At 40.1% G+C, this 72,089-nt stretch overlaps 1 long non-coding RNA gene across 1 annotated transcript; it reads left to right on the forward strand.

Moving 5' to 3' along the window:
• Positions 1–3,684: 3,684 nt before the first annotated feature.
• LOC142846980 (uncharacterized) lies at positions 3,685–53,921 on the forward strand. The gene is made up of 3 exons (XR_012910106.1): positions 3,685–3,974; positions 4,807–5,030; positions 53,856–53,921. It is a non-coding gene; the product is annotated as an uncharacterized LOC142846980 (long non-coding RNA).
• Positions 53,922–72,089: the final 18,168 nt, after the last annotated feature.

The raw sequence follows: 72,089 nt of genomic DNA on the forward strand, positions 1-72,089 counted from the left end.
GTGTGGTAGGCTTGTCTACACTAGCATCATAAGGATGCATGGGAAGCATCACAGTAAGACAGTAAGATGGCTATGATGTCACTGGGCAATAGGAGTTTTTAACCACCACTATGAGCTTCAGGGACAACTAACTTCAATGTGGTCTACCATTGACTGAACTGCTTTGTGGAACATGTTAGCACTACAAAACAGTGATAAAAAGCTTTTAGTTGCTGGTACGCACCTAGATATTCTTGCTCTTTACATTTAATTTCAAAACATTTTAGCTTGAAAATTTTATGGAAATATTCTATAACAAGAAGTCTCAAGCTGTTCTTGGACTGCTGCTGTTCCCTGACACATTTCCTTGGTAATTTCAAGCTCTAACTCTCTGCATAACCTAAATTCCACATTGCTTCACTTTCTCCCGGGAAAGCAAAAGCTGCATACATGGTTGGAAACTACCAGCACCTTGGCCACAGCTCAGGCAGTATTTCCAGATTGTAGTTTACTACTCAGTATAATAAAATACACAACAGAAACATAAACAAAAATAAAATGGCTAAATCTCCTCGTAACTTTGGTTAAGTGACAAAATAGTTACTACATTTATTTCCTTCATCCACGAGTGTTCATCACTTTAATCCTCCCTTCGTTGGACATATACACCTCTCTTGTGCTCTACCACGGTATGATAGTTATTTCCCGTGGGAAGTTCTAGATTGTCATCTTACTAGCGCCTTTTTTTCACAGAATTTCATTTTTATCTGAAAAACTACCTGATTAACAAATCATGAACATTAATAGTTCACTCATTTTCTCAAAAAAATGAAAAGTGAACCAGTCTCCACAATGAAAATAACCCACCATATCAATTATTAGTGTCAAAATGCATGCTTAAAGAGAAGGCCATAAGTTTTGAAAATTTGCATCCATCACCAGTAGCTCAAAAGCTCCCTATATCTTGAGACCTTACAGTGATGCTGTAGCCTCAGATCTGTATGAACTTTTTGGATATTATAGGACTAAGTACAAATTCCACATGTATAGTCTTATTAAAATCATGAACAAAAGATTCACATAAAATACACGACAGACCAATGAATTTTAGGATAAGAAAGAGTCTAAAACCTTCATTAAAGGTAGTTCAGATTCCTTATTGTAACTAATCTTACAGAGGCAACCACTTCCTGGGCTCTGGTAGAATGGCAGAACATCACCCATAAGTTCCTGAGAAAAGCATTGAAAACTTTCCCCTTTGATCCTTCCCTATCTGTGTGAGGTTGCATGTGCTCCATATACATCAAGTAGAAAATACAACACATTACAGTAGGGTGGACAGAATGTGGATCAGAGAATCCAATCCCTCTTAGTAATCCAGACACTCCAGAGATCAGTAAATATGTAAAATAACGCTTGCTTCCTAAATTTTATTTTTGCTTTATCTTTTAAAGCAGCTCTTATACAGATATGCTTAAGTGCTGGTACAGTAAGCTTCAATAGTGCAAAAGGGCCTTTGGCCTTTAGCGTTTGGATAATTTGAAAGAGTATAAAAGGTTCCAGGCTTCAAATGTCTGCATACTTCTGTTGTCAGAGAGACAAGCAGTTTATCTGTTCCCAGAGTCAGTTGAGTAGAAGCTGCAAGTTCCTGTAAGAGGACAATGGAATGATGATCATAACATACATCATGGGGCAAATCAGGGCTAGCCAGCAGAACACATTAGATGCCCCCCATGTCTTAATTACGCTTCAGAGTAAGGCAGCTTTCTTTAAAGAGACTTTTAAAGCAACAGCACTAGCTTGTCCTCTCTCTAAAGACATTTCGTTTTTATAAAATTACAGCCTGGAAAACACACTATGTGTTTAGTCTGAGAAGGCAGCCTGAGCTGTTTGTTAAATACTACATCTCAGATTTGTGGCTGTTCCTCAAAAATAACTACATGACACCGGCAATTAAATTTATGTATCATTTTGATTATTTATACTTTAGCGAATGAAAGGCGGTAAGTAACGATCTGTAGCAGGGCACCTCATCGGCACTTCATCACCAAGCTCTTTAGATTTCCTGTCTCATTAAGAGAGACACAAGGCATAATCTTCCCATTAGCTAGTCTAGAGGCACTATCATCTAGGCCTGCTCCCATCCCCCATCCGGTTGTCTTCCTGTTTCTGGGATCTGGGATTTCTGCATTGCAAACATTACTTTGGAAACATAGACTGTGGGCACATTCAGCTTCAACTCTTTGTACCCCTCCCCCCTTTTTACACCATATTGTTATTCATGCCAAATTAGAGACATTTTATTCCTGCCTCCTGAAGTATGGCAATACTACTTCACTGAGCCAAGACTCTAGAGTGGTGGCCTCTTTGTAGAAGTGGCTGTGTAGGTAGATCTCTTCCTTCGTAGGTCATACTCTTCCAGGCGTATCTAGTTTGGTTCATGGGATGGACATACCTTGCCCTGAACAAAAGTGCTAGGTAAATTCCGATTTGTCTTAGTGCTACGGTGGTAGAGACCTGTACGTTAGAGGGGACAGTGAACTAAATCCCCAAGTTCTCTTCACAGTTAACATTAAGAACTCCTAGATTTTCTTGGTTCAGTAAGTAAAAAGCAGCTAAAAGGCTGGGAAGAAGTAATGAACGCAACTGGGGGTAATTTTAATAGTTCTTCATGTTCAAAAGGAAAACCCAGGAGGGAAGGTGGTCTCGCAGTCAATCTTTGCAAGACAATCTTTCTACCTCAGACTTTGCTGCACTGCATCCTTAAAACACATTGTGGATCAGGCAAAATGAGAACCAAGTGTCAGTTTGAAGCCTCCTCCAAGAGACCAGTCAGCTGTTTAAGAAACCCTCTGTGGAATTGGTATGAACTAATGGCAATGATCTAGTAAAACTTCACAATAAAGCAAAACCAAACAAAAGTTAAATATAACCTTGGGACTAAGAGATGGCTCAATAGTTAAGAGTGGATGCTGCTCTTGCAGAAGACCCGAGTTTGGTCCCCAGTATTTAGATTAGGTACCTTACAACCTCCTATAACTCCAGCTCTATAGAGATCCAATGCCTCTCATATCCACAGGAGCCTGTGCTTCTGTGCACCCACCCACCCACAGATAGACACACACAAATAGATGAACACACATGGACACACATGGACACATACCACACACACAAACACACACCCCTAAAAAGAATACAAATAAATCTTTAGAAAACAGAAGAAAGATTTATAAAAGGAATAATAAAGTTAAAAAAATCTATCTATAAATTGGATGGGAGAGAAGAGAGGTCAGTCAGCATGCATTATAAGCATGTTTGAAATTTTTACTTAAAGAAAGAAAGGAAAAAATTATGATAGAGTTGAAGCTAGGAAATATATTTGTCTGTAGATCTTTGCTATCAAAACATAAAACTACCTTAATTATGCATGCATGGATAATTATATATGAATAATTATATATAGTGCCTACACATGAATGGTTGCCCTCTGAGCTTGTGTAATGAGAAGCTTACTGGCAGGTCCGAGGGAAAGAAAGAAGAGTGTGGCTGGATTCTCCCCAGAGTCTATGCTGGGTATCACCATCCCTATTCTATTCTTGGTCTAACTGGCTGCAGAGAGACTAAATAACTTGCCAGTCACATGGAGGAGGCAGAGTCCAAGTCCTGAGTCCCTCTGAGGGACCATTAGTCACTGTGCTATCACAGACAGGTCACTGCCTCCCAAGTTCTTCCCTTTTTTTTTTCTCTTTTCAGAATCTTGACTTCTGAACTCTGTTCGGCTCTAGTGTAAGTTCATGTCTGAGTAGTCTAATTAACCGGCCTACATCCTGGCAGCCTGCCTTGCCTTGAAGCCTGCGCATTCACCACCATTTGGACCTGCAGCCTTGCTGCGATGTTGGGAACTACAGCGTTCATCTTTTGACATGATTGGACCCTGTTCTTCAAATGCATGGGAAGTCCTCTGAAAGGTGGAGTGCTTTTGTGTGCTCCCACAGGTGAGCACAGCCCCTTGAACATGCTTGATACAGTTAACTTCTGAAATGGAGTCCCCTGTAGCCCACACAGACCTTCAAATACAGCTGAAGATGGCCTTGAACTTCTTATCCCTCTGCCTGTACCTCTCCTATACCGACCTTACAGTATTGTACAGCCATGTCCACTTTATCTGATGCGAGAGATTGTGTATATAAGGCAGAACTTTTTAAACTGAATTATATCCTCAGCCCCAAGTGTTGATATGCTAAGTACTGTTGTAGCAGGTTGGGCCTGGTATTTGCCACATACCAAAGGCCATGGGTCGATTTTTTTTTTTACTAAGTTGACTCTACCTGGGTGTATTTGACTAGGTGACCTAGAATTCCAAATGCCCTCTACCCCACTACCCACGCTCCCTGCCCTTGTGACCACGATGAAGGCCTGTTTATCTTTCTTGCTGCATCAATAGCAGCTGCTTGTTTAGCAGCCTGACTTAAGAAATTCCACATATATACTCAATAACGGCTTTCTTTCACTGTTATTTTTCTGCAGAGGGTAACACTCTGTCTTGTTTTTCCAGGCCTCCTAAGTGTGATGATTTAGATGACCCCACTGTTAACTGGCAGCTTTTCCATTTCCTTCTCCTGTCCAGAACCCCAGACTTCTCCACAGAAGCCACTAATGAGCTTCGTGCCTTTCAGGCCCTTGTTCATTAATAACAGAATTTCGGCAATGCTGAAGGATGAGGATTTCATTTTCTCTCTTTCCATCCATTAGAAAGCAAACAAATAATCAAAGAAAGCATGTTCTTTGCGGCAGCCTGATCCACTCTTGCCTCTTTTGGATTACCAGACAGAGTTGATGCCAAAGTCAGATCCAGTCGTCCAAATGAACCGAAGGCTTGGAAGCCGAATGAAGTGTCATGTCTCAAGAGTTTTCTGTCTCACTCCAGCCACATGCCGTCTTTCCCAATGACACCGATGCCTCCAAGTGTGTGTCTTCCTTCTTCCTAGTATTGACCAGGTTCCCAAGACTATGAGGAAGAACTCCGGGGGCCGTGTGCATGCAACTCAGAGGTAAAATCATTGCCCCATCACTTCGGCTTGACTTTGAGCTCTAAAGGATGCCATCCCCTCTCCCTGCCTGCTGGCCTTGGGTGCATTTTCCTCATTCAGACAGTAAAGGAGTGCTTCAATGCCCTTTTGTGCTGCTAACCCTGGAGGCTTGCAGTTTTACAGTGCACATCAGGTCTACCAGAGTCACAGTGCTCATCCGGTCAAACCTGCTTTCCCCCTGTCCTCCCATGACCCAGCAGTCTTTGCGGCTGTGTCTTCCGGAGAAAGGTTCTGAATAGAAAGCTTCTGCTTTGGATTTCTGCCTTGGTGCTTGTAAGAAGGGCTAGGCTGGGCAACCAGAAGAGATGGGGCTGCTCAGTGAATGGTGGATCTCTTGATGCCTTCATCTGAAGGGCCTCATGATCTCACACCTCAGGGGCTGTGACAGGTTTGTCCTGTCCTCTTTATCTTCTGTGTCCTTGAGGTTGTTTTAGACCTAGACAACTGGAGAAAGTTCTTTCCTTATGCTAAATGCAGTAGTCTTCAAAATATGGCACTGTAAACAGCTTCCCCCTTCTTTTCTCCTCCCCCTTTTCCTTTCTGTCCTCCTCCTCTTCTTTCTTCTCCTTCTCCTCTGCTAGGATTCATAAATTCCCACACCTCAAAAATACATAGAGATGATTGCAAAGAAAAATAAACACACTTCTGCCTTCTGCAGACATACGTAAGTCATCATTCCCTGTGCTCGTAAACACATGTTGAGCCGGCCTCAGCGTTCCTGCCCAGGCATGGCTGGTCTATATTTTTTTTTCCTTCTGTGTCAAATTTTACCTTTCATCTCTTGTGAAATTGTGCCTTCAGACTCAGCTTAATATGTGGTCATGTAAACAAGAATTCTAAAAGGAACTCTGTGCCCAGGACCTGTGATGGACCAAGCAAGCTTTTCCCAGCCCTCCAGATCTGCTCCCTACCTTAACTCCTGGAAGTCAGTGGCGGCTCCTCATATCATTACATTAATTAGGCAGGGCGGAAGCACACTCAAGCCTTCTTTAAAGGCAGAAAACTAGAGATTACCATTCTTTTTATGTGTGTGAGGTACTTATCATTGCCTCACGTACGGGGCTGCTTGTCTGCCTTTTAAATGTTCCATGCCTGAAAGTGCATTATTCCAGAAGTCACTAAGTGAATTGGTGCTTGTCCGATTTCAGATGCACACTTTCTTTGCTTCACACAGAAGCATCTTTAGGAATGATTGGAGTTCCTAGACCTAGAAAATGTTAGAAAGTTCTTTCTATCATGTTTAATACAACAATCTTCAAAATTTAGCACCACAAGCGTCCAGCTTACTCATCTCTTAGTTATTGATTTGTAACTCATAACTGGGTTGGGGCTGTCCCTTTTCTGAGATACATTGTAAATGTGTTACATCATCCCTGCTATCTCTAAGTTCATCTCTAACTTCACTCAGCTGCTTTCTCAGCTCCATCCTTCATTGCCTCCTGGAGGGATTGACCATGTGCTGGATACACACAGTGAACACAAAAATGAGACCAGTTAAGCTCTGCGTTGATGTAGAAAGAGGGAGAAACAGTCATCACATGTATCCTGTGATACAGTATAATAAGATTTATCATCTAATAGAAAAGCAATCACTTTTATGGAATTTCACATCCTCATAAAGAGCTGGTAACTGTTTTGGAGTATCATTTGAAAGCAGCCTTCATAAATGACAAGACTTGAATTGGGTTCAAAAACTGGAGAGGAGTACCTAGCACATTAGAGAAGAGAAGGCATCCCAGAAAGAGGAAGTGTCAGTGTTTGCAGATACCTAGTGGCCTAGCGTTGTAAGCAGGCCAGGATGGAAGAAGTGAACATGGCTAGACTGGATCATATGTGATGTGGGTCTTGAATATTCAGCTGTCTTCCTATTGCCATGTCAACCACTACCTGTTTGCTGAATGTGTCGGCGCAGCTTGAAGATTGGGAGGTTCTCCTTGTTACTCTGTTCTTTCATTGAAGAATGTCAGTTAACTGATATTAACAAATGGTTCCCTCCCAACCACTAAGTCTGGTTAATATCCTCCTCTGCCCTTTATCGTGATGTAGATAACTCAGGCCTTCCTCTTCCTTGACAAATAAGAGGCGAAGGACTCTGTCAGTGTCTCTCATGTTTATGCCAGCCCTTTGCCTTATTGTCAGAAGTCACTGCTTGCCCCAAATCTCTCTCTCTCTCTGTGTGTGTGTGTGTATCAAATAAAGAGAGATATTAAAAACTGACTATTGTTCTGACATATAGTGTATAACTTGTCACTTTTGGTTTGAAGATTATACTTTTAAATAATTCAACCAGTCACTGACTGAATGCCCATAAGATGTTAACACATGTAGAAATGTCTTATTGAGATTTTTAAGGGGCTTTAAGAAGCCAGCTGGGTGGTAGTGGTGTACACCTTTAATCCCAGCACTCAGGAGGCAGAGGTAGGCACATCTCTGAGTCCAAAATCAGCCTGGGCTACAGAGTAAGTTCCAGAACAGCCAGGACAACATAGAGAAACCATGTCTGGGAAAAGACAAAACAAAAAGTAGGCCATTGCAGCTACCTGGTTGTTCTGCTGTACAAAATCATAGGCCCTCCTTTTCTGGCAGTATGAAAACTAAGTATTTCATTTATATACTTTGTTTTTGGTTTACTCCCTGTCTGTCAAGTGGCCCCATTAGAATTTCTGAAGTGTGTACTGAGGTAGAAGAATAATATTCAGAAAGAGCACAGGAACAGGAAGAAAGCGAGGGAGAGGAAATTGAAGTGTTCAGGAGACTGGCTGAGGTGGGGCAGGGATGCCGCTGTGGTCCTACAGTCTAGACACAGGTGCTATGTGATTTTTCAGTTAGCAGCAAGAGAAGCCAGATCTGGAGGCAGAGAACTGAGAGGAACCACTCTCTTCAGCACCCGTGCACAGTGGTGGGCTCCTGTGCAAATTCCCCCTGGGATTGCAGCCTTCTCTTTCATGAACTTCTCACTCCTGTTATTTCCAGTTCCGGACCATCTGATCAGAGACTACTGGAATTTCCACCTCTCTAGGCACTAATTTCAGGAGCTGAAACAGCACCCCCTCGGCAGCTCCTCCCGTAACCACCGTTGCCCTGCTGGGCTGTGGGATTCTGCCAGCCCAGGCACTCTTGCCCAGGAAATAGAAGGTGGCATTTAAGAGGCACTGAGGGCTCTCTTAACCAATCCTGAAGTCTCTGAATCAAACCAAAGCTAAATTAAGCTTCCTCGAGTAAATGAATAAGGACTCAAGAAACCTCAGAGTGGAAGAGAGGCAGGGCAAAAGATATGGAAACTTGAACTTTAAATGTATTTCAACTATCTCCCAGCTTTGTCATGTCTGATATCTGATGTTATTATTTGCCTTTGTCTTTTATGCTTCCAGTATTCACATTTTAAGATACATGTCAATAACATCTCAATATTTAAAATGCCAAATTAATAATTTAGCAGGTGGTCTTAATTTTCTTTCGATTTATAAGGAAACTGAGGTCCAGGCTGGACAGGTAGTCTCATAGCTAGCAAATTCAAATAAACAGGACAGAACTGTGTTTTCATCAGAAAGTCATATCAAGTTGTATTTGTGGGATTTGTGGCTGAATGAGAGAGAGGTCAGCTTATTTCTATTGTATAAGATTTCTGGAAGTCCATCATGTTCTTCAAAGAAGTGGTGAATTGTATATCCCATGAGCTCATCCAGGGCTGGGGCCACAAAGCAAGTGAGTAGAAGTCTAGGGCTACGATGCTCCAATGCGGCCTCGGTGCAATTACTTTCCTTGAACGAAGTGCAGACTCAGGGCTGTTGGTGCCTACTGTTCTGGAAAAGTACAGCATTGGTCTGAGAATCAGACCCAGCATTCCACAATCCTCTGAAACTCAGCACTGGGTCACTGGGCTGAAGATCTGTGCTACTTAAACCACCAGACTGAAAGCTTGTACTCCATGGGCCGTAGCTATGCTCTCAAATGTGACTCAACTGTGGTTTAGGCTTGCTGTGTGGGGAACTGTAAAGAATGCCAGTTTGGGATGGATACATACCATTCTGTTTCCAGCTTTGCTTTTAATGAAGTGATCAGGAGTAAATCCTCCAAGCTCTATGAGCTTAAGTTACCCATCCATAGAATACTTTTGCCTCCTTATAGAGAGATATCTCCTAATGATCAAATAAGCCTGCAGAGAGGAAGTCTATTGTTACATGCATCATGTGAAAGAAATGTAGATTTCTATTAGTTCATAAATCTTAACATTTAGGTATGATTGGTATAGTTGCCCTTTTGCTTGACTGTGTGTGGGCAAGTGTCTTATATCAGCCCCTGTGTGCTAAAATAATACTAAGCTGAGACCCAAAGCCAAAGTCTTTTCTGGTACACATCAAATAGCAAAGCATGATGTTCTAGTTTCTCTGTGCCTATCAGATATATGCACTAAATACCATACACTGATGTAGAATAGCCAGGGAGCTGTGCCATGAAGCTGTGAGCTTTGGTGTATGTTACCGATAGTCTGTGCATCACTGCCTCAATAAAACCATTTTGGAGGTCTACGAGCTACTCATATCCTCCTGGCTATGGGAAGTAGACAAAATTGCCGGGGAAAAAAATTGGGATCTTGGGGGTGGGGTGGGATGGGGGTAAGGGGAGATGCGGAGAGAAAAGTGAGAAAGGGAGGATGGGGGGAACTTGGGGAAACAGGATGATTGTGTTAAAGGAAGGTTGGATAGGGGAGCAGGGAAGCACAAATCTTAGTTAAGGGAGCCACCTTAGGGTTGGCAAGAGATTTGAACCTAGAGTGGCTCCCAGGAGCCCAAGGGGATGTCCCCAGTTAGTTCCTTGGGCAGCTAAGGATAAGGAACCTAAAATGACCCTATCCTATAGCAATACTGACGAATATCTTGCATATCACCATAGAACCTTCATCTGGTGATGGGTGGAGATAGAGACACAGACCCACACTGGAGCACTGGACTGAGCTCCCAAGGTCCCAATGAGGAGCAGAAGGAGGGAGAAGATGAGCAAGGAAGTCAGGACCACGAGGGGTGCACCCACCCACTGAGACAGTGGGACTGATCTATTGGGAGCTCACCAAGGTCAGCTGGACTGTGACTGAAAAAGCATGGGATAAAACCAGACTCTCTGAACATGGTGAACAATGAGGGCTGATGAGAAGCCAAGGACAATGGCACTGAGTTTTGATCCTACTTCATGTTCCGGCTTTGTGGGAGCCTAGCCAGTTTGGATGTTCACCTTCCTAGACATGGACAAAGGGGGGAGGGCCTTGGACTTTCCACGGGGCAGGGAACCCTGACTGCTCTTTGGACTGGAGAGGGAGGGGGAGAGAAGTGGGGAGAGGGGGAGAAGGGTGGGAAGAGGGGGAGGGAAATGGGAGGCTGGGAGGAGGCGGAAACTTTTTTTTTCTTTTTCAAAATAAAAAATTAAAAAAAAACATTTTGGATCCATTATTTCTATTACACCTTTACTTCTCATCAAGGTCATCAGTAATATCTTCCAAATTAAAGCTAAAACATTTTCTTCTATGATCATAGGTAATTCTCCCCTCTTGCCAGACTATGTCTGTTAAGTTTTATCAATAAATTCAACCATTTGATCAATACATTTGCTAAAATCTGCTGTATATCATTACCACCACCTTGTGTAAAAATCAGTGAACAAAACAGGCCAAATGACCAGCCAGATTCATGATAATTTGTACTTATATAATATGTATAGGGATGTCAATCTCTATGTGAGATTGTCTGTGCATTGGAGGTTAAAATCACCCACTTATGATGGTTAATTTTTTTTCTAGTTGTTAATCTCTATTTCCTTCTGGAATTTCTGATATTTTTGGTCTTTCTAGGACAATTCAACCATTCTTTTAAAAATATTTAAATGATTTCTATGCATGTGTGTTTGTGGGGGGGATATGCATGTGCATCCAGGTACCCACAGATGGCAGAAGAGGGTACCTGATCCCTTGGGCTGGAAGCTGAACTGCAAGACCTGTATGTATTCTTGCCCACTGAGCCACTTCTCCAGTCTCTCAGCTTCTCTACTTTTTCTCCTTAAGTTGATTTCGACCTTTGCTCGAGGTAAAGGGTGTAGGTTAATCCATTTTTGGATATAGGAAACCAAACATGGGGAGTTCCAGTGTAATTATTTATCTATAAAACTTTATAGCCTCCACTCTAAATGTCACACTAATCCTCAGACCCAGGGTAAGCTCAAGTTCTTAATTATCCCGGAGCATGGATAAAACTGTGTAGCTCTTGCTGACTCTGTGCGTACAGCTTCCCTAACATGGTTGGAGCCTCGTGCATCACACCAAACTCCAAACTCGCCTTTGTTAGTGACAAGACTGCCTCTTCACTAACACTATTTTAAATCCTTTGTCTTTAGGTTGCACACTTCTTTCTGGACTCCAAACCTTGTCTTTACCTTCACCGAGTTGCCTCTCCTAACCATTTTTCGTCCTCTCTCTCCCAGCTTACCTCTCTACAAGTCTTTTGCCCTACCAAATCCAGAGGAATATTCCTGGACCCGGAGTCCAACTCTGGCAATCTTCTCTCTCGGTAGCTCCTACTGGGGCTTCTGATAGCACAGCTGACAATCATCTTTCAGTTTGGCTGGCTCCTTACAGTGTGACCTTTACTCATGTCCTTGCTCCCTTCATCTGCCCTGAGCTTTGAACACACGTCCCTCTTCTTGGATTACCCTTTTCCCTTCTGTTCTTTCTCAAATAACTCCAATGTAACTTACAAATAGAAAACAAGACGAAACAAAACAAAGCCCCACCACCACCAACACCACACACACACACACACACACACACACACACACCCCAGTAGCTTTTTGTGAGATCTCATGGATAGATTTCATGTCCTCCAAGCTTAGCCATCACTTATCACACTGTTGTGATATCCCATCTGTTTCACCGTCTGAGGATATCTGAAAGTTCATGTTCATATCCATTTTGTTCCCTGTCTAGTTCTAGTATGCAGTTCAGGGTCTGGCCCGTACTAGATACTAACCACTTATTTTTGGAGGGACTGAACACAGATTGCTGACAGACTTTCCATCAATGACTCTCTGTTTCTCTTCTGCTACTGTTGATTATTCTTTTAAGTTCTTTGTTCATTGAAATAGTTGAGACTTCCTTCTGTTTTTTTTGTTTGTTTTCTACAGCGAATTCTTTTGTCTTTTTTAAAACCTCAATATGAAAAGACTCTTATTTAAATTCTTTTTTGCAGTTTTCTATCAAAAGTTTTCTCTGAAGAATTTTATATATTATTTTCACACCAAAAGAATGCTCTGCACTAGCCCCGGCAGTGGTGGTACACCCCTTTAATCCCAGCACTCGGGAGGCAGAGGCACATGGATCTCTTTGAGTTTGAAGCCAGTCTGGTCTACAAGCTACAGAGAAGCCCTGTCTCAAAAAACCATGAGAGAGAGAGAGAGAGAGAGAGAGAGAGAGAGAGAGAGAGAGAGAGAGAGAGAGAGAGAGAGAATGCTCCACCCTTAGATGTTGCCAGAATTTCCTTTCCATTCTAATATTTTCTGAGTCTTAAGCCCTTCCATTTTGGTATCTATGTGGAATACATTTCTTTAGAATGTAACTATTCTGAATCTCTTTATCTTCTTTTGCTTCCCCAACAGTTCACTCAACCACCGTGCCATGTAGAACCACCTTTACTTTCTCATTATCCTTTATATTGATACTAAATGAACTTTGATATGTTGTTTGGAATCATCAGTTATCCCTGCGAATGGGTTCTAGGTCACAGCTCCTGCTTCTTGCTTATTTCCCAGACACCATGGATCTGCCCTCTCCCTGTGCACACACATGTGTTCATCCTCCCTCTGAACCTCCCAGAATGCCTTTCTCTTGCTTCTGTGCTTCTCTGAATTGTAGCCATATCTCAAGTCCTATCCAGAATGACTTTTTAGTGTAAGCATCACAAAGTCACTCTGCTTCACATGAATCTCCTCAAGGAGATACAATAGTTTTCATATCTAAAATAAAGATTTTGTTTGGTTTATTATATCAAATATAATGAATTTTTGTTAGTCTCTTATTTCTCTTTTAGTTCAAGTTAATGGCTAAGAATGGGAAAGTAGCTTAGTGCTTAAAAATAAGAATTCTAGAATAGTGAGATTGTACTTGAATTAGGACTAATTTAAAGAAGTTGTTCTAGTAGCCGTGTGTCCACGCTTGGAGTGTGTTGGAGGCTTATAGTAAACTGGGTAGTGTGGTCATAGGGTGTGTGTATGTGTGTGTGTGTGTGTGTGTTATACAAACAAACTAGCATTAGAGAATGGATTGGCAATGCTTTTCGTTCCCCTAAGTCAGATTTTCTTAACTGAATACATTTGATCTTTCATGATAGATGCAGCTACTCACTGAACTTGTACTTTTTCTAAGCACAGTGTATGTTTTTGGTCAGAGTCTCTAAGGTTTTTATTTATGGATAATTCGTCACTCAAAACCAATAGTGAAAACTAGTGATCTTTCAAACTTGGAAACACCCTATAATTTTCTTCTGGCATTGCAACAACTTTGATGTTCATCTTTGTCTTTTCTGGCTGAACCTATACACATTTAAATACAGGATAACATAAAAAAAAAAGCTCAGACCACATGTAAACAGCCAGTGGTCACACAATTCTCAAGCTCTATGCCATGTCCATTTTGCAAAGGATGTAAGTTTCTGTGTTGTTTTCTCTACCATATATTTTTCCTCCAAATCCCATTCATTACTTTTATCATTAGCCAGTGCACTGGGACATCAGTCTAGACAGGCTGGGACTTGCAAGTGAATATTTCTTTTTGGTTCTGGAGCGGGTATTTGTGTATCTCTTGACACCCTGGGATATCTCTCTGGCTATATTTACATATCATAACCCTGTGAAAAATTACTCAGGAAGGATTTGGAAGGATAGGTTAAACATGGATCATCTGCTGGTGAAATTCAGATGATCATAGTGAGGACATAAGAGAATGAAAAAAAGGATTGAGTTAGGCTCAGTTAGTCGATCGCCAATTTTATTAATAAGTAAACATCACTTTAAAGGAAATTTAAAATTCTACACATGTATTTGATAAGCGTCATGACTCCATATCATATAGCTGCCAATTGGTGGAAAAAACAAACTCAGAACTTTTGCTCATTTAGTCAGTGGACTTCATGAACTAAAAAAGAACGTTTCCCCCAGGTTTTCTTTTCTCTTCATTCTCTCAATAGTTAAAATACAACACATCAGGGACTGAATATAGGCAAGATGAGTGAGGAGGGGTAGAGTGGGTAGCAATCATTTAAACACTACAGAAGCACCACCATCCTATAGCTCAGCTAGATGACATTTCCTACATTTCGGAGTGTAACCGTTGGCAGTGCAGCCTCTCCAGCAAGCCTAGGACTGAGAGGTGATGTGGGACACTCGGTCAGAACAGGCAGGTTTCAGCTAAAGGCCATAGAATCTGAAGGAGACGGGTAATGAGCACTGTCCCCATGCCTAGACCAAAAACTTGAAAAAGAGGCCGGCAGCTGTTCTTGCAGCAGGATGCAAGCACAAGCTTGGGATGCCTGGTCCAGAGAATAAGGGGCTTAGAGAGAGAAAGTCTAACAAGAAAAGTGTAAAAGATTCGATGACAGATGTAATGAGGGAGGGAAGGAAGGAGAAAGAGACAGACAGAGAATAAAGTACATTGGGATTGAATTAAATTGTTGTTAAAAATGCCCTTTGTCTCCTGCTTTACATGAAATGAAAAAAAGGTTTAAAGAAGTTCAAAATAAAAGACAGGCCATAGGAAATAGAGCTAATTCTGCATATACCTAAAGAAATATAATCTAAAATGAAAACAAGGTACTATACTCACTAGTGTGGAGAGAAAAAATAAAGTTTGATAGTAGGGTGTTGCTTCTGGGGTGCACAAGCAAATGGGATCCCATCCTGCTTCTATTACTCCAAGCACCCGATAGAGCAGCTTGGAAATTATTGTATGTTGCAGACTAGTGATGTGGGATTTCCCTCTAGATGCTGTGAATATATTTTATTACCATTGCTTAATAAAGAAGCTTCTTTGGCCTATGGAAGAATATAGAAAGAAGGGAAATCCAAGCAGAGGTAGAGGAGGAAAGAAGGTAGAGTTAGGCAGAAGCCATGTAGCCACCCAAGAAGCAAGAGGTAGCAAACCACAAACCTTGTGGTAAAATATAAAATAATAGAAATTGGTTAATTTAAGATATAAGAGCTATCTAGAAATATCCTTTAGTCATTGGCCAAACAGTGTTGTAATTAATATAATTTCTGTGTGAATGTTAGGGTCTGGACAGCTAGGAAGGAAAGTCCAGTTTCCATTTACAGACTAGCAATTGTACAGTGAACAATGAATGATCTTTCTTCACTGGGGGACTGGGTTAGTGATACAGCAGAGAATTATTTGAAGTACATTAAAGAAACATTGCAACAAAGTGGTGGCAGGATGCGATAACCTCAGAAATGCAAGCTAATATTTTCTAAGCTCTATGTAGTTTTATGTAATATTAACAAAATCTGAATCTTTAGGGAGTAAGCATGGATGTCCAGGAAATAATGACAAGCACATAGAGAGTACAAGGCAAAAAGGAAAAAACCCCACCCACTGCTTTCTAATTTTATTATAATTTTCTCCTTTGAATTCTGATGTGTGTGCCATTGTAAATGTGTCAGGTATCCCCAAGGAAAACAATAGCTGCCTACTTACAGTAAATACTAACATTGTTAAACCTTCCCTGAACAAACACATTGACAGGGCCTGATGACACAGAGAACACTATGTCTCTCGGTAATGGAACCATCTACTCCTCCCAGAGCAGAGATACACAGGCTTTCTATTAGTATCCAAAGTCAACTTTGATCATCTCCCGTGGTTACAGGAAAATCATTGCTAGCCTTATAAGCAAACAAGGACCTATATGTTCAAGTTCCTGCATCAACTGGCAAGAAAAGCAAATGTTTACCCACTGTGTCAATAAATATGGGAGTATAAGTTCCTTGTGTGGATGTCCCAGTTAATTATAGGGGCATTTTCTCTCTGTCTCTGCTTTAACTCTTAGCTTTTTCTCTATTATTGCATTTGTTCTACTTGTAGTCCTAGGCTGCATTTGCTTAGATAATACCTGTTTTCTATTCATTTCAACTTCATAAGTCAGTGCTAAAGCTCTGAATGGTTCCGAGTCCTGCTGGATCTCACTCATTTCATGGGCCAAAGTGTGGACTCAACAATTTTCTCTTTTGTAGCCCCCCCCCCCATGGCTCCTGCTAATTTTTCAGGAAAGATCCCATTTTGCTGCCCTCCTTGCCCCTGCCGCCTGCAAGTTGTCATTTCTGTAGGCCATTGGCTGAATTTGACTGGGAAGTTTCCAATAGAATGGTTTTCATGTATTTTCAGTGGCTTTTCCTCTAGTCTGTTATTTTATATGCAAGGAAAACAAAACAAAAACAAAAAACAAATGTATTCGTAAATCTCATTTGCTGCTTTGCAGTTAAAAGTTGACCTGACTTCTGACTTCTAGAATTCTGAAACTTTCTTCTACCGTTGTTGTCCTCTTCCTGGTTACTCTGTCGTTTGAGTTTATGTTTTGAAAAGATCAGCACTAAAAGCGTTTGGTATAATGCTATTTAGTTATTTGTGACAATATTAATGAACGGGTATTTATTTATTTGTTTGCAGCCGAGTTTACAATCCCATGTACTCTTTCTCTTTCAGTTCAATAAAGTTGTGAGGGTGGGATTTCTCTAATGTCCCACTGGTCTTTGGAGTCCTGTAGTCCTGCAATTCCTGTTCCTGTCAGTTAGACAATGATATTTTGGTGACTGGGAAGTTGCTCGCTAGTCAGCCTCCCGGGCTTGGCTGGCATCAGCTGTGCCACCCCGCTGTCCACATACCTCTTTCCCAGGCGGAAATCTCTTTGATCTCAATGTCAGCTCTGTAAGGTGCATAGCAGGGCAAATTCCAGGCCGTTCCTCTCTACAGTGCCCAGGACAGAGTGCGCTTTCCCAAAGAGTGAGGAATCTGAGAAACAACTCACAACACAATCCACAGAGCACCACCACAGCACCAGATTAGTTTCTATCAGCACACATTTGAATATGATTTTCAAAGAAATTTCACAGATATAGAAGGTGGAGGGAATGGAAGGAGTGGGAACTGGAATTGATATGTAAAATGCAAAAAGATAGTTTGTTTTCTTTTTAATTTTTTTTAATTTATTTTTTCTTGGAAAAAAAATTCCGCCTCCTCCCATCCTCCCATTTCCCTCCACTTCCTCCCACTCTACTCCCCCTCCCCCCACTCCTTTCCCCCTCCCTTTCCAGACCAAAGAGCAGTCAGGTGGAAAGTCCAAGGTCCTCCCCTCTCCATCTAGGTCTAGGAAGGTGAGCATCCAAACTGGCTAGGCTCCCACAAAGCCAGAACATGAAGTAGGATCAAACCCCAGTCCCATTGTCTTTGGCTTCTCATCAGTCCTCATTGTTCAGGGAGTCCGGTTTTATCCCATGCTTTTTCAGTTCCAGTCCAGCTGGCCTTGGAGCTCCCAATAGATCAGTCCCTCTGTCTCAGTGGGTGGGTGCACCCCTCGTGGTCCTGACTTCCTTGCTCATCTTCTCCCTCCGTCTGCTCCTCATTGGGACCTTGGGAGCTTATTCCGGTGCTCCAATATGGTTTCTAGCCATAAATAAACGACATTGAGTCTATAATTTGTGATCCTAAAGAAGCTAAATAAGAAGGTGAACCCAAAGAAAAACATATAGTTATCCTCCTGGATATGGGAAGTAGACAAGATTGCAGAACAAAAATTGGGATCTTGGGGGTGGGGTGGGATAGGGGTAAGGGGAGATGGGGAGAGAAATGTGAGAAGGGGAGGATGGGGGGGAACTTGGGGAATTGGGATGGTTGGGATAAAGGAAGGATGGATATGGGAGCAGGGAAGCATATATCTTAATTAAGGGATCCGGCTTAGGGTGGGCAAGAGACCTGAACCTAGAGGGGCTCCCAGGTGCCCAGGGGGATGTCCCCAGTTAGGGCCTTGGGCAGCTGAGGATAAGGAACCTGAAATGGCCCTATCCTATAACCACACTGATATATATCTTGCATATCACCATAGAACCTTCATCGAGAGATGGATGAAGATAGAGACAGAGACCCATAATTTTTTTTTTTACAAAAAGGGAAAAATTTCTTTTAAAGGAATAGAATTAAGCACATTTTAGATGACTTTGATTATTCATCTTCATAAACATAAAAGCAGGCAGTCCTGCCTTTACCAGTACTATTGTCCAGGACTTAGAAAGAAGGATTTTTACAATAGTCCTTTATTATTAAATTACATTGCAGCATACTTGCAAATTTACCAGTGAATTGGCTTGCTTTGGAATACACTTTCTTCAAAGTGTCAAATATATAAATATCAACCATCAATATGCCCAAATTCAATTAATTTTATTGTGAATTTGGAGAAGCAAGGAATATTTGCTAAAATAGAAACAAACAAAAGCCCTCTAATATTAAAAATCAGCAAAGCACTGAAATATATATTTTTTATTCTTATTGTACATATTGGGTTTCATGGTCTAAGTTGATGAGGATGACTGACCAAGTCTCTTCCTCATTGAATTAAATTTAAATGAGTTAAGTTGAAAATCTGGGGTCATCAGATGGGGAATGTAACTTAGAAAGTGGCATGCTTACCTAGCATGGACAAAACCCTGGATTCAATCCCTGGTACTACATGAACTTGTAATAGTGAGTGGCACAATACCCGCTTCAATCCTAGCACACTAAAGGAAGAGGGAAGATCAGAATCAATAAGCCATCATCCTTGACTACATAGCCATTTTGAGGTTAGCCTTAGCTACCTGAGTGTAGTGGTCTGAATAAAAATGACCCTCATAGACCCATAGGGAGTGGTGTTATAAGGAGGTGTGCCTTTGTTGGAGGAAGTACTGTCACTGTTGGAGTGACCTTTGAAGTCTCAAAAGCTCATCAGTTTTCTCCCAGCTGCCTGTAAATCAAGATGAAGAACTCTTAGTTTCTTCTCCGATCCATGTCTTCCTGCATACCGTCATGTTTCCCATAATGAAAATAATGGTCTAAACCACTGAACTATAAACTAGCCCCAATGAAATATTTTCCTTTATAAAAGTTGCTCTGGTGGTGGTGTCTTTTCACAGCCATAGAAACCCTAAGACAGAAGTTGGTCCCAGGGTCTGCGGTAGTGCTGTGATAGACCCTACCTTGCTGTTGTTTGGAGGAATGTGGACTTTGGGATTTTGGATTAGAAAAACAGTTGAACATTTTAAGTGCTGCTCAATTGGCCATCCTAGTAAGAACATGGACAGACAGCGGTGCTGAAGGTGATTTGAACTACGGGGTTCTGACTCAAGAGGTTTCAAAGAAGAAGATTATTTGTATGTAGCCTGAAACTGTTCTTGGGATATTTTTGATAAGAACATGGCTGCTTTCTGCCTTTGTCCAAAAAGTCTCCCTGAAGCTAAACTGGAGAGTTTTGGATTAGTTGCATTGGTAAAGGAAATATGAAAACAGCCTGGAATTAACTCTTCCCTGTGGTTACTAGTGTTCACTTCTATGAAGATCTACAATGAAAATGAGAGAGTTAAGCAAGGAAAATTACAAAACGTCCAGTTCAAGGAGAAAAGGGACACCAGAAAGTGGAAGCAGAATTCTGTGTTCAAGAATATTAAAAAATTAAACAAAAGCCTGATGTTAAACGGAATAAAAGAAGTGGTGACCTCAGGCCAAGACCCCACCAAGTTAAGCCTCCATCTTGTAAAAAGGAACTAAGAACAGTTTGGGCTCAGGGTTGTGGTACATGCCATTAATTCTAGCACTCAGGAGACAGAGGAGAGCTAATCTCTGAGTAAAAAGCCAGTCCAATCTACAGAGTGAGTTCTAGGACAGCCAAACTTGGGCAGTAAAGAAAACCACCAAGACCAGAAAGCTGGTAAAAAAGTGATTTAATAAGAAGGCTATGTTTCAACCCCAGCAAGCAGCAGAACTTGGCAACTTTGGCTACACGGTTCTGGCTTTAGAGTTAAGAATAGGAGAAAGGGGTGACGGAATCTTACTTCTTGACTGAGGAACGCCACTGAGGCCATTCATGTGTCAGGGATATCCCTGAGTGGAGTTTAGAGAAGCCATTGTTAAGGTGAAGCCTGGATTGTCTTAGAGACCCCAAGATGTTGGAGATGCCAGGTGTGGGATACCTGCTGAAGAAAGATGCTAACAGGTGTTGGAACCAGCCCAAGAGAAGGAAGTGTGTTACAGTCAACAAAGCTGAAAGGAGTTGGAGATCTGAAGAGCGTTTTGACATCAATCATGAAAACCTAGAGTTTAGACTTTGCCAGCTAGTTTTTGGTTTCTCTTTGGTCCAGTATTTCTTCTTTATGCCCCCTTTCCTCCTATTTGGAATGATAATGTATATCCTGTGCCATTATATATTGGAAGTATGTAATCTGCATTTTGATTTTACAGGGGAGTACAGTGTAAGAGATTGCATGAGTCTCAGAAGACACTTTGAACTTTGGACTTTTAAACAATATTGGGACAATTATAGACTATGGGGACTTTTAAAGTTGGATTAAACGCATTATGAGTTACGATATAGCTATAAGCCTATGAGGGCCAGGGAGTAGGATGTGGAGGTTTGAATAAAAATAGCCCCCTTATGACTGTAGGGCATGGCGTTATTAGAAGGTGTGGCCTTGTTGGAGGAAGCATTTCACTGTGGGGCAGGTTCTGAGGTCTCAGAAGCTAAAGTCAGTTTTCTCCCTGCTACCTATGGGTCAAGATATAGAACTCTCAGCTCATTCTCCAGCACTGTCTCTGCCTGAATATTGCCTTGTTTCTTGTCATGACAATAATGGACAAACCTCTGAACTATAAGCCTTATATGTCATAATATATATGTATATATATATATATATATATATATATATATATATTAGGTCATTATCTATATATGTATATATCCTCAGATATATGTGTGTGTGTATCCATATATGTTATTTGGGGTTTTGTTGTTCTTATTTTATGCTGTATGTATACCAGTGTACATGCCTGGTGCCCTTGGAAGTCAGAGGAAGGCATCTAATCCACCAGCATTAGAGTGACAGACAGTTATATGCCACCACCAAGTTCAGCTGTAAATCAAACCTAGGTCCTCTATAAAAGCAGCCAGTATTCTTAACATCCGAGCCATCTCAAAACACCAAGATACATTCTTTTTAGCTTGAAGCTACTAAAGCTATTGAATAACTTTACTAGGGCATTCTTTTTATGAATCACATTTAGGAGAGGTTACTCCACAGTGGCACAGGACTCCATTCACACATACTGGAATTTAACATAGGAAAATAACATTTCTGTGTATTTCATGAGCTGAAATGTCCATATCCCTAAAATGCAGCATGGCTTTTGATTAGATTTTTTCAAAGCAGAGAAAATGTTTGCTTCTCTCACTTGCTTCTACAACAGTGAAGAGCATAGCTTTTGTGATTATAGACGGTTTACACTCTTTCTGTGTTACCTTGGGAAAACGACTGAAGAAAACTCTCTAAACACCATGTCTTCATTTCAATTCTGCTGATAACCTACTTGTTCCACAGACTTTTGGGGCAGTGAAAAGCACATACAGTAAGGGGTAGGACATGGTCAGATAAGTTGTTATGACTTGTTTTCTGTGTTTCAGAGGCTTCTGGAGCTGATAAACAAGCATGGGACTCTGGGTTTTTTCTGTTGTGTAGGTGTTATGGAACTGCTCAGAGGACATACATAGAGATGTTCTGCTCACCCTGTCTAAGGATAGGCTACACGTTGTGAGGTTGTTAGGATGTGAAGTTGATTTAAGACTTTGAATGTGATATGCACAAACACAAAGAAGGAGGGGGAAACCTGTTATAGGAAGGTCAGAAATGTTAAATATTCCTCACTCCAAATGTGGCTCTCTCTCTCTTAGAATATTCTCAAAAGAGCCTACCAACAAGTTGCAATGGGAGCTAGAGATGAAATTTATATACATTGGCTAGAATGAGGAAGTGCACACCAATATTTTCACCATCACTACATTGGCTAGAAGTACAAAAAGTCTGAGAGCTGGTTTCGGATGTATTGAGTCAGAATTCCTGGGGACAAGGCCTAGCGATCTGTGTTTAATAGGCCTTTGAAATGATCGTGGTATGTGCTGAACTGTGGGAAACCTACTAATTCAAATAGTTACTGAATAGAAACTAATGACTGTGGATGATTTGCGGGGTGTCACCCACTGCCACCACTGCCAGTCAGAAGGATTAGCAAATGCTTTAAAAAATAGTGGGGGAACTCTAAAGCTAGCTTAGCCTTTAACAGCATTTGCTGTTCTTGCAAAGGACCCAGATTTGGTCTCCAGCAGCCTCATGGCAGCTTAAAACCATCAATAATTCCAGTTCCAACAGTGCCAGCACCCTTTTCCAGTCTTGACCGCACTAGACCTGCATCCAATACACATACATACGTGCAAACTAAGTACACACTCTCACACACATATTAATATGCATTATAAACATATTAACCAACATCAAATAGATAAGTACATGAGAAGTGAACAGGGATTTTAGAGTTGTCATATAGTCTTCAGGTAGCAAGTAAGACATACAGATAAAATCCAATCCACAGTATCAATTTAGTGACATATTTCAAGGATTAACTCTCTCCCTTCCCTTCTTCTTTCATTCTGTCTCATTAAGAGACATAGGTAAGACATAAATATTTCTAAAGTACCATTAAAATTTAGTTGATTATTTGTATCATAGAAAAATTTACAGGAAGAATTAGATCTTAATTTTCTGTTCCTTTCATAGAATAATGGTGTTTCTCACAAAGTACATGATGGACCCAGGAGTCGTCCAACTTCTAAAATCTTGGAATAACTCCATGGATCATGAAAGATTTTTGGGAGAAAGAATATATATCAGTGTATAATTTGGCCTCACAAATGAGAGGAGAAAGTGCTGGTCAGGACATAGAGGCTGATAATAAAAATTCCTACTTTTAATTTTTTTTTTAGCAGATTATGCATTATGTTTTCTGACATGACTTGCCCGATAAAGTTTCAGGAGGAAGTTTGAATAAAATGTTCCAACAATTCTTTCTTTTTCTCCCATGTTTTCTTTCTGCACAGTTCTCTCTCTTTTTTGCCAGAAAAAAAGATTTCTCCTGCGCCTAGCAAAATAAGCAAAATGCAAACTAAATAAAGAGTAGTCTACCTAAAAAAATACTGTATGGCTGTATTTATTTTGGCTAATGAAAATATTTCCATAAAACTCCAAGGCTTCCCTACCCAGGCACTTTTATTAGAACCTCATTGTTTGGTGAAGTGGGTAAAAAATGAATGGCTCTGCACAAAGAGGCAGAGGGGAAGGCTCTGTGGCCACCGGACTGCTGGTGCTTGGCAGCACTGCTAAGAGCCGCACCATTGGTGGCCGTCGGTCGTAAGTGCTGCTGTGGTCTGGAGACGCCTGTGCTTTGGCCAGGAGCCCCTCATCAGCGTGTAGGATGAAGGTTGGTCTTAGATTCCCATTTCTTGCGGTGATTTGAGAAACCTGCAATTATCTCAGAATCCAAACACTGAACGAAACAAATCAGACATCCTATCAAGGATAAAAGACGGGCTCCCGGTTGGCTGTCACTCTACATAGAGGCCTTGAGAGGGACTGGAAAAGCGACTTGTGAATTTCCTTCACTCAGCACTAGAGTGTCAGAACCTGTCGAGAGGCTTCTGCGTGGCACACTGAACTTCATCCCATGTTCTGTGTGGAGGCTTTTCTTTCTTCTCCCTGTCATTGCTGGCTGTTACACAGGTTGTCACATTTCTAGGCTGTTTAAAGCTCCCGCATAGCAGTTCTCTTGACAGTTGGTCCAATTATAAAGAACAGAAAAAAAATACAGTATTGTAACCAGTTCCCAAATTCTCAAATTTCTACATTAAAATTGTTTCCAGGTGGTTTTCTATGGTGACTGACAGAATTCCTCAAATCATAATCTATCTCTGGTCTGTCCCTGGTTGCCTCCTGTTGTGTTTAACAAATATTTTCAGGCAGTAATGGGTGTTATTTCTCCTGTATGTGGCAGAACTGTCCTTATAAAGCAGGAACATTCCAGATGCTTTTAGTTTTCTGGCCTCTGGAAGCTTGCCTATTCAGTAGTTAGCACCTCATGGTCAGGAAGGCACACCCATTGTTATCTGGATAAATTTATATGTGGAATTTGTGGACAGTCACTGACAGAATAGATGGAAATTCCAAGAGTTCAGATAACAGCAATATTTCCTAGACCAGTAGTATGGCCTGGCATGCAGATGGCAGCCATCCCCTAGTTGGAAGTCAACTATACCATGACTCTCCCTTCAATATGAAGATTTGCAATATTGATCTGGGCTACCAATGTATTTTATTAAAAAGCCAGATGAATCTCAAGACTGCTTACTCAGCATTTGTTTTAATTTAAATGTAAAATTCCCTCATAAGTTTGAGCATTTGGTCATTAGCTAATGGTTCTGTTTGGGATGAGGGTTGTGGAGCCCTCAGGGAGTAGGGTCTCATTACTAAGGATCAGGATTTATGTGTTATTGTTTATCCAAGGTTCTTCATGCTCTCTCTCTCTCTGTTTCTTGTTCCATCCAGGCAAATGAGCCACAACACAACACTGCCTGCCATCTGCCTCAGTTTCCCCTGAACACCTCTGAAAAGTTGCTTTAGCTGTGTAATACATTACAGTGAGAAGCAAAACAACTAATATAGCACAATACTCAGTACTATGGATAAATAGTGTGCAAGAGGGCGATCTGATCTGACTCTTGGGAACGCTGACAGAGGCAAGGGAGAGGTACAGCTTATTTACAGATGTAGATTGTTGATACCCTTTCCTCAGGATACAGGACAATCAACATAAGAACAGAAACAAGAAATGACATACTGTGAAATTAACAGATCTGGTACTTGACTCCTTATGCATATTGTTTCACTTCAGTGCATTGTGAGGGACTTCATTTGTTACTAAAAAACAGAAACTATCAAACTTAAAAAAACTAAAGGTCAGGGAGACCCAGAACATCCACTACAACCAAAACTTGAATGAACTTTTGTGTCCTTTTCCTTTAAGTTCTGAACATTTCCAGTCCCCAAATTTGTAGTTACAATGCTGATATAAAGATATAATGCTGATATAAGGAGAACTGTTTGAGGAGAAATTGTTCTTTGTATATTTTGGAGATCAGACCTTTGTCTGATGTGGGGTTGGTGAAGATTTTTCCCATTCTGTAGGCTATTGTTTTGTTTTGTTGACTGTGTTCTTTGCTTTCAGTTTCAGGAGGTCCCATTTATTAATTGTTTCTCTCAGTGTCTGTGCTACTGGGGTAATATTTAGGAAGTGGTCTCCTGTGCCAATGTGTTTAAGTGTACTATCAACTTTCTATTCTATGAGGTTCAGTGTGGCTAGCTTTATGTTGAGGTCTTTGATCTATTTGGATTTGAGTTTTGTGCATGGTGATAGATGTAAATCTATTTTCATTCTTCTACATGTTGTTATGCCAGCACCATTTGTTGAATATGCTTTCTTTTTTCCATTTGATATTTTTTGCTTCTTTGTCAAAAATCAGGTGCTTGAAAGTGTGTGAATTAATATCTGGATCTTTGATACAGTTCTATTGGTCCTCCTGTCTGTTTTTATGTCAATACCAGGCTGTTTTCAGTACTGTAGCTCTGTAGTAGAGTTTGAAGTCAGGGATTTTGATGCCTCCAGAAGTTCTTTTATTGTACAGGATTGTTTTGGCTCTCCTAGGTTTTTTGCTTTCCCATATGAAGTTGAGTACCATTCTCTTGAGGTCCGTGAAGAATTTTGCTGGGTATAACATTGAATCCATAGATTGCTTTTGGTAAGATTGCCATTTTTACTATGTTAATTCTACCTACCACCCAAGAACATGGGAGATCTTTTTACTTTCTGGTGTCTTCTTCAATTTCTTTCTTTAAAGATTTAAAGTTCTTGTCATACAAATCTGCCACTTGTTTGGTTATACTTACTCTGAGATACTTTATGCTATTTGTGGCTATTATGAAGGGTGATGTTTCTCTGATTTCTTTCTCAGCCCATTTATCATCTGTGTACAGGAGGGATACTGATTTTTTGAGTTAATCTTGTATCCTGCTACATTATTGAAAGTGTTTATGAGTTGTAGACGTTCCTTGGTAGAATTTTTGGGGTCACTTATGTAAACTATCGTATCATAAAGCAAATAGAGTTTGATTTTTTCTTTTCTGATTTTATCCTTTTGTTATCTTATTGCTCTAGGTAGGTCCTCACAAACTACATTGAACAGATAGGGAGAGAGTAGACAACTTTGTCTTGTTCCTGGTTTCAGTGGAATCACTGTGAGTTTCTCTCCATTGGGTTTGATGTTGGCTGTTGGCTTGCCATATATTGCGTTTATTATGTTTAGTTATGTTCCATGTATCCCTGCTTTCTCTAAGATCTTAATCATGAAGGGATGTTGTATTTTGTCTAAAGCTTTTTCAGCATCTTGAGATGATCATGTGATTTTTATTTTTCAGTTTGTTTATATGGTGGATTATGTTGACAGATTTTCATATGTTGAACCATCCCTGCATCTCTGAAATGAAGCCCACTTGATAATGGTGGATGATGGTTTTAATGTGTGCTTAGATTCAATTTAACAGTATTTTATTTAGTATTTTTTGCATCAATGTTCATGAGTGAGATTTGTCTGTAATTCTCTTAGTAATGTCTTTTTGTGGTTTGGGTATCAGGGTAATTGTAGCCTCATAAAAAGAGTTTATCCCTTCAGTTTCTATTATGTGAAACAATTTGAGGAGTGTTGGTATTAGTTCTTTGAAAATTTTGTAGAATTCTAAGCTGAAACCATCTGGTCCTGAGCTTGTTTTAGTTGGGATAATTTTGATGGCTATTTCTATTTCTTCAGCAGTTATATGTCTGTTTAATTTGCTTGTCTGGTATTGATTTAATTTTGGCAAGTAATATTTATCCAGAAAGTTGTACGTTTCCTTTAAGTTTTTCAATTTTGTGGAGTACAAGTTTTCAAAATATGACCTGATGATTCTCTGGATTTCCTCCGTGTCTGTTGTTATGTTCCCCTTTTCATTTCTGATTTTGTTAATTTGGATATTCTCTGTGTCTTTTGATTAGTGTGGATAATTCTCAAATAATCAACTCTTTGTCTCATTGATTGTTTTTTTTTCTATTTTGTTAATTTCAGTTTTCAGTTTGATTATTTCCTGCTGTCTTGTTCTGCTGGGTGAGTTTGCTTATTGTTGTTCTAAAGTTTTCAAATGATCTGTTAATTCACTAGTGTGGATTTTTTCTAGCTTCTTTATGTAGGCATTTAGTTCTATGAACTTTCATTTTAATACTGCTTTCATTGTGTCCTATAAATTTTGGTATGTTATGTGGTCATTTTCATTGAATTTTAGGAAGCCTTTAATTTTTCCTTTTATTTCTTTCTTGACACATTGATGAGTCAGGTGAGCATTGTGTAATTTCCATGTGTTTGTGAGATTTCTGGAATTAGTATTGCTGTTGAATTCTAGTTTTAAGCTATGGTGATCTGATAATATACATGGAGTTATTCCAATTTTTTTTTTATATCTTTTGAGGTTTGTTTTGAGGTTTCCATGAGGTGCTGAGAAGAAGGTATATTTTTTTTTTATGTTTGGACTGAATACTCTCTAGATGTCTGTTAAATCCATTTGAGTCATAACATCTGTTAGTCTCCAACTCAGGTGCACCCAGACCCTCAGAGTACCTGGCTCAGGTCTACTCCCTCTGAGTTCCCAGACTCACACCCAGATCCACAGGGGTCCTGTCTCAGGTCTACTCCCTGGAAGATCCCAGATTCATGCCCAAACCTGCAGTCTCTGGCTTTGGCCCACTTGCTCAGCAGTTGCTCCCTTGTACTTGCTTCTATGGAGTTTGCTGTCTCAGATCTATTTCATCCCAGGCCACAGGTTCAGCCCTGCCTCTCCAAATGTCCCTCATCTGGATGCACTCCTGCTACCATGGACCTTGCAGTCTCAGGCCTACTCATTTCGGCATAGGTCGCTGGCTTAGTCCCATTCCCATAGAGCTAGCCACCTCAAGCCTGTTCTGGCCTATGTGGCTAGCCCAGTCCTGCTTCTGCAAATGTCCCTGATCTGAATCTGCTCCTATTCACATGGAGTTCACGGCCTCAGGCCTGCTCTGGACTTGGTTGCTGGCTCAGTCCTGCTCCCGTGGCGATCACTGCCTCAGGCCTGAAAATAAATATTCTTGAAGGATCTGTATGTTATAGGATAGAATAAATTAGTAAATTCACCAAAATCATGACGATTCAGGGTCCACACCATATAAGAAATAACATACAAATATGAAATGGAGAAGAGGAGGAAAATCCCTGTGCTATTGGATTTGAACTAGAATTATCTTGTGATTTAAAAAGTGTGTACATTGATGACTTTATTTCCCGAAGGGATCTAGAAAAATATTCATCTTTTTAAGCCAAAGTCTTTGAAATCTACTGCTCACAAACCATGTTATCTGAGAGCTCTGCACCTCAGTCAACAAGATTTCAAACTGATACCAAAATTGCCTCCACTGTTCACTGTCCACCACCCTTCCTTACTCCCCCTACAAATATATTTTACATGGTTTGAAAGTCTGAGCTGAGGTCAAAGATCACACTCCTTGCTTCCACTGTTCTTTGTTTTTAACATCTTAGTCCAAAGCAATTTCCCACTTGTATTTTGCTTTGATGTAATTTCCAGTTTGGGACAGTTCGGACTTGTCTTACAGAATGTTTCTGAATCTGCCTGAGTGCATGTTCTTGGGAAGATCCAAGTTAAGCAATTTTAAAAAGAACTCTACATGGGTGTCATTATATTCATGCTGTCATAGCATAGAGTAGGAGGCTGCTTGTTTGTTCCTGGCTGCCCAGACCACGAAATAATCACACAGAAACTATATTATTCAAGTCACTGCTTGGCCAATCACTTAAGTGTATTGCTAGCTAGCTCTTATATCTTTGGTTAACCCATTTCTATTAATCTATGTATTGCAATGTGAATATCAGAGATTCTATGAGAATGAAGCATGGTGACAATAGTGGTGACATCAGGAGTGAGAGCTAGGGGTGTAGCTCCATGCATGACCTAATAAGATTGATTTCTGGCACCACAGGAAGAAAGGGAAGAAAGGAAGGAAGAAGGAAGGAAGGAAGGAAGGAAGGAAGGAAGGAAGGAAGGAAGGTAACGTTAAAAAAGGACTAATGTCACAGTTACTCAATTTTGTTCAGACTTGACATAAACCTGCAGGTAATGATTGATATTGTGCAGTAATGCAAGTGAAAATTACGTACTTGTAATCAAAGTGGCATGCCTGTGTGCCATCTTTCTCTCTCCTTCCTCATCTGACAATAGGTGGGATATATTGACATCTGCTTAGGCACAGGCTGCAGAATACTTTCACAGTGCCTGGCATACTAGACGTTCCATTCAAATAACACTCTTTGAAAGGTGGTGCTTTTCTCTGTTAGTTTCCTACAACTGCCTGACAAACTGATGTAAACTGGATGTTTTAAAACAAACAAAAACCTTATTGTTCACCATTTTGAAATCTAAAATTTCAAAATCAAAATATCATAAGGACTATGCTCTCCCTAAGACCTGTAGAGAGAATCACTCCAGGGCTGTGGATAGTTTGCTATCAATCAATCAGTCAATCAATGAACCAATCAATCATCACACCTCTGGTCTTGTGACTATAGCACTTCAGTCTCTGACTTCTTACCATTTTAATGTTCTGTCCTTGGCTGGCTGTCCTTTCATTTTTAAGGATACTTGTTCTATTGGATGAAGGTCCTGCCCCATTACTTGGTGACAGCTGATTGCGTTTGAAATCATTGTTTCCAAATAAGATCATTATGAGTGAGACATGGGAAAGAGGTGTTAGGACTTCAATATATTTTTAGGGAGGATGTAATTCAATTAATAATTTTTTTAAAAATAGCTCTAACATATGGTTTTATAAATAAATGGAATAGTTAATTGAAAAAATAAAATAAGCATATAGCTAGTCACAGCTCAGAACAATGTATTTGGGGTTGTGATTTAAGTGAGGCGTGGTGACCACAGATTGGTCCCTGCATTGGTTTTCTTTAGCACTTTAGTTTTCAGTTGTCCTCCTGACTCTATAAGAAGAGTGTGCCAACTAATTATGGGCTTCTGGATTGTCTCTTTAGGCTCCAGTAGCCGCTTACTTGTGTGAAACAGGATTGACTGATTTTATCACTGAGAATGTTGCATCACTTGCTGCCATCGCATTCCTCGATCCCATCAGGTACTGCTTTTCTGACTGACTTTCTTTATCACTTACCTGCTATAGCAGTTACAGGCTCCCTGGATCATGATGGGACACTACCCTATTCAGAAGGCCATGATATTTCCAGTTCTTCCCTTACCAGACTAGTCAATCCACCAAAGCTAACTTTTGTACTGTCTTTTCCTCACCAGTGAGCATAAGCTACTTTAGCCTCTCTGTGGATTCTTGCTCTCTCCGTGCTATCTTGTCATCACTACATTTGGTAGGGATGTGAAGTTTCCTTGTCTATTGGATGAGCAGGCTTTACCCACTCCATCTTTGCAAATGAGAAGATAAAAATCTGACAATTTTCAGTTAAACAGACTACTAAGAACAAGAAAAGTGTGCAAACTAGCCATGTGTATGGACAGTGCTTTATGTTGTGCTCCTTAAATAAACACAATTTTACTTCCTCAGTTATACTTCAATAAATGTTAGGAAAGAGACACACTTGTATATAGGGCAGCGGCAAGCTTTGGTCACCATATATATGAAAATTGCCATGTTTTAATCTACTTTTAGAACCTAGTTGCTGATAGTTAAAACTAAATAAATCCCTGAGTAGCTAAACCTTGTATTTTTAATATTTTTATTTTTGTAGTTAAACACATGTAGTATTATTGTTCCAGGTGCACACTGTGATCAAGGATGCTGGGTGTGAAATATGCAAATAAAAACAAATAAAAGCCACTTATGAACCTAAAAAGGACTCTTGGACATGTGTTTGTAATATAGGGAGATTTTGGCAGATAGGGATGTCATTATTTTAATGGCTAGTGAGAAATATCTGCATTGTGTTTAAGCTAATGAAAGTATCAAAATCAAAACAAAAAATGAAACTTGAATTAAAGAAATCTACAGACACTCGACTTCTAAGTGAACACTACAGTGAATTGACCTAGGACATAGAGGAAAGAATAAAATAAATCTGGTTTGAATTGAAAATGTAGTTTGAGGTGTGTGTGTGTGTGTGTGTGTGTGTGTGTGTGTGTGTGTGTGTGTACTTAACCTCATAAAGGTTAGGTAATGAACAAGCTTAGAAATCCTGTTACTAGTCCTCATAATTGAAAGACAGCAATAACTGAAAGGCTCTGCCATCAGCAGAAAGTTCTATTCTAATCAATTTAAAAAACAAAGGGCTACATAGACCATGTGACTGAAAAATATAGAATCAGAGCCAACTTGAGGCATAATTTGACTCAGGCATTCACCATAAATAATTTGTGGGTGACTTTTTCCATTTTACTTCTTTTAACCGTACCTTTTCTGACTTTGGATGGCAAAATTTAGAATTTTCAGAACCTCTTGCTTCCTCATTGACTACTTAGGAGGGAAGAAAGGACTTCTTAGATAACTGGAGATTAGAGTCCTGAACTTCACTCCTATGAGGCAAATTCCAGACACGTGCTTGCTCGTGAATCAGTGACTGTCACCAGGGACAGTCAGTGACTGATTGGCTTGGGTTGGGTTCTGTAGGTATCACTGAACTACCACCTCTGCAGTGGGAATGGCATGGCCAAGGTCCACTGGAAACACAGTCTTGTGTACTATTCAGATTTGACTACCAGGAAATAAGTGTTGCTACATTTTAAAATTAACATAGAGTTTCCTATTTATTAACAGTAGCCTTGAGCCTTAGAGACCCCATGTATTTTATCTATTTCTTTCTTTTTTAATTTTTATTTATTATGTATACAATGTTCTGCCTGCATGCGTCCCTGCAGGCCAGAAGTTGGCACCAGATCTTATTAGAGATGGTTGTAAGTCACCATGTGGTTCCTGGGAATTGAACTCAGGACCTGCTCTTAACCACTGAGCCATCTCTCCAGCCCCTTTATCTATTTCTTACACTTTTCTGTTTCAGATCCAGTATCCATACCGGTACTTACTCAAGTGTGTGGTTTGGACCAACAAGACTCCCTTATTATCAGATTCCAGTATGTGGAATTCAACATGTGCATTCTGCCTGGCTGTATCCACCTTCTTCTGGCTGCCTAGGCTGGAGGTCAAGCTCTTGCCAACTCCTATCTCTGACATCTGGCTCTTGATTCTCACAGTATTTCCCCACTTTGGGTCTTCTGCCTTAAGGTGGAACCAAACCCTTCTCTCAACTTGCTATTACAGCTTTACAGCCTGTGACTCTTTCATAACCTTACTCGCATACATAGTTGCTCTGCTGATCTTTCCTTAAATAACCCAAATTGAATGCAAGGTCTATTCCTCAGTCAAACACTAAATAGCCCCCCAATAAAGCACAGTTGCTTTCTCATGCAGTAGTAGAGTCAAATATTTGATGTTAAGTCACGGGGCTATTACTGTATAACAGCCAGCTTGATTGTCTCTTGGTGACCTAGAAGACTGAATCAGTTTGTCCAGCTCCACATCTAGGATAGACATTCCCACAGGAAGTGACATAAACATTTGCAAATCACTCAAGAGAAATATGGTTCTAATATCAGGACATTTTGCTCTAAAATTGGAGATTATATCCATGTTTTAAGTTGTGAAATTTGGAATTTTGAAATGTTTCAGACCACTTCTGGTGAGAGGCCATAAATAATATTTTATATTTATTATGCCAAAATATCTTATGAAACAAAAGAAGGAGAGAGAGAATGAAGGAAATGAAAGAGATCAGCAACTCAATCCCAGGAATGCCCATCCAACATTGCCTCTGTCATAGTCTGCTTTTGCCTTTGTCTAGCTCGGTCAGTCAGGATGTGGTGCACTGATCTGAGAGTCTTGAACTGAAGAAAACAGACACATCAGTGATGAAAACGGGAAACACACACGCGCACACGCACGCGCACACACGCACGCGCGCACACACACACACAAACAAAACAAACAAGCAAACAAAACCCAGCAACATGAGTTTGTCTTGACGCCTGTTCTGTGAAGCAAAACTTTTCTAAGCCAAAATTTTAGCCTTGTGAACAATCAGTTCAGTGTGGCCCTCAGGAGAGGATCATAAATAAAAGATAAGCTGTGGTTCAGACTTTCCACGACCCCAATTCAGAAGAAACTCTGGAATTCCAACCAAATCTGCATCTGGTTAAGGACTTTGGCACGGTTTTCTATTTTGATACATTAAATTATAATTGCCAGTTGTTCTTTTCTCATTCCAAATAAATGTCCCTAAAGTGGAGGGAAATAAGTCTTCTCTTTAAGGGATATAGAAAAGCATGATCACAAAACAAACAAATAAAAACAAAGGGATGGAAAGCAGTACCGAAGTTAGTAAACTGCTTCCGCTGTCTTCTGTTATTTTGACTATTTCGGGATGCTAGGAAGACTCAGGTCCTGAGTAGGGAGTCAGGAGGAACCTCTTACTAGAGTGGGGAGAACAAGATGGTTTTATGAAAAACCCACTGTATTAGTTACGTTGTAAGTTACTGTAATGTATATCCAAAGCAACCTAAGGTAGAAAAGGTTTATTTTGGCTCACAGTCTGAAGGTGAACTCCATCCTAGTGGGGAACCATATCAGCACAAGTGCTTGAAGCAGCTGCTCACACCATATTCCCCGCCAGGAGGCAGAAAGAGATGCATGCTGGTGTTCAGTTTGCTTTAGCCTTTTAAGTAAGTCTGCAATGTTACTCCATGGGATAAATGGTGTTGCACACAACAAGGATGGGTCTTCCCACTCATCAACCAATACTCAACCTTCTTCAAAGACATACACAAAGGTGTGTCCTAGGAGATTCTAGACCCTATCACATCGAAAATCATTTTTAACCACTAATAGTCTATTTCATATTTCATATCAGCTTAACACACAAACAAATCACTTTTAAACAATAGCCTTCTGTTGTGGGAGAATGGTCGTTTATACTGTCACTTGTATTATTTTTAATAAAATGCTGATTGGCCAGTAGCCTAGTTGGAAATAGAGGTGGGGAGATGAGAACAGGAGAATTTTGGGAAGAGAAAAGCTCAGTCTGCAGTTGTCATCTAGACACAGAGAAAGCAAGATGAGAATGCCTCATTGATAAAGGTACCAAACTTCATGACTAACACAGACAAGATATATAATATAAGAGTTAATAAGAAGCTTGAGCTAATAGGCCAACCATTTTATAATTGATGTAGACCTCTGTATGTTTCTTTGGGATTGAATGACTGTGGGGCTGGGCAGGACAGACTTCCCCTTCTTTTTTTTTTTTAAGATTTATTTATTTATTTATTTTAGTATACAGTGTTCTGTCTGCATGTATGCCTGCGGGCCAGAAGAGGGCACCAGATCTCACCACAGGTGGCTTTGAGCCACCATGTGGTTGCTGGGAATTGAACTCAGAACCTCTAGGAAGAGCAGTCAGTGCTCTTAACCTCTGAACCATCTCTCCAGCCCCCTAGACTTCCCCTTCTTACCCATAAACTCACAATCATCAGAGAATACAAAGTGCACTGAGTCCAGTGTCAAAAGTCCCCAGAGTCTTTACCAGGTATAACATTATTCAAAAGTGCAGAGTCTCTTCTGAGAGCCAGGTAGTCCCTTGAGAATCCTTACAACATCAAAAAGCATTTGTGTATGTCCATTGTGTAATTATATAGAATAAGTATTCCCATTCCAGAATATTGGAACGTGTGTAAAATGAAGAAAGATTAGACTAAAGCAATAAATATCAAAACAGCAGGATAAATACAAACTCTACAGCTACATATCCAGTATGTGGGTCAAATGATAGAATTATCTGGCTTTAAAGGACATTGTTAGCCCTAGCCCTCCAACAGTTGTACACATATCAACTACACATATAAACTGGTTCACCTTCATCAATCAGTCTTTGTTGATGGATATCCCTTAGCTCTGATATCTACTACATTCTACGGCATCTATTGAAATGTGAGCATTACCTTCTCAGCTTTATGCAGTGGCCACTCATAGTCATCTTTCAGGAAATTCAACTCTGATGCATGTTTTCTGGTGTCAGTGGTCTCGTGAAACCTTGATACTTCCATGATACTCTCACTCTTGCATTCATCATTCTTAAAAACCAGAACCATGTGGACAATGCTAGCAAACCCTGCTGCCAGTTACAGATGTGGTCTGGACTCCCGTATAGTTAGTTGTACAGACCTCCACTAATTTACCATGGAGAAACATTGTTCCAGCCCTCTCCTTCTGAATGAATTTGCATTTTCACAAAATGGAAACTTTGGTGGGTGGGGTCTATGCATATTTCCTGTGAGTATGGGTCTTCTCTTTAGTAATTCTAATTTTTAACAGTTGTGACTGACTTCTAAGCACCCGCCTTGTCTAAAATTTTAGACTCCTCCCTTCCTAAGCAATCTATCATTTTTCATACCTTTCTGTTCCACGTGCTGCTTTCCTCACTAGAGACTTGGATCAGAGCAGTAAGCTGTGACCATAACATAACCAAATACCATCTGTATTGTACTGTTTTCTGCCAAACAAATTAACTCCTTACATTTGAACTCAGTCTCACTCACATACTCAGATATGGGTAGAATGAGTTCAGATTCTTTCTCGTAATAGAGGATGTAGCCCCTACCCAGATACCAGTAGATTCTTTATCTCCCACTGTACTAGGGCTTCACTGTCCACATTTCTCCCAGCTTTCTGGTCTTCATAATATCCACCAGAACAGCCCCTAAGCATGACCTATAGCCTATTAGCGTTTCTCTAGCCCCTAAAAGTTCCAAACTCTTCCACATTCTTCCTACAAATTAGGTTTAAAGGGCAAGGAAGCTCATGGTCAGATTAATCACAGCAGCAGCCCCACACGTGGGTACCAATTTATGCACTTGTTATTTTCATATTGCTGTGACAAAGTGCCTAGCAAAAGCAACTTAACAAAGGACTGATAAGTTCTGGCTCACAGTTTGAGGCTGCAGTCTACCACTGTGGGCAAGTCATAACATACGAGCTTGAAATAGCTGGTCACATGGTATCTGAAATCAGGAAGCACAGGCAGATGGGTGTTTCATTTATCTTCTCTTTCCTTATGCAGAGGGTGGGAAGGAAGAGAGCCTGAGTTGAAGGAACATAAGATACATTACAAATAAAGGAAGTCCAATTGAAATTGACTGTTTCAACGAAAGGCATACTATGCTTTGTATATTTGTATTTCCAGTTTGAATTTATTTAGTATCAATATATAACATGACAAAGATATACAACTAAAGAATTATTCAGATGAAACACAAAAATTATCTAGTTCCCTTATTGTTAAATTGTTAAGCATATAATTTAGTGAATTGTTTATAAATATATATGCACAAATACACACACACACACACACACACACGCCAGGTGGTGTTCATACTTCTATTGTTTGGATGAGTACTCTTACAAGTGGTACAACATCCAAGCAAATGGGCATTTTTTTATGTGAGATTGAAGTCATTTCTTAGTTCTTCTAGATTATACATAATGCAGTGATCATGACAGAATTTATTTCTTCCAAATGATTTCTTAGCATTTACTTGCTCAAGAAAAGCTTACCGCTTACTAAACAGATAACAAAAGCTAAATACACTGGATATTTGTGATCTGTGTTCCAGGGTTGGATTCTGGAAAGACTGTCTCTAACAGTGCTTTCAGGGTCCTGATTTCACAGGGTTCCCTCTGTTTACAATGCTCCAAGTTGCATGGGCAATTCTGCCTTCTGGCCTCGGAACAACTTACCAAAAATCTTTTATTTCAATTTTAAGTCAAATTTAAAATATGTTTATTCCATAGCTAGTAAAATCACAGACTTTTCCTGCTTTTTCTTTTTCTTACTTTCTTTCTTTTTTTTTTTGTGAATTGGATACTTCTTATTTAAAACATAGGAAGAGTAAAAAAACAGGAACGTGGTTTTCTAAACACACTATATCTGTAAGCACCCACTGTTTTCTAGGGGCTTTCTGTGTGTAATCCATCAAAGCATGACAACTGTACAATACTCCCACTGAACATAGGAGAGCACAGAGACAAAGTCCATGCGATGCTTGGTGATGCTTGGTTCGATGGAGATATGAACCCTGAAAGCCTGGTTGTGGAGCCACTCACTGTGACAGCAGAAATGGATTACTGCCGAGTAACAGTTCTGTGGAAGACTGTTTCTTCTTAGGAACTTAGATTTAGACAGAAAATTGGCAAGTAAACCATGTTCCCTCTTCATTAAAGCTACAGTCTCATCGTCTTCCTCTCTTCCCCAATGCATGTTGCAGAAGCAGAGTGGAGGGTGGGACACAGAGGATGAGACCACTCATTTGTCTCCCTCCAGGAGTCTTCTGGTCAGTAAAAAGATCAATCCAGATTCCCAAACAACTTCCCTGTTAGCAATGTAAGGGCCAAGCCCCCGTCTTCAGCAGATTTTAAGATCAGTATACAGTGGAAGTTGTAGTCATTTCTTATGCCATCCCTTCCTTGAAGTCCACAAAGGTATTTGCTAGAGTGGATCCAAGAAGGGTCTAAGTTATTTATTTTCTTCTTTCCATTTTATTTAATTGTGGTAAGAACAATTAACTTGAGAGCATGAGATCTGCTTTTTTTTTAACATTTTTAAGTGCAATTTACTTTTGAATTTATTTTCTTTATTACTTTCTTCTCTCCTTTGAGATTATTATATATAAAAAACTTATCAATGTGTATGATGGCTATTCTTGGTTATCAACTTGACTACATCTGGAATTAACTAAAACCCAAACAACTGGGTACACCTGTGAAGAATTTTTTCTTAATTGAATCATTTGAGGTGGGAAGATCTACTTTAAATCCATATTTTTTTATGTTTTGTTTTTTGTTTTTTGAGACAGGGTTTCTTTGTAGTTTTGGAGCCTGACCTGGAACTAGCTCTTGTAGATCAGGCTGGCCTCAAACTCACAGAGATCTGCCTGCCTCTGCCTCCCAAGTGCGTCACCACCAGCCCAGCTAAATCCATATCTTTTAAGGTGGGATGATCCACCTTTAATCTGGGCCACACCTTCTGATGGCAGTCTATGTAAAGAACAAGGAAGAAAAAAAATTTCCTTCTTGCCCTTGCTCTTATTGGCATTAGAGCCTATTCTTCAGGATTCTGTCTTATACCAAAGACCATATCAGATATCTGGCCTTGTTAACAGAATTGAATTCTCAGAGTTTCTGTTGGTAGACAGATAGGAGTAGCTGGACCATAACACGTGAGCCACCGTAATAAATCCCCATTATATGTATGTGTGTCTGTGTGTGTATTATGTATAAATGTGTATGTGTGTTCTATTCTAGAGCAGCAGTTCTCAACCTAGGGATCACAAAATTTTTAGGGGTCTGACAACCTTTTCACAGGGGTAGCCTAAGGTCATCAGAATACAGAAATTTACAATGGAATTCATAAGAGTAGTAAAATTACTGTTAGGAAGTAGTAACACAAATAATTTTATGGTGGGGAGTCACCGGAGCATGAGGAATTAAGGGATCATGGCTTTAGGAAGGTTTAGAACCACTGCCCTGAAGAATACATTATATAAGAGTTAAGTATGATCTTGAGTTAGTATCAAATTATGATATTCCTGCTAAATCTGAAATTTTTCCTCTGTCTTTATAAATACTAAATATTCTTTTACTGCATAATTAAGAACAAGACACAGAGAATGAAGGCGTAAAATTTCAGTAGCTTAAAGGACATCATAATAAAGATTATGCTTGGCATTGTCAACTTTTAAAGTGTGTTTTTCTTATTTATGTTATTTTCAGATCAGTTCCAGGAGTGGATTTAGGCATATATCTCAAGGTCTCATGTAACAGGTGAGGAAGTGGCGGTAAAAAGAAGAGAAGGCCATGTGCGTTGAGTGAGTTGTCTTTTCAGGCTCTTGCATCAGTGTGATCCAGCTGGAAAGAGAAGGTCACATCAAATCCACACTGCTCAACCTGGCCCTCAGCCCACCTGATGATTAACAACACAAAATTCGCAAAAACCTGTCTTAGGAAAATTTTAGGCCTCTCGCAGAATATCTGTTGAATAGTGTTGTCTTGGGCTTCCTGAGTGTGCAATTTGGCAGCTGTTGCCAATTTGCTGAGGAATCATATCTGTGCCATCGCTCTGTTTCTTATCCAGGAGGTAAAATGATAGCCTACCCCATGAATCTAGTCATTTAGCTCGCTGGTATCTAATTAGAGGCCCTGCACACTCGGCTCTCTCACATCAGAGGTGCCCTGACCACCTCTTCCAGGTGAGCTCCGGATCCTGGTGAACCTGAGTCAGCACTTGCCGGGCTGGCTTCCACGGGGACCCCTCAGCTGCACAGTGGCTTGAGAAGGCTGAGGTGAGACACTCCCGAGGGGCGAGCAGGTGCAGGACTCACTAGTAATACATGGCTAATCAGACACACGATTTGGATTTTTGTTTGTTTGCTGTGTTTTAAAAATTTGTGTCTTCCCCTCATGCAGTTCAGCTAAATTTTTGTAGCCCTGGACTAGGAACGCTTCATGAAGATTTTGCAACCAAATTTTTGGCAAGATTCTGTTTCCTTTGACTTTAAATTAGACTAGTGAACCTTTTACCTAGGATTTTTTTTTTTTTTTTTTTTTTTTTTTTTTTTTTTTTTTTTTTTTTTTTTACCGTAACTGTTGAGGACATTTCTTAGAACTTGGCTTCTTGGCCAATATTCTACCCTGACCTTTGGGACACAAGAGAGACTAGGGTGGACATTCTGGACAAAGTGTTTTGAAGGGAACATAATTGGCTTCCCAACTGCCTCATCTATAAACTGCCTGCAGACATTACTCAAGTGAAAATATCCTATCTGCTTTGCTGGCACCAGATTTTCTGGCTTGTCCGTCATCTTTTTGCCTAATGGTTTTAAAGGGGGGAAGACTTTTTGTCTTACATTTTCATGCAAGACACACTGTGGCTGTATCTCCGGGTTGAATCCAGACGTGTACTCCTTTGCAGGCAGCTGTACATGCTACCTCCCTCTACATTTGGACTCTGTCATCTGTATCTAAAATGCTCAAGAGGCTCTCATCCAGAATAGTATGTTCAGAGTCAACGTTTAAAGGTGTGATACCCATAAGACTTTTCATCTACAGGTCTCTTCTGTTTCATCCCTATATACATTACACTGGAGCATTGAAAACCTCATCAGTATCATATTTTCTACTGAAAGAAGATGCTTTTTCGAATCCGTTTGTACTGACAATAGAGACAAGATGCCCTCATCAGTTGAAGATGCATAGCCTGGAATAGTTGTAGAAATTGGAAAAGTAAAAGTGAACAAGTGTAGGATTAGAGGGGTGAAGAAGAAATAGAAAAGGGACTGCCAGGGCACAATTGATCTGAATGAGAAATGGGAGTGGGGTGTTGTAATAGGGAACTGCGGGCTGTGTCCCCGGCACGCGGCCACTCGCATGGCTAGCTTATGCCCCGAAATAATTACACGGAAACTGTATTCTTTTAAACACTGCCTGGCCCATTAGTTCCAGCCTCTTATTGGCTAGCTCTTACATATTGCTTTAACCCATTTCTAATAATCTGTGTAGCCCCACGAGCTGGCTTACCAGGGAAGATCTTAACCTGTGTCTGTCTGGAGTGCGAGAATCATGGCGACTCCCTGACTCAGCTTCTTTCTCCCAGCATTCTGTTCTGTTTACTCCACCCACCTAAGGGTTGGCCTATCAAACGGGCCTAGGCAGTTTCTTTATTAAACCACTGAAATCAACACAAAACAGAAGATTCCCACATCAGTGGGGCTTTAATTAGGGAGGGGTAGAGATAAATGCAGAAGAAGGCTAGAGGAGGGTAAAATAAGAGTAAGGATGTCTGCAAATGTCACAAGGGATCACACTGTTACTAAAAGAAAAGAGTTGATGTCTGACACGAGATTTGCATATCTAAAAAAAACGTAAAAACGGAAATGAAGCAAAATTGGTAAGTTGATAATGATTGTTGAAGAGTAGTGATGAGTGAATAGGTCCATTGCATTATTTCATAAATTTTGCTAAAACATAAAATCTTTTAGAATAAAATATTTTTCAATTTCAGGGTGGATCCCACTTCTGAACCCTCTGTTCCGTTAAATGAAGGGAACTTGCAAATTCTCTGTCTCATGGTGCCATAATGTATTCTTCTCAAAGGCTCACTTAGGGAACCTTCATTCATTGTTGGTGAATGGGTTGCAAACTGGACCAGCCACTCTGAAAGTCAATGTGGAAAACTCTCAAAAATATGAAATAAATCTGCCATATTATCCAGCTATTCCACTCTTAGCTAAGAAATGGAAACAATCAAACTATCCTATAGCCTATGAATGGATAATTGATATTTTAATAACATTTTTTCAGAAATAATAAAAACTATGAAAGCTATGCATGAATATAATATATTCATAACATACTTACCCCTTCCCCCTCTGACTTCTGTAGGATTATAAAAGTAAAGTACTGTTCATCCTAATAATGACTTTGGTACTAATTAAAGTCATTGTCATGTTATCTTAGAAATGTGTTAATCTAAAGCTTATCAAATAGTCTCAGATGTGTAATGAGCATGGGGATTCAGATAGCCATCCATACTCCTGTGTGTCTAGCTTTCCATAATAAATTTTCTGCTTGGTAGAGACTGGATTGCCTCAATGCCCTGGAAAAAAAGTCTTCAGTGGCAGCTTCCTCCTTGATGTCTCTCTGGATTCCTTTGTAATGCGGTGTTAATTCTTCTCATGTGTTCTCTCAGGGATTTGCTTATATATTAAAGTCATTGCTTAACACATTGTGAGCCTTTAAGGATTGACATATCTGGGCTTTGTCTGTATTTCTAAACATTTAATTTCTCTTTCCTACCACCCCTATCATAGATTTCCCTTAAAAATGTTTGATTTCCTCTCTAGATGAGAGAATTGAATTTTTTCAAGTTGATTTTAGTAATTCTTTTAGCACGGCTTAAATGGAAAGAAAAGTCACATATTTTTGTGTTCTATTTTTATATCAAATTTTTTTTGACAGTCTTTAGATGATTCTTCTTACACTTCTTGGGAAAATGTCTTAGTGTTTGTCTCAGTTTTCTTTCTGTTGCTATGATAAAATATTCTGACTACAAGCATCTTTGGGGAGGAAAAAGTTTCTTTAGTTTGCAGTTTGCCATCACAATCCATCATGGAGAGAAGTCACAATGGGAATGTCAAGGTAGGCTTGCTTGCTCTCCTACACAGCCTTACCTCTGACCAATGAACTTTCTTCAGAGCCAGAAAGTAAAGGAAGTACCATGGAGGTAGCTGCTTGTTGGCTGGCTGGCAGACCAGCTTATGTCCACATAGCTCTTTTACACTGAGTAGGTACGGGCTATGTACCTAGAGATGATACCATCTCCTCCACCAAGGAACAGTCAAAACAATCCCTCACAGCATATGGGGTCATTCTGATCCAGGCTCTCCTAACAGGGGGACCTAGGTTAAAGCTAACCAGGATACTGTTAGCTCTTTTTGTTTTTTAAATGAATGCACTGTGACAAATTTTACTAATTAAGAAAGCGCATTATTTATTCAATTAGTAACCAATAATATTTTTTGAAGAATTATATATAGCCATATACTACTAAGAAAGGGAATTGAAATAAGTTAAATAAAACTTCCAGACACTGTCCTCCTTCAGAATGCCCATCTCTATCATGTGTTCTTTTTAAACACTGGCTTCCTGTCGTTATGAATAGCTACCTTTTTGTTAGACTCAATATATTACAGAACTAGACACATCAGGATAACTCCAAGCCTCATTAACAAGAATTGAAACCTCCAGAAGCCCAAGAGAGAAGGGAAGATTACCAGATAGTAACTGAGTAACGCCAGCCAAGCAATTGCACTCTAGTTACCTTTTATTCTGTTTGTCAAACCCCTGATGTCAGCTGCCGTGTGAGTCATTTTCTGCTTGTGGAGGGAGTGCACCTGTATCTACAACTCCACAGAGAGGTTAAGAAGGAAACGGGGAAAACATGACTGTTGAAAAGTCATAGATAGGTGATATTGGAATTGGCAACAGGGCATAAAATTGCTTCTGCAGAATATTACATGACCCACAAAGTCTGCCTATTTAAAAAAGACATTAATTTCTTTCTATATCTCTTCCTGTGTTCACACTGTAGTTTGGTTTTAATACAGAAACTTTTTTTTGTACTAATATTGAATTCGACACCAAGAATTAAAATGGAAATACGATCGTTTTTCAGAGATTCACCAAATTATACAGGAAAAGTTTGTAAGAAATATGTTGAGTCACTTCCAGCATTGAAAAACACTTCAGAAGAGCAGCAAATGTGAGCTCATAAAGTACCTGCACACACCCTCCCCATCAATCCTCTTAGCAAATACTGCTTGAGCATCTACTTGCTATGTGTCGGGAACTATGGAGTGTTCTAAGGAAACAGATGAGAGCAAATGGCGATGCAGCTCTCAAAACAACGACGCGGAGGGGCAAGATCACAAGCAAGCCAGCAGAGAGGAAAGTGACAAACAGTGAAAATAGAAGTGTTGAATTGAAAAGGAAAGGTTTTAAAGATCCATGAGAGGAGGGCGGGGGTTTCAGAAAACGCTTTCTCCCTCATGTACGAGTGACTGTGGTGTTAACAGACAAGATGATCAATGAATTCAAGGGAAAGCTGAGTTGAATGGAGAGGTTGCCTTGTGTGGAGTTGTTGAAATAACAGCATTCTGGAATTATTGAAAGGTGTGAAGGTTCTATAAGGGAAGGGCTGATGGGAAATAACAGAGAGGTGAGGAGAGCTCATGCTGTTTGCAGTTCTTTTTTGAGCCTAGAAGAATATAATGTGGGAAAATGTCCTAGGAATATGGCATTAATATAAATATACCCAAATGAACATAGATAGCTACTTCATATGTCTAATTATATGCAGTCACACATAAAAGCATTAATAATATTCTTATCATCTATATTCCTCTTTTTGTCCTGCAGAGTTCTAGAGACCTAAGTCTTCATGCCAAGCAAGTGTTTGGACTGATCACAAAGACCATCTTACTGACATGTTCTGTTCATTAGCATTGTCATCCCAGTGAGTCAATAACCATTTATTGAATTTTGCCGAAGTCATGTATAAGATCAAAGAGGCTCTGGGAGGGAGAAAGGAATAAAGCTAAGGAGCAGAGAAAGGGGAAGTGGCCCTGAACCTGGTCATTTTTTAGTATTCATTTTCATATGATGATTTGTTTAGATTTGTTTGCCTAATTGATTACATTCTAGTGATGAGAAAACAGACATTCATCGTGGTTAAAGAAGTTATCTCTGTGAAGAGTACAGCCAAAATTCTGACCCAGTCTCAGTGACACTAAAAGTAATTTTATTTCTTTTACTTTGTAATGTATGTAGTTTAAAGAGTCTGTGTATTTGTGAATATATCATCGTGTTTTGACATTACATATATTATGGACTGGTTGAATCAAGGTAATCAACAGTCATTTTTCTCTTTGTGGTAGAAACGTTTAAACATACTCTCTATTTTCAAGTATATGATTTTTGGTTAATGGAAAAAATATTTGATATGTACAATGAAATTTCTAAATTTATTTCTTTGGCCTAACTTAGATTTTGTATCATTTGACCAACAATTTCCAAAGTGTATCCATCCCCACTGCTCCTCAGCCTGCTCGTTTTCCTCAGCTTCTGTGAGACCATAGAATATTTGTAGTTCAGTGCATGGCTTATTGGCTGCGTTTAATATTTCCCAGGTTGATTTGTGCTTCTCAAATGGCAGGTTTCCTTTTGTGGAGGTGGAACAGTCTCCATTGTGCTTACAGACCCGCTCCATCTCCACCCATTCATCTGATGACGAAACCTAGGAAACAGATTCCGCATTTTTGCCCCTGAGAATAATGGTACCATGAGAGGAGATGAGAGGAGTGCTACCATTTCTCAACAATGTGGCTTCATCTCTCTTTCCATGATGATACTGGGTTCCCTGCATGTATACAATCCTCTGCTTTCTCATCAGGCAACAGCACAGTAGTCAATTAATCTTTAAACGATAAACTCAGGCAAGGAATTTAACTATGTTTGAATTGGACAGGTAGGGAGAAGGCAAGTGAGAAGTAAGCAAAATGGAACAGGAGAGAGAGAGAGAGAGAGAGAGAGAGAGAGAGAGAGAGAGAGAGAGGAGAAGAAGAGAAGTCTGGGCAAGTATGGCCATTCTCCGAGCCAGACAATCCTTCTAAATTAAATACAGTAGTAAGATAAGGGTGATGGAAGAGATAACACAGTGGATTGTTTTGCTGGCTGCCCTACACACCCAGTTCTCCCAAGGTACAGCACTGTTATTTAACTTGATAGGTAACAAAGAAGAAAGAATTGGGGGGGGGGGGGAGGTAAGAAGGATCCACTCAGAACAAGAAAGAAAAGGTGGGGTTTAGGGGATAGAGAATGAAAAAGTCCTCTCTCCTGGCACACCCTCCTTTCCACACCTTTCTCACACTGTGATGAGTCACAGAAGTACAGACCGTGAGGAATGGAGTTCTCACACATGTACCTGAGTTGGGAAAGATCTGAAACCTAAAGGGCTAATAAAGGAGGTGCCACAGCCCCACAGACACACCTCTGGACAACTAGTCAATATCTGTGTCTTTCTATCTGATTCAGTAAAACAGAAAACCAGGCCATTGAAGAAGAATAGATTTCAGTGTGTGTGTGTGTGTGTGTGTGTGTGTGTGTGTGTGTGTGTGTGTGTGTATGTGTGTAATGATTACACATTAGCGTATACCAGCTTGACATCTGCAGTTCATAGACTCTTCCACCTCTCTGATAAAGAGAAATGGCCACAGTGACGCAAGCAATTTATCTCGTTTCCATAAAAAGCATTCATGATAGTCAGTTGGATAGGTCTCTAGGACTCGGCCGACAGATACGACAGAGCCCATACTGCTGCTTCCACTTCCTGATGGTGCAGCCTCTGGCTCTTTGCCACTCTCTGCAGGAGGCTCAGCTCTCAGCCCCACTCAGGAGTCCTCCATCTCCACAGCCAGCACATTTAGAAGGGCTTGTGTTCTCAGTGCTGCTCCATATCTGCTGTCATTTCCAGCCTTGATTCTGAATTGCCTCTGTATATTTTCTAGCCTCAGTGTAGAAAGAATGGGCGTCTGTCCTGTAAGTTTAATGGTGTCAGAAAGGACTGAACAGAACCAGGTAAGATTATTCGTTTTGAGCAAAGCAACCGACCAGTCATTCACAAGACAGTTGGGCAGGGCCAGAGTGCAGCTCAGTGCTAGGCCACCTGGCATACATGAGACCCAGGTTCTGTACCTAGGTGTAGCATTACAAAAAAAAAAAATTCAGGCGGAAAAAGCTGTCTCAGGATGCTTCTGAGGATAGCAAGACTTAGTAAGATTTAGTGTTTTGAAATATCCTTGAAACGGAAAAGAACTCTTTGTTCCCCCAGGTAAGAAAGTTCATCGACTGTGTTATCAGGAGCTGTGAAAGGACATCTTGAAAAACTGCCCCTTCAGATAACATGACAGTGTTCCAACATTGTTTTAAGCTTTAAGGTAATAGAGCACAAGATGAAAAGATTTTCAAAACCTTCTGGAAATCATTAAAGCTGAGAGCATCATTTATTCTGCCTTTCGTATGTAATTGCCTATCATCTCCTCTTCAAGGTTTTATGCCTTAATTTAGACAGACCTTAGGTGTTACTAAAGATTATCAACCAAGAAACTTCTGGAATGTCAGTGGCATGCAGGTAAAAACACAGTGTTGACCCTCACAGTCCATGGTTCATAGTTCAAATTTAATGTTTACTGATACGTCCAGAGACTGTGATATGTTTGGGGAAGGCTGTGGTAATATGTACCTTCAACTTTAAAATACATTATAACTTTGTTCCAAGCAACAAAACAGGCTGGCATGTATATAAATCTTTTAGCAACACATGTTAACCGTATCTTTTGGGTTGAAAGGTTCTTACTATGTAGCCCTGGCCTGAAACTTTCTATATAGTATATATAGTATAGAGAAAACAGTAGCCTTGAACTCACAGAGTTAAACCTGCTTCTGCCTCCTGAGGGCTGGGAGGGTCATTTATTATAATATTAAGTTACAAGTTCTAAGTGTTTATTGATAGTTGAACACTTCAGTAAGTGAGACTACATTTGAATATTGGAATATGTTATAAGTTTCAGATGAGGGACTTTTAGCATGTGTAGTCACATGGAGAAAACATCAACATGTTTTGTGACCACAAATAGGATTAAAAAGCAGTAGAGCTGCTTTCGGACTTCCTGAGAGAAGCTTCTTTTGTGTGGTTGTCAGTGGTAAAGAGAGACTCATAACTCCTCACACTGTGGGAACAAGTGGCTGTGGAGTACTTGTTCCTAAACAAGACCTCTATACTGCCCTTCCAAGGCTCAGCGAGCAACAAATGAGGGGACAGAGAAGATATAAGAGCCTCTGACTTGGGGGGCAGTGCCCTCTGGACACAGCAAGACCACCGTACTCATGAGTTCACTGCCGCTATGGCTACCTACACAACACCTGCAGAACACTGAGTGTATCACATTTCTCCATACACGGGAGAGAAGCTCATGAGACCCCAAGTGCCACCGATCGACTGTGAGCAGATCATGGGTCCTGAGGGACAGGGTGTCATGTTCGTTAGCATAGCCACCGGTAAAATTTCTCTGTTCTAGTAGCTAACTCCCAACTCTCCAGCACGTTCAAGCCACCACAAGTGGGCTCAGTTACAAAGTAAACGTCAAAACATGAGGGAAGTTTCTGAGAGGGTTTGGGTGGACAAGAGTGTAATGAGTGGGGGGTGAAATTACTCCAAGTACAGTATATTCCTGGAAGTGAGTTAAAGGAAGTAAATAAAGTACATATGGATACAATAAGAAATCATTCAGGTAGAAAAATCGGTAGATCAAGGAGAACGGCTCGCACCTCCACTCAGAGCGCTCAGGAGGTAGAGGCAGGTTCAATTAGAGGGCAGCTTGGGCTTCTCTAAGTGAGATTCAGTCCAGCCAGGGCCACATGATGAGACCTCGGCATAATCATCAATAACAATGATGATGACAACAAATTTAACAACTTTTAAGGGTACTTTTTGATACAAGAGTTTTACTTAAATATACAAGACATTGTGCTTAAATATAAGATATTTTGTTTATTATTTAAAGATACAAGATATTTTACTTGAATCATAACAGAGAAAAAGAGCTATAAAAATAAAAAGTTAAAGAAGGAAATTTGAACAACAAACATACAATTTAACATGTTAATTAAAAATGTATCCATACCTTCAACTTTTTTTGTGTTTCCTGTAATGCAGATGCAGGGTAAAGTAACTATATTTATTTGAAAAAAAAGTGTAATTTAAAGATATTACAGAGAATTTTCCAAGCTTATGTTTTCTCATTTCATCTAGTCATTCACCAGTTCAAATGTAAAGCTTCCTTATGAGCCGAGAGGAATCCCGCTAAAGAGACTCTTCTGCTCTCCTAATGCTCACGCTTGCAGAATCTTAGCGTCCTGCGGTTGTCAGCATCTCTGGAATATCTTCAGGCAGACATCTGGCAAATCGAAAGGTTTTCTTCAGCTTGTCATCCAGAGACAAATGTTAAGTGTGGCTAGCATAGCCAGCAGTCTTTAGCAATGCATCACAGGGCTCGGATGGCTTCTGGGGGCTGAGCATTTTCCCTGAGGGAGAGCGAATTCCACTGATCCCTGGACTGCAGTAGGTGGCTGGCTCCTCCTCACTCTAGGTCAGAAAAACAGGCCCCAATCAAATCCACATCGAGTCTCCCTGGGAAGTGATTTTATGGATTCCAAAGGTCACATGAATTAAGAGGCTGGCTGAGGCTTTTATGTGGAAAATGGCGATATAATTTGAAAGGTCATGTTTTTTTTTAACTAGTCACCTCACATAAAATCTGTTTTTTTATAAGGTCCATTATAAAGGCTGTGTTCCTACAGTAGGAGAAGCAGCCCGTGAATTAACGAACATGGCTTCCAAGCTGCCACTGAGTTGCTGGGTGGGTCTGAGCAAATTTAACTAAAGGTGACTTGATAGCCTTTTTCAAAGAATCCAACTGGTATCCAAGCATAACTGGTAAGGAATCAATTGCTGTCAGAGGCCTGTAAAACAAACTGTTACACGAAGGCTTTCCAATGACAACCACCTATAGTATATGTTTAAGCTAAACCATTCTCTAAGACACTTGGACTGTCAAACCCATGACCTCTTTCATAGAGAGCTACGGTTTTCTTCAGCATTGCTGAGTGTCCCAGAAGGATCTTCGTGCCTTCATATTTTTATTTGATGCTTTAATATCTCATTTTTATCAGTCCATGAAGACTATGGAGCCATTATATACTTAGAAAAGATGACGTATTATTTTAGCTTCTGAAATATAAACAGAAAAAGAAGCCCTGTTACCACTGGGCTAGACTTTCTCATATGACGACAGCAAGTGTACATAAAAGCATAGTACCTGAGGGTTTTATTGTTCAACACACAATTCTCCTGTACAACACCAGCATGCCAAAAATCATGGCTAATCATTACCCAGTTAGCTGCCTGTGACAACAGACGTGGGTTGATACCTGCGAAAGAACAGAATGTTGAGGGAAAGGGAGAAACGTCTCGTGAAGTAGCAACTCAAGCTGCGTTCTTGCAGTAGAATACTTGGTAAATCTCTTTTCTCAATGTCATTGCTCCTCGAAGTTGTGGTTAACATTAAGACTTGGCCCTGGAAAACATTTTAATGGGTGATTGCAAGCAGTGGATAGACTACTCCTGTTGGCCCACAGTTAAACACATTCTTCCAGAGAAAGGGTTCCTTAGAGTCTCTATTCTGATTGGTTCTTGAATACCTGTAACATTTGCAATAATATGTCATTGGGGAAAACTAGTTTTATACATATGATCTGTGCTTGAGTGCATCAAAACATGTGTGTATATGTATATGCATATATGTGTGTACATAAGTGTATATGTATATATGTGTGTGTGTATGAAAAAAGACTGGAACAGACATTTTAAAATGTTAATTGTATTTGTATCTAGATCATAGGGTTGGTGGTGGATTTAATTTTAATTTTTACACTTTCGAAAGGCTTTGGAAAAAAAACGAGATGTACCTTTCATACCTCAAAAGTCTTATTTTAAGGGTAAAATTTCATTTTTTCTAGAACACCCACAAGGTTATGAGACCATGATCTCTATATGAGGCTCAAACATTTTACCAGACCCTAAAGAAATTGCATTTGCTTTACCAGTCATCCTCCTGTTCCTCTTGGCCCCCAAGAAACTTGGCCTCTGAACTGCTGTTTTCATTGAGTTGCCCATTCTTAATACTTCACATGAACAGAATTGTACACTAGATAGTCTTTCGTGTCTACTTTCTTTCATTGAATAAAATGTTTTCAAGCTTTAGCTGTGTTGGATCTTGAAACATTACTACTTTTTGTGATTCCCCTATATTCTACTGCATGCACATAGCATCTTTTATGAATACATAACATATCCTGTGGGTATATGCCACACTTTGTATCCACTTATCAGCCAATGAACACTTGGATTGATTTTGCATGTTGGCAATTTTGAACACTGCTGTTATAAACATTTGGGCATACATTTTTGGATAGATATAAATCATCAATATACCTGAGTTCATACCTCAGAATGATGTTACAGGACCGTATGGTAACTGTTAGGATTTTGAGGAGCTATCAAACAGTTCTCCAAGGTTGTTAAAGTATCTTACAATTTATATTTCTCCCAGCGTTTTGCAAGGTTACTCCCTCTTTTTTCCCCCACATCTTTCAATACAATTGCATTTGTTCATCTTTTTACCTGGTGAGTCAAACTGAATACACACAATACACATACACACACACACACACACACACTATTTAAGAACTAAACCACTGAGTTACAGATCTAACCCTGCCCATCTTGGTGAGATGAAAGTTTCATAACTGGTTTTGTGTGGACTAGTCTTATGTCTACAATGCTCATTGTCTTAACTTAATTTTTTAATTATTTGCTGCTAACATATAAAATAAATGGGTCTTCGCAGATTGATCACATGTCTAGAAATGTGATTAAGCCAATTAGTTTTCATATTATTCCTCAGAATTTTCTATTTATACAATCATGGCCTCTGGAGTTAGAGAGGTGGCTTAGTAGTTAAGGCACTTGATGCTCTCCCAGCGGACCCCAGTTCTGCTCCCAGCACCAGATGCCCTCTTCTGGTCTCCTCAGCTCCTATACTCATGTGCTTTTACACTAGCATGCTAGGACACACACGTAAATAAGAAAATCATAAATATGGCCCTTGGTAGTCTGGGTTCCTTGTTTTGATGTTTGTCAATTTTCATTCACTGGATAAAGTACCTGCAATAATCCACCAACATAAAAAGCTGCCTGACTAAAATGTCCGGAGGCTGTGATCCTGTGGTAGCGTAGTGTATCAGTAAGAGAAGTATGACTGAGGGAGGGCCTATCTACCTCAAGATGGCCATAAAGTAAAGAGGGTGGAGACTGGGGTCTCAATATCTCCTTCAAGAAAATAAACCCAGTGACCTACCTTCCACTCGGTCCTATCAATTCCATCTTCTAATTGCACTGATGCCTGGCCTCAACCACATGGGCAAAGGTCAACCTTTTAGATCCAAGTGTGGTGCTGGTTCTGTTGTTTTTAATCTAATTATTTTCACTGGAATGTTCTATGCTATGCTGGGAAAAAGTGGTGATGAAGAGGATAGACTTTTCTCCCTTCTGATCTTAAATGGAAAGCATTCAGTTTTTAACCATTAAACGTTATAGTAACAGTCCGCTCTTTTTAGATGTCTTTCTCAGCTCCTGGAAGTTCATTTTTAGTCTCAGTTTATCATCACAAAACCTTGCTAGATATTTGAGAAGCACATTCTGTGTATTTACTCATATAAGCATCGGGGTTTTCTTCACCATTGCCACTGCGGTCTGTGGTGGTCAATTAAAACATGCCTAAAGTCTTCAGTCACTCACAGTGATTATATAGGCAAGAGGTTTCACAGAAAGTGTTCTAACCCCCCCAGTCAGCATTCCAATTTCCTGTCAGAATAATAGGAGATCTAGCTTAGCCCCGCCTCACTCAGAGATCCCTGAACAAAGGCTCTTGGTTTTATTTTGGTTTTGCGTCTCTCTCTCTCTCTCTCTCTCTCTCTCTCTCTCTCTCTCTCTCTCTCTCTCTCTCTCTCTCTCTCTCTCTCTTCTCTCTCTCCTCTCTCTCTTTGTCTTCCTTCATCCTTCCTTCTTTTTTCCTTCCTTCCTTCTTTCCTTCTTTCAATTCTCCCCTCCCTCTCTTCTTCCCTCTCTCCTTTTATTTCTTCCTTTCTTGCTTTTTTGTTTCCTCCACTAAGGGCTGGGAGGAGAAGCTAAAAGTGAGATAGTATGCAAAAGTAAATCAAATAGACATAGGTGTCTTCAAGTTTCAAATGGAATTAGTTAAGGCCCCTGAGAAAGACCATTTCCAGGGCTCCAAAACACAAGAGACTATTGAGTTCGGAAGGCACACATGGATACTAAATATCACTAGTCAAGGGGTTCTAAGCCCACAACTGCAACTCCCCACCCTAGAGACTACAATGTACACTGTGCATTCGCATTACAATGTACTACTTGTTTACTTTGTGCAGAGTCTTTAAAACAGGGTCTTTCTGAGATTCTGGGGATTCTCCTGTCTCTATCCCCCCATCCCCCTGTAAGAGCACTGGGAATAAAGGTGCATCATACTCACCCTGCTTTATGTGGCTTCTGGAGATCGGACTTGTAACCCTCACACGTAGACAGTAAGACCTTTACCTTTGAGCTGTCTTCCCAGTCCCCTCAAAGCACGTTGTGTGCATCATCTCAATATCTTCTGGCTCAACAGCTCACAATGAGACCTCGACAGAAATCAGTTGTGAACATGGGCTAAGGCTTCTCTCTCTCTCTCTCTCTCTCTCTCCATTTCTTTTATCTTTCAAAAGCCTGGCCATCTGTTTCCCTCTCATGACTCTCCGAATGGATCTTTTTATATCTAGTGTACCTGTATCCATGTGGCTTCTTAAATGTGTAGATTCATTTTCTAAATCAAATTTTGAGACCTTTTGCTATTATGTGTCCAAATACTCTTTCTTTCTATTTTGTCTCTTCTTGTCCCGAAACTGCTGTCATCATATAGTTTTATATACTTAATGGGAATTCCTCAGCTCTCTGCAACTCTGGCATCTCTGCTTCGTTCTCTGTTCTTTTCATTCTCCTGAGTGTATAAACTGAACTTACTTTGCTCCAACTCCAATAAGATTTTGCTAGCCTCAAATCTGCTTTTATGTGCCTCTACTTAATATTTTGTATACTACGCTTGATGTTTGATTCATGCTATTTACCATTTTTATCTCTTTATTAACAGTAAATTGAAGCCTAGCTTAGACTATATGAGAACCTGTCTCAGAAAAAAAAAAAGTGAAAACACTGGCAAGAAGAAGCAGTCATGTCTCTGGAGAATATGCATAGCTTATATGCATGAGTGCACTACTTGGCTACTGACATGATTCTTTCGGAAAAGCCACAGGTGAGAAGCAGGGTGATAGATCGTAGACCATCTGTGGGCTTTCTGTATGCCGTATACTTAAAAGTTGCTTGACAAATCAGACCACTTTAAAGTTCAGGCAACTGTGTGTTATATAGCTACTGTCTTGAGTATATTACAAGGCTAAGAGTTATTCCTGTAATTATGTTACCTAAATTCAAAAACTTTCATAGTAGGTCTTGTCTACTAAATTTTCATGTCTTCTGTAGGAGAAGTCAAGAAGGTCCATGTTGCCTATGGGTGAAGCTTTATGAAGGCTTTATATCCAAAGCTGAAAGAAGCCTTATTTATATTCCAACCCCAACTCAAGCCAGTTTTGAAACAGTTCTAGAGTATTAGATTGCCTGTTGTCTATCACTGTCATGTCCATGGAAATTTCAAAGTTCCCACTAAAGTACAATCAAAAGGCAACATTTCCAGGAGTCAGAAACATCCACCCTAGTGCTCTAGATACTTCATGGCCACCACACTGAACTTATATACTCGACACTTTCTTGTTCCCAAGTGCAGCCCTAGGCCAGTATTTCTCAGTCTTCACATCTCACAGGCACCTCAGAGAGGGAGAAAAGGTGTGAAATGAGTAACTGCTGTAGTTTTGGTCTGGGGCTACCATTCATTGTGTGCTCACCCAATGCTGGCCACTTTTCATGTAATGTTTCTTTTAGTCTCACAAGCCTCTGAGATAGCATGCTACTGTTATCCTCATCTGGAAAAATTAGGTAAGTGAGGCTCGGACAATTGTGTATTGAGCAGCTGAGGGTCAACCTCCTACTGTGATATTTTGTCAATGCTAATATACTTCAGGGTAGACAGAAACACCAAATAAACAGAGGGTTAACTAGTCTTGACTTGGATGGTATGGGAATTCAAGCAAAGCTGCATAAAACCCCACAACTCTTTTATGGTAACAGGAATAGGTCCAATTTCCTTGTTGGACATCAGGTACTATGTGGCATTTCCTGGCTGGCAAATTTAATTGCTGGTAGTAGATTTCCCTCCTTTGCACCCTCTTATCTGTGGGAGAAATGCGTCATGTTAAAAGTACATTTTGAAATGAAAGTAGAACAAGATCAAAGAGGCAAGCAACATCACAGAGCCATGGGGACAGCAGTCCACCTGTGAAGGGGACAATTAAAGGTTAAGCTAAAGCGGGGCAATCTGGGGGTTGTTTGATAGCATACCTCAGGCCAAGAGAAAAAGAAAAACAGGCTAATTTCTTCCCAGGGAGTGCATTTGTTAATTTTCCACCTTGAACTTTGCGGAGCAGAATTGTGGATAATTTACAAAAGGGTGAGAAAAGCGTGGTTGACAGTATTGACTTCCAACGAGAGCCCAAGTCTTCATTTCCAATGAACTTTACCTATTTGCAAATGCGCCTGAGATATAATTGGAGTTTCCTCTTTTTTTCAGATCAATGAAAACCTAATTTGTTGACCTTTCTGATCTATTTCAAAACAGTGTTTAATACCATGCCATTTATTTATTCTCTGTTTTCCTTTGCACAAATGCTTCAGGCAGAGGAAGCTGGCCATATGTTTTATGAATTAATCAATAAACTCATTCTTCAGAACCCTTGTTTGCTCACCATAGTCAATTCTCATGAAGCCATTAGGGCAGGACCACAGGATAATAAACACAAATCTCAATTACTTACCCTGCCTTCCCCATCACATTATGGATACTTTTATGGCAGTCACTATTATTGTCACTTCGACCAGTTCCTTTTCTTGGAAGAACTGATTTTGCTTTCACACCTGATCAAATTTGGAAGTTCTATTTTTCCATAAAAAGAAACTGAAACTTCTACCAGTGTTTCAAGCGGATGCCTCCATGCCTCATTAGCATCGATTATCTCCAGGAGGAAGTTTGATAGGCTTGATTCAAATGGCCTACTGCCCTGGTGCTGTTACTGCTGGAAACAACAGGCACTTAAGCGAACAGGTGAAAGTGGCAAAAGCTTTAAAGTGGAGCTGAGAGGAGCTGCCTGGAGTTGAGGGTGATGGGGATAGCGCACAGAGGCAGCATTCTGTGGAACTCCAGTTCCCAAGTACGTCTCAGCATGTGATAGTGTTCTTTATCTGGTGAGAAATGCTAATGTTTATTGAAGGCTAGACAAATAATGAAACGGAAAACAATTCATTGTTTTAGATGCCAGTTTTTTTTAATTGATGTGTTTTTAACTTGCATCTCAAGGAACTTGGGAAAAGTATATACTTATTTAGAAGCTAATGCCTTCTACAAATCTCCCCTTTGTCCATTTATTTATCATCTATACAAGTATCCACTGACTTCTATGTGCCAAGAGCTTAAAAAAAAAACTTTTTGCTGAATTTGTCTCTGTTTTATAATTTCAAAGGGATAAAATATTTTTCAGATAGTGATTTATGACTGGGGATAAGATTATAGAAGGGCAATGTTAAAATAAAATGGTACATAGGTAGGCGATGCCACCTACACCATCAAGTGTCCTTGGTTGTGCTATTTCTTGTTCTATTTGTATGCATATGCGAGATCCCAAGGAGAGATCAACATGACATGAAGTTTCACATGGGCAGCCAATGATTGCAGTATTCTTGAAATCAGTGCATAGCCAGACAGACAGTGGAGAGATGATGATTCGGTAACAGAAATGTTGACCTGAGAGCTCCTATCGGTTGTTTGGGTGTTAGATAACATTGGGCTTTTGCTGCTCTTTGTTTGAAGTCTGTAATAGTGATGGGGATTTTGTTGGTCTTGTTTATTTTCTTTAACTCTTGTATTTTGCACTGCTAGTTGCTAGGGACAAATAAGTAGGTAGGTTAAGACATATGTCTTGTAATGTCTCAAAGTGCTGCGACAAACACATCATCAACTGTGTTTCAGGAAAGAAGCAGATATTACTTCCAAACTGAATAGAGTTTAATAAAAGGACTATTTACTAGGGAGTTGAGAGGGGAAACACAAACCATGACAGTGTCTCTCAGAGCTCAAAACAGCAGGTAGCCATCATTAAAAGGACAAAGAGCCTATCAATCCCTAGACCTAAAGAGTAAGTAGCTAATCCTTTGATATCTGACAGAAACCATGCTTTTTTTTTTTAACAGAGTAAAGATGAGTCATGGAGAAGAAAATAGCTAAGAGAAAGAGCCCAGATTTCATTAGCACTCCAAGTAGTTCAGTGAAGCCCAAGGGTGAGGAAACCCATCTATAGGAGTCCATATTAGTCTCATAGACAGCAGAGGAGTAGAGAAGTTGGATAGTAAGTCTAGAGGGAGAAACACTAGTGATCCATCACATCACTTTAGCTGACAATTTTCATTTTTAAATAGCCAAAAATAGTAATAGTCAACACTAACCTTGAATGAGTGCTTACCACACATAAGACACTGTATTAGCACTCTATGCCTCAATAAATAGTCACAGCAATTTTTATTTTTATGTGGATAATGTAACTTATATCAAGAAAGACATCAGGAGCTGGGGGTATCTCACCCTTTGCTAGTAGAAAGAAGAAGAAATAGATCCAGGCTGTTGAGACTCCTGTCTATTTTTGTTAAAAAGTTTGACCTAATGTGGTTATGAAATAATGATAATTCTGTGGTGAACATGGCTTCTCTTTGAGTCTTCAATGTGTTCTAAGACATCCTGCCATTATGCAAGAAGAGGATGGCCAAATGAACACACAGTTGACTGGACCTTAAAAGACAGTAGTAGAGTATAATTTGTGCTGCCTGTGTTCTTCCTGCTGAAGAAGTAGCATGAACAAAGAAACTGGAGATGGAAAGGGTGGTCTGAACTTGCTAGACTCAGAAGGCAGCAATGGAGGAGCTTTTAGATGCATCAGTTAAGACTCAAGGCTGGGAAAATACCATAGGAGCCATTTCCATGACCTCAATGAGAAAGAGCTGGGAAAGCCTTGGATGGATTAAGCCACAGGCCAAGAAGATAATAACAGGCAGAGTCACAGCAGTTACCTGAATTTAAAAGGAGTATCTTTTTTAAAAGAAAGATCTTCACAGGAGATCTTTCCTCTATACTACCTATCATCCATGTCATAAGAATGAGAATTGTTTCAAATTCCACATCTGTCATTGAGTCCATCAGGGAACCTAAAGAGGCTAAGTTATTAGCTGTCTACTATAGAATGCACTATTCTCCTCTTTTCTTCTTCCTATCCCATCCGTTTCTTCATCTTTAAAATGCATTCAGTTCTCTTGGGAAGAATATCTGTCTTAGATAATTTCTAATGCAACAATAAAACACCACAGACTAGGCAATTTACAAATAATAGAACTTAATTTCTCACACCCCTGGAGATCAAGAAATCCAAGATCAAAATACAGGTGGGAGGCAAGGGCTGCATTCAAGCTGCAAGATGGTACATTAGAGGCTACATCTAGAGAGAAGGAGTGTTTTGCCCTTACATGGCTAAACTGTAAAAGTTCCTGTGGAATATTCACTGTGTGAATATATGAAACTATGATTTAAAAAAAAAAGCTAAATGGTTAGTATGCAGACAGAATTTTCAGGACAGAGAGAGTTCTGGGAAGAAGAAGGGCAGTTTCAGGAGTGGCCAGCCAGATGTGGAAGAAGCAGCACAGAAAGTATGTAGTTGAGGTAAACAAGCCTTCGGGCCGCACATAGATGAATAGAAACGGGACAAGTTGTAAAGAGCTAGCTACAAACAAGCCTAAACTATCAGCTGAGGTTTTATAACTAAGAAGTACTCAGTCTCCATGTGGTTATTTGGGAGCTGGTAGTCCCACCAAAAAAACTCCATCTACAGGTTCCAAATTCTCTCTGATAAGGACTTCTGTGCTAGCATTAATTCATTCATGAGAGAGGAGCTCTGGTGACCTAAACATCTCCACAATAGCTACACTTCTAAACACTGTTTTAGTTTTTCAATTTTATTCACATGCATGTTTTTTTCCTCGGGGGGTGGGGGGTGGTGGGGGGTGGCAGCATTCAGACCACAGCAATATCTGTTTCTTTAGCTTACATTCATTTAATTAGCCCTTTCATGTCAGGTATTGTGATAAACTTAGGAGCTTAAATTCTGGTAGGAAGAAAAACATAGAACTAAACTAAAGTCAAATTTGGTCTTTTTGTAGTCATAAATTCTGTGGAGAAAAGGGGTTGAATTATCAAGGATAGGGGTCCAATGGTAAATTGGAATAGAGGTGTCAGTCAATGTCATGTAAGAGAAGCTTAGTGGATGGAAGGAGCAGTCATGGCAAGTTTCAGGGAAGTTTGCACATGATGAAAAGAATTTATTGCATATGAAAGGAGAAGATGGTGAAGTTCTTTCTCCAGAGATAGTGCATGACTCAGATTAAATTATAAAAGCTAATTGTTGATCCTGTGAGAAAGGCCAGAAGCAGCAAACTATTGCACTTAGCTGGGGGGAAATCATGGAAGCAAGCTATGTTGGATTTATTAAAGAGGTAAGCTTCTGGATATATTTTGAAAAAGCTACCAAGATTTGTCATTAGATAGGCTTGGAGATGAGAGAAAGGGCAAGCAAAACAAGGCTATGGCTTTTAACCAGAACACTAGAAGAATGAGGGAGTTATTATCTGGGTTAATTCATTGTGGTAAGGACAGTATATTAATGGGGCCCTTTAGAAAAGTGGTGTGTGTGTGTGTGTGTGTGTGTGTGTGTGTGTGTGTGTGTATACATGTGTTTGTTATTTTTGCAGATTTGTGGTCAATGTACTAAAGAGAACAATTTCAGGCAAAAAAATTTTACTTTGGTTCTTGGTTTCAGGAAGCACTGTCGATGGTTTCTTGATGTGTTTAGGCAGAACAACACAGTGGAAGCAGCATGTTGCAGAGGAAGTTCTTCACATTATGGTGGTCGGGAAGCAGAGAGAAAAGACTGGGCTGAAAGTCAAATACATCCCTACAGAGCCCTTCCCCACTGATCTCCTTCCTCCAATGAGGTTCTACTGCCTGCAATCATAAAGCCACCAGTTGGTAAGTAAGCATTTGACCCAGGAGTCCATCAAGGATTCCATGTTCAAATCACAATGAGTGACCCACTCTAGGGGAAGGAGCCAAGGAGAAAGAATGTCATCAGCTATAAGCTGCAGTTCACAAATTCTCCATAAAGACAGTGGCCACATCTCAGGTCCCACTGCTTTTTTCCAAGTCACTGGACAGTGGTATCAGAACTCTCCAGCAAGGAACATTTTCAACCCACCAGAGGTTGTCTCAGTTACCAGCTAGTGATCTCTGGCCTTCCAGCTGGGGCTGGAATCTCACCACCTGGCGTTTATTCTTCAGTTCTGGTCAAGGCTGGTTACTTTCTCCTCTGCTGTTCACTGAACTAGGTTCTAATGCTGTCACTTGGACTCTCCTTTCATTCATAAATATGGCCTGTACTTTCCAGAAAACCAGTGGTGTGCTGTAGCTGATTACTTACTCCTGGGTCATGGGAGTCAATTTTATATTTTCAAGCTGCATGGTAAACACTACCCTTTTAAAGAACTTAAGTCATATAAACCAGTATAGTCTATTTTAAGATCAGGTAAAGATCCAAAAGCTATCACTTATTAATGATTTTACTGTATTTCTCCACCACATCCAGACCAGAGGTGTGCTTTCATTCCTTTATATTTGTATTCTGGACATACTATACAATGGGATGTCTCTTCCCAAAATCTGCTTCCAGAGAATTCCTGTCATCCTTGGGACTGCTCCACTGTGACTGAGAAACACTGAAAACAGCATCAGTGTAAACAGACACGAATCCAATGATTGCCAGTTTCACACAGAATATTCATTTGATGATTATTTTTAAAATTCTGATAAGTTTTTCACAGAACTCTTTGGAGATGGTTTTGACGTAGTCATGTGTATAAGCTGTACTTCTTACTCTTGAGTTAGCAATGACAAAGATCAACGTGATGTCACAGAATGTCAACAGTACTGTGTCCCAAGGAGCTCCCTAGAAAATAGTTTGACATTTGAATTAGAAAACTGACTTCCAACAATAATAATTTCTAAAATTAAAAAGTATATTTGAAAGAGCTGATGAGATATCTCAGCAGTTAGAGAGCCTTGCTCATTGTGCAAAGATCTTAAATTTAGTTCTCTAAACTTATATCAGATGACTCACAATCTCCTATAACTCAAGCTTCTTGGAACTCGACATCTTCCTCAGGCCTGGAGCAGGCACCCCAACACATATACTCCTTCTTAAGATAGAAAACTATGTATGTTAATAAGTAAAAGTAATAAAATAAAATTTGAAATATGTAACAGAAAAAAATTGTATTTCCCCAGTGTCCCCAGTGTTCAAGGAGCTAATAAAAAGATGTGGTGTGTAAGCAGGACAGCAAAGAAGTAGTTTTCTAGGTGTGTGTGTGTGTGTGTGTGTGTGTCTTTGTGATAAATAAGCTCAGCCATAAAAATCTCGTGCTGGGTGTAAAACGGCTCTCATGTAGGTAAAACCAAATGAAGCTCACTTCCCCTTCCAAGTTTCCTGAAGCTAACCTTTTTCCTTCCTTTTTACAAGCCCTCCCCACAAATAGAGCTGGTAAAAAAGTATCTGTTACAATGACCCAGGCTTTACCATTCATGGCAAATCTCTCTAAATTATAGGCTCTTCCTCACAGAGACCATTTACGGTGGGTATAATGCAAGGCTGTGTTCAACTATGCCACTCTTTGAACGAGCTGTACCGTGTTATTACCACACTAAACTAGAGTGGCCAGTTTTTCTATAAATAAATATCCCCGTCGCTGGGTAGATGGAAGCCTCAGAAGCAGTTTCTGCATTATTGATTTCCTGGTTCTTTGCTTCTCTGCTGGGAGTGACTTTGGAGTTGTTTTGAAAAGAGAATTCTTGTAAACACTTGACTGTTGCCGGACTCAAGAAAAATCCGATTAGCAGGAAATCAATAACATTAGTTCTCAGCCGGGATCCCTATAATTCTCCCATCTCTGGGCCAGGTGTTTGGATGGGGTGAGAAGGTTTCAAAAGGATGACGCCTTCTTCCTGGGGTCTATTTGTTTCTCCCGTAACAGTCCTTCAACCTTGTGCACTGGAAATGAAGCTAATAATGACAGTTGGAGCACAGTTGGCCTTTTCTGTGAACAAGAACAAAGCAAAGATTATCAGCTTTGACAAGGATTTAATCACCCACCCTGGAAGATGCCCCAACATCCACAGGAAATGAAGGGCAGGAAATCACCAGGAGGTAGAGAGCCCCTCTCAAAGCATCACAAGTCCACCCTTGCACGGTATCTTCCAGGAAGTGGTTATGTTATTGTTGCTGCCTCTCTTTTCTGTAAAATGACAAAGTAAATATATTCCCTGTGAGGTAGAATGTCTTGTAAAAGCCCCAGATGACATCTGCCATATCTCACAGTCTTCTCTTGTGCTTCTACAGCTATCTGTCATGGGTTGAAGCTCCTGGCCAGAAGTCTCTGGTTCAAGTCCCACGTTCCCAGTCAAACCCTGTGTGCACTGCAGCTAAGTTCTCGTTTCATGCCTCCATGCCAACAACGCTTTCTGATGAATGGACTCATGTTATCATTTCAGTTTGAGCAGCTGAAATCTCAACATGTTCACTTTCATTCCCAGGAAACAAGGACCTGGAACCGCTGGCCTAGCTGTCCTCAAATTTCAACGTTCAGTTTATACTTTGCAGATAACTGGATCCCTCTCCCAGTTTTTGCCTCAATATCTCCCAGTGGAACCTGAGAATCTGTGTTTCTATTTAGTTCTCAGGTGTTAGAGCTGCAGCAGGTACCAGACCACACCCACAAACTGCTACAATAGTTTATAACATGTTGGAACTGGCCTCAAATAGAATCTACAGTTTTCTTTCTTTCTTTCTTTCTTTCTTTCTTTCTTTCTTTCTTTCTTTCTTTCTTTCTTTCTTTCTTTCTTTCTTCCTTCCTTCCTTCCTTCCTTCCTTCCTTCCTTTCTGTCTTTCTTTCTTTCTTTCTTTTGGTTTTTCGAGACAGTGTTTCTCTATGACAGTCCTGTCTGTCAGTTTGTAGGCTAGGCTGGCCTTGAACTCACTGAGATTCTCTTGCTTCTGCCTCCCAAGTGCTGGGATTAAAGATGTTCACCTCCCCGTCCAGCTTGAATCTACAGTTTCTACTCCAACATCCATCCCTGTCACAAAACAACCCAGTGACCCAGGGACCCAAGCTACTCCACGAGCTACTCTTGGTTCATATACTTCCTGGTAAGAATAAAAATTGCAGGGAGTGAGATGTCTAGAGAGAGTTAGAATCTTCGTAAGTTTGCATGTATAATTGGGAAGTTATGAAACTTTCTACCAAGAGTTTGAAACAACTACTAAAACACAGAGCACTGGGTCACTTCACATTGGAGATATGAGTTAGTGTTTCAATTTTATCACATTAAATATTCAATGCATTCTATAGGTTTATCTAGGATTCCTACTTACTATGTATTAAAAAATAGTTTTTTTTCTCATTTTATTGTTTACTCTGAAGAATCAACAATAATGAAATTTTACATCAGCAAGTGTACCTTGTACTTTGCTGAGAAAGAACATGATACCGTGCACAACCCTACACATATACCTTCCTCCAGTGGCACTAATCTCACACTATACCTCTTTGTCTCTGGATTGACCAGTTTATGAGAACTTTTGTGTGGGTCATCCCTTGCCACTTGCTCACGCTTAAAGTAACATTTAAGCTTAAATAGACCACCCTCCCTTTTAAGCACCTGAAAAGGAAGTCAACCTTATTTTCTCTAATTCTGTCTTGTCTGTGTGGATGAGACAGTGTAAGACATGGATTACATATGCAATAATTGGCTGTTGAATTAATCTGAAAAGGAAAGAAGTATTCTGCTCATAGGTTACTTCCCTCTACCATGCTTTTGTGAGTCTTCTTCTTCCAGGCTGTAGGACCTCATTCCTCATCTTACTGGAATTAAAAAAAAATTAATCTGAAGAGGCAGAACTGGAGATACAGGTCTGTAGTCTCAACTACGTGGGAGGTTGAAGCAAGCGGACACTAAGTTCCAGGCTAGCCCGAGTTACAGAGTGAGAGCAAGTCCAGCCCCAAAAGCTTAATGAAATTTTGTTTTTAAATAAAAAGAAAAAAGAGGATATGAAATACAGCTTGGTTATGGTGTACCTGCTTACCACAAGGAGCTCCTAGGTTCCATCCCAAATAATAGTCACACACACACACACACACACACACACACACACACTTCAAAGACTGATTCTTGCCCCCAAACTGCATCTCCCCCCACCCAAGCATCGACAAATGTTTTCCTTTCTTTTTCACTTTGCTTTGAAACTCGGGGAATACTGATTTAGTAATCCTGTCAGTCAGAAACAAGCTTTAAAGACACTTATGCAAAATCCACCCATGTAAGTCACATCATTTAATCTTAGAAATAATAACTGGGAGGGGTGCCTCTAAACACAAGCAGGTATGTCAATCAGTGCCCCACAGGCCAAATGCACCCCAAGATGGCTGTGGAGGTGACCCAGCCCCAAATCATAAACTTTCTTAAAACAATATGAGATATTTTGTGGGGGATTAACTATATTTTTTGTGTGTAATTTGATTATGTGTATAATTTAATTGCATACGTAATTTGATTCTGAAGCATGAATTTTGTAGCTGACTATGTCGTGTCCCTGTGTCCAAAGGTTGGATAATACTGCCACCCTACTTTTAGTTCCATGCTGAGACCGCTCAACTTAGAGTACCTGGAAGTACTTATGCCCGTGAGTGAGCATATTTTGAGTTCCTTCAAGAGTCTCCTATGCAGCCAACACTGGGAATCACTGAGTCAGAGTGATCTACAGCCCAAAGCCTGACTCCTCCTTCTAACAGCATGAGCTCTGACAATGACCATCTCTCACCCTTCCTTTCCCATCCATGGCTATGTTTCCATTTCTTGTTTGGTTTTCAGATTTTCTCCACAGAACGCAGCTCTTTCACCTGCTTTCTAGAAGAAAACACTTTCAGTTCCCTCACAGCGATACTTGTTTCCCCAATTACCACTAGGCTTTGCAAAACAGAAACAAAATCTACTCCTGAATCAGCTCTTTAGGAGCCTGGTACATCTCGAAACCAGCATTGCCACCACACATTAAAAACCGTAAGGATGGGAAGGCTGCGTTCAACTATGTTCTCTAACTTTGGTTACAAACCGTTCCACAGATGAGATTGAATTACTTGCTCACTGATGAGGCTGGGGGTATAGGTGATGAAGGGATTTGTAAACTGGAATTTCTTCATGGGATGCCCTTAAGGGTTAGGAAAGTATGGGAGGCAAAGATTGGGATGTAAGAAACAGACAGGAAAGGTTTCAGAAGCTGTATCATGAGGAAAGCAGACTACAGATCTCCTTTTCTGCTCTGTGTCATGGTCTCTGTACATGACCGGGCCGGGGGTGCCACTCTGCCAAGAGGTCTCTGTGTTTCAAATATACTGTAAAAGAAAAACATGTGACTGTTTTCCTCAATGGCACAAGTTGATCCCTTCTCAACCTTGTTTTCCACTTTAAATCAAAGACAGGCTCAAGGCAACTTCAGTTCCTCATTCTCATGTTTTGTTTAAGAATGGTTTTCTTCTCTTGCTGAGCAGCGCTGGTTTCTGATGTAACATTCACCCAACACAATCGTGGTTTACAACGATTAAACAGTAATGACATTAAGCCAGCTAGAAACAAGAACAAGAGTGTCAGCATGTCTCCACCGCTTCCTCCCACCCTGCGCTTTGTAGGCTTCTGCACATGTTCAGAATTGAAACTATAGGAAGCTATTAAATCAAGTAACACTTCTAGGTCCCCAGGCTACGTTTCACTCGTAAGTCCCAGTCTGAGGTCTTATCAAACTTGCCAGCATTCATACTATTTTCTGCTAGAATCTAGGAATCCACAGAGAGACTGATGCAGCCAAAGGCTAGGTGGCCATATTTCAGTATATTGGGATTGTGCTGATTTTGGTGTAGTCAATAATGCTGATCTATATTTAGACTCTATCATTCTATTTATAAAAGGGTGTTGATTCAGGCTATGGATTATTTCCTCATCCTAGCTGTAAAAGTGCAGAATAAATGTTTGTGTTGTTGATGGGACAGAATGCTCCAAAATAAAACAGTTCACTCTATTTCTTTCTGGACTCTATAAATAGTTGAGTTGTGTGGATGGCAGAGCTTCTGTTTAGGTGAGTTAGGGCTTAAAATGGCCAGGCAAAAGGAAGCTGGGGGTGGGGTGTTGCCTATTGGCTGAGTGTTCCTTTGCTCATTTTGGATGAAAATCACAAACAGGCCGAGTGCTGCTTCCTTTCTATGAACAACTCTGAGTTTAGAGAACCAGGATCCTCTTCATGTTTACCGTTTTAGTCTTCACAGCCTGTGGCTCAGCACCCAGTACCTAGTATTGCCGCTCAGAGTGCTGTAGATGTTAGTGTTGTGATTCTGAGTTATTCCTTGGCAAACAGAACTGCTATCACTCCGGAGCTGTCTGGAAGCTATTCAACAGCCTTAGTTTGCAACTCTTCCACAGTTTCAGCTCCGAGTGCTCTCTTGCTTTCACAGCCTTTATTCATTTCCTTTTCCCAAACTCACAGTCTTGGCCATCCAATCTACGTCCCCAGCTACCTTCTGGAACTGGTTATCTGCATCTCCTAGCTGTTGTTGCTTGTGTCTGGGACTGCCATCCCCAAGAGTTGTTCCCTGTTCACCTTATCAGCCCAGTCCATTCCACCCATGATAAAGGCCACAAATAAATGATAAAAGCATTAGAAGGAGGTTTGGTAGGGACCTCATGTAGCACTAGGGAGTGGGCCAGCATAGTGTACAGGAGTAACGTGTTCTTGATTGCCCAGAGGGAAGTGATAGAGAGGCACTTTTATAGCCACATAGCATATTGTTTGCTAACCACAAACATTTTGTTGAATCACACATTCTCTGGAGATGTATTTGGCTTGACTGTTCCATCTGTCCTCTGGGTGAGAAAGATGTTCCTCCCAGAACTGATTTAGGACTTTGGTGGGTACATCTGGGGCGGTTGTGGCTTGAAGGGTGACATGAATTAGCCATGACTAACATGACATCTCTTAGAACCATCTCAAAGTAGCTAAAGCCACAGCAGCAAAAGAACAGTCTCAGGGAGCATGGGTTGCAATTGGATTGGTGGCTATTCAGCTATGGCTATTTCCACAACTGGATTAAAGACTCTATTAGCCATGCAAAACTGGATTAGAGCACTTCAGAGTAATCCCACAATGACTGAAACACTCATGACTGTCATGATAACAGATGGAGGTATCCCCCAAGACGGGGCTGGTTGATTGACAGCTCCATAGGTTCCATGGAAGGGATGCCCTTGAAGTTATTGCTGCTTCTGCTCCCATGGAATTTCTAGAGTGGTAGCAACACTGTTTATAGCCTCAGAGGATTCAAGAGATGTGGAGAGAGCAAACGTAGTCAACAGAGCTACCCATCTTTCCCTGACCCGCAGTGGTTGCCTGATCTTTTCTGCCACTGACTCTGGAGAAGTTTCTACAGACAATGTTGTCTGAGAAGACTCTGATAGTTGTCATTCAAGTAGTCACTTGCCCTTAAGTGCTTTGATCGCTTATAATTAATAAACATCGAAAGCCACTGACAAAGATCTAACACAAAGTCAGCTTTCCAATTCAGTGCATTTAATTTAGCCATATTTACCCAACAACCAAATCCCCCAAGGATTGGTTAGATCCTCATAATATATTTAGTTGGATCAAATTGTCAAGACTCTTGTTATAGACGGGGAGAATAAAGGAAAAGCAGACGGATTTTACTATGAGTTCCAGAGGATTAGGACAAGTAAATAAAGTTTATGGTAATCATGTTTCTTATAGTCTGGATCATATCATTTGACTGACAGAAGTTAACGAGGAAGGACAAAATCACTCCCAGGGATGGGCAATGGCACCTGTAGGGGTCACCAGTCAAGGGTACTGAGAGCCAAGATGAATAATTTCTAAAGGCTCAGGGATGCTGGTAAAAGAGAAGAGCTCTGCCCTCAGTGCAGGTGAGCTCACTCCCATCCCTCTGCCTCCTGCGCAGTCACAGCATCAGGGAGCCTGTACCAGTTGACTAACCCCTCTGTCCTTCGCTTATCCAAATTGGGTAACAAGAAGAATCTAACTTTTTCTTATTGCATCATTAATTGGAATATAATTTTCTTTTACAAATCAGAATTTTTGAGGTCTCATTGAGGGAAGTGCACAAGTGTGCTCCTGAACACGGAGACCAGCACTCAACTTCTGTTGTTGTTCCTTAGAAGTCATCCACCATTTTTCTTAAGACAGGATATCCCTTTGCCTGGGCTTGCTGAGCTGTGTAGGTTGGCTGGCCAGTGAGCTCCAGGGATCCCCTCTTCCCCAACTTCTCAGTACTGAGATTAGAATCATGTCACAATGCTGGGCATGGTTTTATAAATAGGAATCTTATTTTAATATTTTTTTTCTTTTAGAAAGCTTCTAAATGAAAAAGAAATTCTGTGTTCTTAATACAGTCATGGGATGTTTTCATAGACTAACTTACACTTGCCAGATTAAAACATACTACTGCTTCTCAAGAATCAATGGAGAGATTATACCGTACGCAGTGCTGTCTTAGAATTCACGATCCTGTGCTGATGTAAGTATCTCACAGTACAGCACACTCTCAGCTGCCCAAGGCTCTGGACTTGAGCCCCAGCACCATCAGCATGAAATAAAGTAAAATAGGTATGAGAGAATGAAATAGACGTCAAAATATAAATTTAAATGAAGCCACATAAACTGAATGGAATGCATAGACTTGCCCACATCACTGTGTTTTGTGACTCAACAAATTTACTTGTATAAAAAAAATAAAATTATAATTTACCCTGAAAGCAAAAGTCTAAGTTCATTTTCACATTTTTGTATAAATACAGATAACATTTGAGGAACTAACTTATCTCAAATCCCAAAAGTCAGCAAAAAAAAGCATAAACTAACTATATTTCTGAAATGAATCTCATGTAGAAGTTTATGCTAATAGAACAAGTTTGAGAGAGGAAATCTTTTTTTTTTGAACTTACTTTCTAAGATACTAGATGTTTGATTCCTGGTTCAGGCCATATTAACCAACACAGTATCACAGGACAACAGCATTGCTGCAGAGGTGAGCCTCCAAACCCTCAGCATGGACATTACACAGAAACAAAATTCCAGGGCTTTGCTTCAGTTACAGCATCAGCCGTCTGCATTTCAATAAGCATAGTTCAGTTTGAGGATTAGAGAGAGAAAAAAATGGCTAGAAATAGAAGAGAACATCCAAACAACTTGGGCAAGTAGAGAAGGAAGGGGCATTAAAGTCTCCCCTGCAAGCCTCCAAAAGAAGAAATCATATGCATTCTCCAAGAACCATTTTCTCACCTCTCTGTCCATACTGATACCAAGATCTGTCCTAGCTCTACTAGTTGTGATATCTTTGTCTTTTGTATGTCTCATGGCATGTGATTATGCTTAAACCTCACAATTGTTATTACTTTGCAAGATTTCAAACTTCCTCTGACATTACTTCACTCTCAAGCCTACAATGCACTTTATTTATACAGCCTATATTGGTTTCCTTTGCTCTGAGACTCTTTCCTCCATTAAAGCAGTCATAATATGAAATAGAAGAATAGTTTGGCTTGGGAATGTGCTGTTTCTGGGAAGGCAGCCATGGACCAGCACCAACATGAACTGGATGAAAGATACCAGGGCCAAGTGGTACCTCAGGTCTTCATTAGCAAAATCATCGACATGTTTCCACCATGGATAATGTAGAAGTCTACCTGGTGAACCACAGCTGATGACAGACATATTAGTTTTGATTTTCTTGGAGAACCAAAATGTCTTCTTGGCTTATACTGCTTTCTATAAGAAGAATCAGTGGAAGGAGGTAAGGTTTGTTGTTTTCAACAATGTTTCCCCTAAGAGATTGCCAATCTTACCCCCAATTAAAATCAATATAAAGAATATGCAGAGGGGATGAAATAGTTTATGTATAAGGTAAAAAGAACAAAATCTATAGGCTCAGGAGGACATAACAGAGTTTCTTATCTCCGTATTAAATTGCATTTCTGATCCTCAGATTTCTAGTCTGGTTGTTGGGAGTTATAATATTTATTTCTAGAGTCTGTTTTAGAGAATGGAATTAGATAATTAGTCTAAAAAACTCAAGCAAAGGATTTCTCATTTAAACATTCCTTTAATATTAAAAATGCTCTTTTTATTGTTCTGAATTAATAAGCAGGGCTCGATTATTTGGTTAACTAAATAGGCTGAGACAGTTTCTGCTAACATTGAAAGTCAAAATCCATAAATGTGATCTGCACACAGAAATGTTGCCAACAGGAGTTGACAAGATGGTATAGTCTGTACTGTGTTTGCTCCAATAGCATGAAACTTAAATTCAGAGTCCTAGAACCACAGACAGAGCTGGAAGTGGTAGCAAAAGCCTGTAGTTTTAGCACTTTCAAGCAGAAAATGAAGGATCCAGAAGCTGGGTGGTCAGCTAGTCCTGGCAAAAAAAATGAGATCCAGGATCAATCAGAGACAAAGTCTCACAAAATAAGAGGGAGAGAAGATGCATGCCATCTACATATGGCCTTTGTGCTCACCTGTGCACATAAGTGCTCACATGTGGATAAACATATACAAACATACAATGCACACATACAAAGATGAATTATAAACAGATGCATGATATGTTTGTTTTTCAGATTATGCTGGAACAAATGTTAAGCTTAATATAATCTGAAATTATCTCATAGCTTTTGAAATAATGAAACATTGCAAATTTCTTCAAGTGAGTTTTAACATTTAGGAGGGATCCTTCCTCTCCATCATCTTGCTTTTGAAGGTTATGCAGGGAATATTCCTAAAAGGGAACTTGTTACTACATTTATATAGAACTGTATTTTTTTCCTAAGTATCCTTGTTACCTCATTCGTTCAGACATTGATTTAGTATTTAGTCATTGTGCCTGATTTTGATCTAGGTGTTAAGATTACAGGAATCAAGAAAAAATATCCAATTACAAATTTGATAAGAATATCTAAGGAAGAGAAAGGATATTATTATATTATAAACTCATGTGCTACAGATGACTTTTTGGTTGATGATAGACTGCAGGAACCATGATGGTCTCATCATACAGATTATATGACATATAACCTACATCACACCCTTGTCCCAGTGATATGGAGGAACTCATGGGAGTGGGTGGCTAGCTCCAGAAGCTTCCATCAGTGGTCACTATCTTCACCTTGACTGTAGGTCTGCGACAGGAATAAGAAATGGCACTGATCATAAGTCTCCTAGGCATGTTATCTGTTTCCTTTCCCTCCTTCTGCATAGTCCTGGCATTCAGAAACTGAATGTGTCCCAAGTCTTTTGCTGAAGCAAAAGATATTCAAGGCAGTACAATGAGTATAATTTTCACATTCACAGTACTAGTTCTTTGGGTTGTTCTCAGCTTTGTTATACTTCTCATTATTTTTTCTTTTCTTTAGGAGAATATTCTGAAAATTACTTTGAAAGTGAGACTGAAGACATGTAGGGAATTCTAGAGCATACAGTATTTCTCAGCTCCTAGTGTCCATTGCCCTTTTTAATGGTTTCAAAGAACATTCTCAATCTAGAGAGAAAGAGAGGGGGGAGGGAGAGAAGGGAGAGAGAGGAAGATTACCAAGGGGTTGTCTTATGAAGGATACTATACTAGAAAATTACATATGGAGCCCCTAAGAGTTAATTTACATATTTCCGTTGAGTATTACATAAATAAAACACTGGTTAGATCTAGTCAATTTACATTAATTAATAGAATTGTGTTCCTACTGCATGAAAGACATTTGACAAGTGTTAAGATGAGTAAAAAGATGTATAAAACCTCTACTCTTATTTTTAGGGATGCTATAGACTAAACGGGGAGCAAATGTGTGGCCACAGAAAAAGGACAAAAACAAAGGAAGTAGCAGAGGAAAACTCATTGTTCAGAAATCAAAGGGAAATTATAAGCAGATGGATGAGAATCTGATCATATTAAGGAA

This window comes from Microtus pennsylvanicus, chromosome 3 (genome assembly GCF_037038515.1).
Source record: "Microtus pennsylvanicus isolate mMicPen1 chromosome 3, mMicPen1.hap1, whole genome shotgun sequence".
NCBI lineage: Eukaryota > Metazoa > Chordata > Mammalia > Rodentia > Cricetidae > Microtus > Microtus pennsylvanicus.